At 30.8% G+C, this 55,169-nt stretch overlaps 7 protein-coding genes and 1 long non-coding RNA gene across 10 annotated transcripts; 3 read left to right on the top strand and 5 right to left on the bottom strand.

Moving 5' to 3' along the window:
- The first annotated feature begins 3,538 nt into the window (after positions 1-3,538).
- Positions 3,539-5,728, top strand: LOC100816014 (uncharacterized). The gene is made up of 2 exons (XM_003531634.5): positions 3,539-3,857; positions 4,818-5,728. The coding sequence occupies exons 1-2, from the start codon at positions 3,572-3,574 to the stop codon at positions 5,456-5,458; spliced, it is 927 nt and encodes a 308-aa protein (XP_003531682.1). The 5' UTR covers positions 3,539-3,571; the 3' UTR covers positions 5,459-5,728.
- Positions 5,729-8,451: 2,723 nt separating this feature from the next.
- Positions 8,452-9,190, bottom strand: LOC102661868 (uncharacterized). Its single transcript, XM_006585531.4, has one exon. The coding sequence runs from the start codon at positions 9,026-9,028 to the stop codon at positions 8,576-8,578; it is 453 nt and encodes a 150-aa protein (XP_006585594.1). The 5' UTR covers positions 9,029-9,190; the 3' UTR covers positions 8,452-8,575.
- A 1,873-nt stretch (positions 9,191-11,063) lies between these two features.
- On the bottom strand, positions 11,064-19,183 carry LOC100815479 (uncharacterized). 2 transcript variants are annotated; one of them, XM_006585530.4, is made up of 3 exons: positions 18,493-19,183; positions 11,383-11,454; positions 11,064-11,240 (listed from the first exon to the last, which is right to left on the bottom strand). In XM_006585530.4, exons 1-3 carry the CDS (start codon positions 18,979-18,981, stop codon positions 11,235-11,237), a joined length of 567 nt encoding a protein of 188 aa, XP_006585593.1. In that variant the 5' UTR covers positions 18,982-19,183; the 3' UTR covers positions 11,064-11,234. The 2 variants fall into 2 exon arrangements, with proteins under 2 accessions (XP_006585593.1, XP_003531681.1); XM_003531633.5 differs by lacking the exon at positions 18,493-19,183 and adding an exon at positions 13,176-15,245.
- Positions 19,184-20,236: 1,053 nt separating this feature from the next.
- On the bottom strand, positions 20,237-23,396 carry LOC100792068 (uncharacterized). The gene is made up of 6 exons (XM_003533005.5): positions 22,897-23,396; positions 22,651-22,783; positions 22,328-22,431; positions 21,738-21,882; positions 21,457-21,597; positions 20,237-21,230 (listed from the first exon to the last, which is right to left on the bottom strand). The coding sequence occupies exons 1-6, from the start codon at positions 22,935-22,937 to the stop codon at positions 20,826-20,828; spliced, it is 969 nt and encodes a 322-aa protein (XP_003533053.2). The 5' UTR covers positions 22,938-23,396; the 3' UTR covers positions 20,237-20,825.
- Positions 23,397-27,417: 4,021 nt separating this feature from the next.
- On the bottom strand, positions 27,418-29,244 carry LOC102661424 (uncharacterized). 2 transcript variants are annotated; one of them, XR_005892618.1, is made up of 3 exons: positions 29,134-29,244; positions 28,153-29,023; positions 27,418-28,004 (listed from the first exon to the last, which is right to left on the bottom strand). It is a non-coding gene; the product is annotated as an uncharacterized lncRNA (long non-coding RNA). The 2 variants fall into 2 exon arrangements; XR_415576.4 differs by lacking the exon at positions 29,134-29,244 and having other exon boundaries at positions 28,153-29,125.
- Positions 29,245-34,876: 5,632 nt separating this feature from the next.
- LOC100499967 (translation machinery associated TMA7 superfamily protein) lies at positions 34,877-36,856 on the top strand. The gene is made up of 4 exons (NM_001354114.1): positions 34,877-35,010; positions 35,171-35,226; positions 36,269-36,310; positions 36,402-36,856. Exons 1-4 carry the CDS (start codon positions 34,995-34,997, stop codon positions 36,480-36,482), a joined length of 195 nt encoding a protein of 64 aa, NP_001341043.1. The 5' UTR covers positions 34,877-34,994; the 3' UTR covers positions 36,483-36,856.
- A 3,095-nt stretch (positions 36,857-39,951) lies between these two features.
- On the bottom strand, positions 39,952-41,739 carry LOC100814232 (uncharacterized). Its single transcript, NM_001254127.3, has 2 exons — positions 41,414-41,739; positions 39,952-40,609 (listed from the first exon to the last, which is right to left on the bottom strand). Exons 1-2 carry the CDS (start codon positions 41,615-41,617, stop codon positions 40,418-40,420), a joined length of 396 nt encoding a protein of 131 aa, NP_001241056.1. The 5' UTR covers positions 41,618-41,739; the 3' UTR covers positions 39,952-40,417.
- Positions 41,740-44,622: 2,883 nt separating this feature from the next.
- LOC100791536 (mitochondrial arginine transporter BAC2) lies at positions 44,623-49,623 on the top strand. Its single transcript, XM_003533004.5, has 2 exons — positions 44,623-45,935; positions 48,600-49,623. The coding sequence occupies exons 1-2, from the start codon at positions 45,702-45,704 to the stop codon at positions 49,275-49,277; spliced, it is 912 nt and encodes a 303-aa protein (XP_003533052.1). The 5' UTR covers positions 44,623-45,701; the 3' UTR covers positions 49,278-49,623.
- The last annotated feature ends 5,546 nt before the right edge of the window (positions 49,624-55,169 follow it).

Below are 55,169 nucleotides of genomic sequence, written 5' to 3'. Positions count from 1 at the left end.
TTTAGGTTTTAGGAGTGATTTTAGGGTTCAAGGGGTGGAGGAGACATCCTCATCACTTGTAATCTTAGTTTCTCTTCTAATTCTCATCCTTTGTGCTGAAAGTTGCTAACTTGCCATGGAAGGCTAGACCTTTTGTTGGGGATTTCTGCTGAACACTTGATGTAATATCTTTTCATTATCTATTTAAGGTTGTTTTTATGTGTTCATTACTTCTATCTGTGCTTATTTCTTGCATGCTTGTGGCTTGATCACCCATTTGTATGTAAAGTTGATTTTTAGTACTGGGAAGTACTTTAAAACCTTAGAACTTGATAGAGCAAGCTAAAAAATTGTATGTCTGGGGACATAGTGTAGTGATTTAGTTTATATTATGTTGTAATCTTAATGCAAATCGTTTAAACCAAGTTTGTTGAGGGATCAAGGACGAAGTTTAAATAGAATTAGGCTCATTCACTCGAGGGATCTTGGTTTGGGTAGTTGTTTTCAACATAGGAACACTAAAACAACGTTAAATAGAGAAAAATATTTAGTAACATCAAAGTTGGTTCAATAGAATGACCCAACGCTTTTACTCAACTATTTTCACCTCTCACTGTTAGATACTTTAGTTTGTAGTTAATTAGAATTGTAGACAAAAAAAAAACCCTATTTTGATTATTTACTTGTTTTACACAAATGTTTACTCATTGAATGCACATTTTTTTAATGAAACAAATTTCCTGTGATTCGATACTTGATTCTTATCATTTTATATTACTTGTGCGACTCAGTACACTTGCTGATTAACATTCGCGGATTATTATTTCCAAACGAGTTCTTGCCGCGAAACAAATTAGATGTTGTACTGAAAAAACATGAGCTGAATGGAGAACCTGTCCCAACAACAAAATTGGGAACAGTAGTGAATACAATTAGATATTATATTAGATATTGGAAAGTAGGAGCACATGATGAACTAAAACTTATTTAGCTATTTATTTATGTTTGTGATGTTTGTTATTTGTTTGTTTGAACTTGGACAATAATATTTTTTAAATATTTTGGTATCTAATAATTATTTATGTTATATTAATTTGTGATGTTATTTTTAAATATTTTTAGACAAATATACAATTTGTTTTTTTATTACATATTGGGTCATGCAGGTCAATTAATGACTCACCAATTCAACTACTGACCCAATAATCTAATACCATGAACAGATTAATCATTGAACCAATTTTTAAAACTATGAACTTCTTTTGAAAAATAGTCTATTAGCTAAAATTGAATTATATTTGAGTTCAAATGAATAATCATATTAAAATCTAGAGCAGAGTGAAGATTAAAATAAATTCATCCTAACCCATTTTACCAACACTTATTATCAGCAATTTTTTTTTATCAGCCACTCTTATTATCAGTACTAAGTACTAACAGTAGAATTTGCGATGGTCGGTAGATTAGTAGGATTTTTTTTAAATTTTTTTTTTATGTCAATGGGAGGTTAATCTCACAGTCATGTGCATACTTCTTCTTCTTTAGTTTGAACTTAGGAAACAAATTACTGTGCATACTCGTAATTTTCCTTTTTCTGTAACAAATCTGTAAATGTTTCTTACGATGAATATTTTCGGGATACTCGAAATTAAAGCCAAAATTTCACATCAGGAGGTAATAGTAATATATGATCAGTTCTCTCCTTTACATTTTTTTTTATATATTTTTTTCCCCTTATTTCTTATAAGATTCATTATGAGTTTTTCTTGAATTCATCTAAAATCCCACCTTATCTATAATATTGGCGGTGCTAGTTCAATAAAAATGGAAGTATTTCAATTATTTATATATAAAATGGAGGCAACAAGTTATTTTAAGAATAACTTTGAAATATATATCTTTATCGTTTATTTTCTTTTAATCTGATGGATTAAAAAGTGAATTATTTTTTAGACCACTATATTAAAAGAACTAATTAACAAAAATGAAGAGTAACATTTGCTTAATTATAATTGATTATATATTATCATATTATTTAACATTCACGTATAAATAAATATTATATAACATTTTGACCATGACCACAATTTTTAATAGTTTATTTTCTTTTTAAAAAAAATATGTCAACATTTATTAATTAATTAACTGATGTAATAAAAGAATTAATTATTCTGACATTAAACCATAAACATTTCCAAATCAAATACTCACTGTTATTTCCAAATTAAAAAATATTATATAACATTTTGACCATAACCACAATTATTAAAAGTTTAATTTCTTTTAAATCAACTATTGTAAGTAAGTAACATCATTAAAAAGGAGAGTCACATTGGTCAGTGGTCTTAAAATACTTGTCAATTTTTTAATTGCATCTAGACATCAATATCTTGGTTTTAACCAACTGACCAATCCCAATTTATATACTCAACTACAAGTTAATAACTCACTAATTTGACTTTTTTTAAAGTATAAGATATACTTTAGAAAAATAAAATATTAAATATCAGACCAAAAATAAAATAAAATAAAATAAATTATAAATGATAGATGTACCAAAAAAATATAAATGATATAATCAAAATTCTAACCATTTTACTATATATGTATATATTTTATTATAATATTATTTTTTCAACCAGTACTATCATTATCATCGAAGTCCTTTTGGAAAAACCCTTAACACAATGGTCAATTTATTTGCTTTCAAAATTACACAATAGTTGTGTTTTCGAAATTTATAATCTGTAATTGATGTTTTTCTTAAAGTATCATTAAAAAATGAATTTAATTAGTATAGGCTAATATGGGTTTTTATATTAATATTTTTCAAAAAGTAGATAACTATTTGTCACTCTTATCTGAATAAATCTCCTATATAATTAATAGGTTAGATTAGAATGTTGAAAAATGTATATATATATATATATATCAAAATTTTACACTTATGCCACTTAGGTCTTGGTAAAATTAACTTATAAGTTAATTGATGTTTATAAGCTATATGAAAAGTTTGAATTTTAAAAATTAGCTAATTGAATTGAAACTTAAAAGTGTTTGACGATAAGATTAACTAATAAATTATTAATTGACAAATATAAATGATATAAATAAATATAATTAATTATTTGATTAGAAAAGGTCAAAAAATATCAAGTAAGTTAATGAAAAAAAATGAAAAAGAAAAATGATTGATAAACAAACTTATTAATTTTTATAAGCTAAGCTTAATTTACGAAATCAAGTTAAAAGTCGATTTCCTAAACAAAGTTATATATAAGTTGGTTACTATGATCAGTATTATATTTCGAAGTGTTTTTGGTGTTGTTTTTCAATTTTATTTGCAACATACATTTTGGAGAGAGAATGAGAATCCTTTAACTTATTTTTGTTGAAAAAACGTTGTAGTGAAAATAATTTCATATTGAATACGTGGCCACTAAGTTGAGAAAAAGGCCTTGTCAAACGGCGTCGTTTCCGGAACTCACCCCCCTGGGAAGGACTAAAGATTCTCGTAACGGAAATACCAGAAATTCACAATTTCAGAAGCGCGGGGAGAGAGAGAGAACGGAGAGAGAGAGAGAGAGAGAAGATGGCGAGCAACGATGGAGGAGGAAAAGAAGAAAGAAGAAGAAGAATTGCAGAGAGAGGTTCAGATCGCATGGCCTTAATAACGGGTCGAATCAATGCGCTTCCTCCGACACCACCCTCTTCCGCGTCATCCCCAACCCACCGCAACATTCCTCGTCACGCGCAATCCATGTCGGTCGCAGCTTTCGACTCCAACTCAGATGATCAGCAGCAGCATCATCTTCCCCCTCGCCACCAGCGCCCTCAGTCGTTGTCTGCATTCACCGATTACCATGAAGATCTCACCGGTTCGTATTGCTACCTTCCCAATGTTCTTAATCTTGTTGGTTGATTGGACGCTCATAATTTTCTAAAGGGTGTCATAAAAATCTGAACTTTTACTTTTTTTATTGGAAGGGGTTTAAACAAAATGTAATTTGGATTTATAGTTTTCCTTCTATTCCTTTGAGATTGCTTCATTATGATGCTTGATTGGAGGTTAAGCAATACTTCAAGGAGATTCCATTGTTAATTGTGACTTAAATTTAATTAGAATGTAGATATAATGCGAAATAAAAATTACATTTTCATTCAACTATGTATACTATATTGTCATATATAGTAAAACTATTGATTGCATGTTTGGATCTTCATCTATGATTCACATTTAGTGCAAAATCATGCCAAAGACAATGCAAAAGCAATTAATGGTTGCGTTGGGAATCCACGTCTAAAACAGTGTCTAGCGTGTTTCCAAACATACTATATATGATTCTGAGTATAACATTTTTTACATTGATAGAAATACGGAAATGAAATTCTTGTTATTTTATGACCTGTAGAAAATATCGTGACCAATGTGTAAGTAACTGTGTTGTACTCATGTTTCATGCTTTAGTTTTCCTAAATTTAAATTGATTTCCATTCTTCAAATGCCAAAATTGAAGGTCCTTCACTCCTCTGCTATCAAGATGTATTACCTCGACAATTGTCTATGGTTATGGAATAGTAAAACATCAAGGAGAATCTATTTTGATAATGATAAGTGAAATTAACACTGACCTTCCTTGTAAGTGGTTTTAAGTTTTAACTGTATCTTCAAGGAATCCTGTTATGAACTCTGCAACTCTATAGCTGGTATTTTTGTAAGATTGTTCATATGTGCTCATTTTAGAATCACCGACTTGCCTGACAAAATTAGATATATTTTTCCATTGATTTTCCCCTTACTACATATCTTTGTTGATTGGATTCGTTGGGATTTTCAGGCGGTGCTGAAAATAAACGTAGTGTCTCTCTTTCTTCAGCAAGGCTAAAACATCAGGGCGGATTTAGGTACTCAAACATGGAAAGTTTCGACTTCAACCCTGAAGAGGAACCTCTTATACAGGATTCTGATACTATTACAGAAGCCAATAATCAAGTGTCTGAGGGTAATGTTGCCAAAATGAAACCACCTTCTGTCCCGTCAAACACAAAAAATCCAGCACATGACACACAACAGCTAAAGCAACCTCTCAGGCATAATAAGGATACTTTTTTCTCTTCAAGAGAGCTGAATATCTGCATTTTAGCTTCTGAGCCCACACGCGCCCTCAGTTCTCTGATAATAGCATTGCTGGTAGTTTTTTATTACATGATTTCAGAGAGAGTTTTGGCCTCAAGGCCTCTTTACATACTCTTGTTAACTGATGTTACAATTGTGCTTGCTCGCCTATATGGTGGAAAGGCAAGTGTCTTGGAAGAAGCTGAGGGAGAAAAAGTTAAAGCTACTGGAGATGGACACAATTGGGGTGATGCAGTAAAGCTTATGGAAAGGGGTTTGGTGACCTACCAGGCCATTAGAGGACTTTTCATAGATTGCAGTATTTATCTAGTGGTGGTTGTATGTGGTACCTCCTTGATGTAGTTCTGGCTGCTTGAGAATTGAGTTTGAGTACTTGCAATATCCCCAATTCCCCTTTTGGGCAAGTGCCTGCTCCCAAATAATTTTGTAGTAAATTTTTACTTGCTTTTATACCTTTGAGGACTATGATTTAATTTGAATTCAGAGTTGAGTTAGGCATATCATCTTTATCTCAAATTGTTTGCATTGCAGATGCCATTATATATTTGATACATTTTATGAATGTCTGAGAGCAGAGCTAAAATCATTTCAATTTGATGCCTCAATGATGCAGCCACACAGTATAATACAAGCCTTAATGGAAATCATTCCTCAGGATATGAGGTTTGAAGTTTGAACACTCGTATGAGAATAGGTGACATTTCACTCGGATGATAACTTTATTTGGTAGCATTGCATCTGGCAAAGATTTTGACTTGCTTGGTGAACAATTACACTCAATTTTTTGCTAATGATAACAAATAATGCTACAATACACTGAAAAGTTATACTGTATGAATAGACAAAATATTTTTACCATTGTGTTTCAGTGCATGTAATTTAACAGTTACAAAAAAGGAAGGAAAATAATACATAACAATTTTACTTTGTTGAACTGAGAAAATAACAACTGTGTACATGTAAAGAGAAGATTTCAATGATAAAGATATTACAGTATATACACTAATCTATAGTGCATATAATTAACCAATAATAATTGTTTCCGAGTTTGGGGATGTCAGAAATTTTCTTGCTGCTACTGGACCAGCTCCATTAGCCATACCCTCATATTTTATCAAGATTCCAAACTATATTACATATTTATATACATCAGCAAATTAAAAAAAATGTATTTGAAAATAAATTACATAGAATGATAAAAATAACAGGAAAATGACAAGTTTTTAGTGACTCCATAAAAATTGTTTCAAATGTTTGAGCATATTTATCTAGATTGATTTCTGTCTCGTTTGAATTTATAATATTTACAAATTTACAATGTATAAAAAGATATGGAATACTCAAAACAAAAGAACAGGCATGAACGCGTCTGGAGTAACTTTAAAAAAGTCATATGGAATAAATGCAGTAGAGATAGTAGAAAATGACATATCAGAGGCCTATTGGAAGTACGGTAAACATAATAAAGATTCCATCAAGTACTTAAACATTTCAAATTTCATTAAATATAAAATATAAAATATAAGCAATTTAGTTATTTGATATTTGATCCATGTCTTTTAGGGTAAAAATCTGATTGAGATTTCAAACTTGGCTATCTGTTTACTGCTAGATCTTGTTAGCTTCCTATGGTATTCATCATTCAAGGATAAGTTTCCACTGCAATTGAGTTGAGGGAACCCAAAAATGTATTCATTTTACACACATCACAATCATGCATGCCATAGTCACCAAAGTGAATGGTTCCATCAATAGAGGGTGCGTGGGGCTTAGAGTAGATGTCGCAAATTTCATCCTTGCCCAATATCAATCAATCAATAAGACAATAAACTTGGTAACTTTGGTAGATATGAGCTGCCAATTATAATGGCAAGAGAGCCAATTATAGGTTTTTCTGTTGCATTTATTTGACCTGCCATTTGGTTGAGTATTTTTCCTTCATGCACCTAATGTTATTATATGAGTGCCAGTGTGTCCTTAAGAGACACATATAGCAGACAGATATAACAGACAAATGGGTTTTTGATATCTTTGAAAAGCTTCACTTTTTTTTTAACCATGTTATTGGTATGGACTAATTTCCTCCGAAAAATCTGGTTAACCACCTTTAGTGGATTCTTCTCTCTCAACCCGATTTTTTCATCCACAAGACTCGTTAGTTTGAAAGCTTCACTTGATTCTTAATTATGTAGTGAATTTATGGAGAACAATAGTGAGGCTTTGTCTCCAAATTTGGAAGCCCCTTATTTACCTACTTGATGGGTGAACTAAAAAAACATTTATGGTTAGACAGTTTGGTCCAAAGGATATATGAAGGTATGGTAGAACAAGGACAAGCATTAAAATTCATGTACCCCACTGCACCAGTCTGAAACGCATCAGTGATGGGTAAGATAAAAGGGTTAACGAATTAGGACGCAAGAAAATAGCCCCTATAGCTTTTGCCATTCCAATTTTTTTAATCCTTTTCTCCCTGGATTACTTTATGACATTAAATAGAAGACTCAGATTCTGTTGAAAAAGAAGCTGAAGAGAAAGAAAAAAAACCAGATAGGTGGAAAGAAAGAGGAAATAAATTCTAAGAGGGACAAGTGAAAGAAGGTTGGATAGCACTAGCACATCATGTTGACAGAGCACATGGTTGTTGCAGTTACTTCTTTTTACTGGATAGACAGATATTATGGTCCCAGAATACCTGGAGTCTGTGGACCACCATACAAGTTGGTTAATGATTTTGTTGGTTGATCAATAGTGGAGGAATTTTATGCAAGGGAAATAATCATATCCTATTTTGTCACTATCTTGCAAAGTTAGAACATATAGAAGTAATGAAGACAATAGTGCTCTCAACCTTAAGCACATAAAATCCTAACAAGGAGAGCTTAAAAAATCATTCTCAAGTTCACTATCAAGTTATAAGTGAGCTGGAGGTTAGATGTGCTTTTCAATTATAACCATCAACAATGTAGTAATGTCATAATTTTGAGCAACTAGGAACAAATATGTTCAGCTCTGCTTACAATGTGTTGCAACTTGCATCTTTATTGTTATAGTAAAGGTTGTTTTATATATATGGATTGACACTGCCCTGACTAAAAAGGCTTAGCAATTGAGTCAAGGAGCACATCCAAACACCATGGAAAAAATTTCTTCTTAGAATTAGGGGTTGAATATAATTCAATCCTAAAAACTAACTCATGGAGTGAAAATTGTCCTGTACTTATGGTCATATCATTAGTCAATGTAAGATTTCCAACAATTCTATCATCAAGCTTACTACTCCATATGAAAAGATGAAAAACAGTGTCAGGAAAAAGAAATGGAAATATCAGATAGAACTTAAGTTCTATAGCATCTAATAGTGAAAGAGATTAACTAATAACTAGATGTCTCAACATTTGTACAATGCATCATAATTCATCGGAAAAAAATTGAAAATGAGTCCAAAGGAACTCAAAATTACAACATGTTACTCTTATGATTTATCTCTAATTCTCCATCATCCATCACTTCAATTTTCCCAAAGATCTTGGAGGGTGCTGCAAATCGAGCCGAGAAGGACCGAGAAACATTATCCGGGTCAGTGGAATAGCCATCGTCGAAGTTCTGTAAGTAGGAGGTAGGATCATACTGGACATGAAACACAGGTGAAGGTCTAAAGAATCTCCTCCTTTCCCTCTTGATCTTCCTCCACAATGCTTTCCAGCTTCCCATCTTCAATCTGGTCACCAATTCGTTGACACACACAATTGGATCGTAGCCAATTCTCTCATAACTTGACCAACTCAAATTGCTGTTGCTTCTTATGGTGCTCAGACAGTGACAATTTTCAAGGTTCATGGTGTATAGAACTAGCACAGAGAACCTTGGGAGCATAAAATGGTTTAGGGGACCAAGGTGTTTGAAGTGCATGCACCCTGGCTATTTATATAATGAAAACATAACAATTAACATACCCCTCTTTTTATCAACTCATCACCACCACCTCAGCACAGCAAGTACTTACAACAGGATAGGATCCAGAAAAAGAGTGAAAAATACTATAGTCCAGCAATGTTAATACTTCCTCGTGATGTCAGCAAATGAAATTGCAACTATATGGCTGTACTTTTATGTTGTCACATGGGGTATGGTTACTTTGGATAAAGATAAATAATAAATAAAAAAGTTATAATATGTAGAGAAATTGCTTATTGAAACACCTAAGTCCTACCCTATGTATTTGATGTGGCAGGATGTTATAAACAATATGGTTCCGCAATAGTAGTTTTTGTGTTTTCGGGTTCATAGCTAGGGAGTTCAAAACAAAAGAAAACCCTGAAAATAAGCAACGATTTGAGGAATTTTTATGTCTTTTTTATGCACAAATTTTTTGGTTCAGTGTAAGACTATAAGGCCACCTTATATTATATATAAATAAATATTGGTCGGTGCCTTAGCGTTAGGTTTTAGGATATATTTTCAATTTTTAAATCTGTTTAACCCTTTATATGGTTCTTTAATTTGTACAAGCGTTCGTTTCAATTTGACATGCTTTTGAATTCATGTATTAAAGTTACTGTGTGCTACTCAACCTTGTTGGCTCACTCTATTCCCTCCTTACCCTTTTCTTACCCTATTTTTTAATGGCCACCGCACTATGCTGCTTCTTTGGAAAGTTATTTTAGCGTTGTTTGGAAATGATGGGGAAAATTGAAATTGATTAAGAAAGAAAGAAAAAGTAAAACTGAAATGATTCATGCACAAAAAAGTGTTATTTCACACAGCTTTCGAAAGTTTGCTTAGCCATTAAATGGGAAGATAACATAAAGAGGGGAAAAGAAAAAGAATGGGATGATGGAAATTTTATAACATATATGAGGAATGTTGTTTGTAAGTTTTTTTTTACCATTTCTCCATTTACATTTTGCTCATTTTTTTAATTAAAGAAACAAGGGAGAAGGACATTAAAATTATGAAACTTAATTTTAAAAAAATATTTTATCTGTTTATTTCTTATATTTATAATAATTATAAAAATATCGCATATTTTATGTGTGTTGTTTTAAAAATGTATATATAAAATCATGAAAAATAAAAAAGTATTAGTTAATTTTATTTGGTTTGAAAAATATTTTTATTGTAAGTAATTATCAATTTGTACAAGAAATAGTGATAACTAAAGAGGGGATTTATGTTTTCACAAATTTTTATACAAGTCTTAAGAATAGGAAATAAAGTAAAACGAAGGTTGCAATTTTAATTGAAAACAAGGTTGATCTATCTCAACAGTCACCACTCCATGCCTTGTCCCATACTAGCTTAAAGGAAAATTATTAGCTTTGTTAGGAAATAAAGGGAGAAAACGAAGTCGATGAAGAAAAAAGTGAAACAGAATTTATTCTCGCAACAAAAGAAAAAAGTTATCTCACTAATCACTAGGCTCTCAAAAGTTTGGTGGACCATTAATTCGATCGGAAGGGGAAAAAGTGAAAAAAAGGAAAGAAAAAAAAAAGAACAAATTGTGGTGACGAGAATTTTTTGAGATTTTGGATTTACGAGATATGTTGTTTAATTAACAATACAGAAAGTAAAAAAGCGAAAGTTGTGCTTAAAGATCACAGATGACTTCGTGGTTTTGAATCTTTTTCTCTATTTACATTTTTCTAAAGAGAGAAGAAAATTAAAAACCTGTTCAGTTTTAGATTAAGAAAGTGTTTTCTCAGACATTTATAATTTGGGTATTCTCAATTTCCTTCTCTGTTCTTTATTTTTCTTTTTTGAACGTTGCTCATTAAATCCATGACTAGATGGCGGAAAATTATACAAAATGGAATAAAATAACCGTTAGCTACGATTCTGATCGAAAACATAGTTATTTTCATGATTGAGTTTTTACCCACTGACACAAATAATGATCATAATACTACAATCATTGCAAGTGGCAATTGCTTCTGGAACACGCTCCTAACATAATAGTAATATATAATCTTTAGAATATGTGGCCATCGTGGTGCGTCCCATTGATCCATCCAAACCTGAATTATATAATTTAAATTTATACATGTATACATATATCTTGGGAGACCAACATCTTTTTCTTGAGGCTTCATCTCCCATGATTGCAGAGCGTTTGTGGTTAGTCCTTCAGTCCATTATTGAAAATTGAAATGATAAACAGAGTCAGTACAAGAGAATCGATCGTTGACAAGGCAAAGGCAATATCAAGAGACTCTATTACGACCCCACTAAGGCGCCTAATTGAATGACAGTGCATGTAAGCTTACCTTGTGAAGACAGTGTTGAAGAATAATTGAATGGTTTTTTGTATTGACCAAGATCTCACATGCCAGTATTGTCTGTTGGGATATTGAGGGACACAGCATCAGCAAATTCAAAACACCAGGAATAATAATCATGACGTGCAGATTGTAATGTGATTATCATAGTTTTCAACTCCTCAATGTGAAATGTGAAATTTTACATGGATTTAGTTTGGTTTACCCAAATTTGAATGCAATACATAGAGAAATTATTTTTATGAAAATAAATAAATTTTGTAGGAAAAGAATCACAAAGAAGATCCTAGAGAAATTATTATACGTATGAGATGACTAATAATTTATGATCGCAACTAATCTCTATAAATTATATAGTTGAATTTTATTAACTCTTTTTTTTATATTAAAAATCTTGATTATATGTTAAGATTGATTGAGACCAAAAAAAACGTAACGATATAAAAAACTACTAGAATTAAAGCTACCAATTGCACTAGCTAGAAAGACTGTCTTTCACAAGAACTTTGCAACGCAACTCTGCCCAATCCCAAGTAATAGGAGGATTAACACTTAAAATAAGTTAACTTATCATTTATGTGATTAATTTATAAAGTTGTTTAACTAAATTAAGATTTAAGATGTTTAGTAAACAAGTTTATTTATTAACATAAATTAATTTAGCTATATACTCTGTAGTTCATACGTTTGTAACTTTTTTCCTTCTATTTTAATTTTATCTTTACTTTTTTAATACGCTTCTTTATTATTTAAAATGACAATGAAAATTTTATACTTTTTTATAGAATTCAAAATATTTAATGACTGTATTAATTTTTGTACAAAATCTCACTTACTATTTCATTTAAAAACAAATGAAACACAACTATAAGGACAGATATGGGTTTGATCGATCTATTGACCAATCAACTCAAATAAATTGAATGAGAAGTTTTGAGTTGATTTGAATTGTCAATTTGATTTGAATTTTAAAATTCTAAACTTGATTATATAGATTCAAGTTTCAAATATAGATATATGCAACTTGACCAAACCCAAGTCGAACTCCCATTAATTGTTTTAGATTTTTTTAAAATTTTCTATGTTATATAATCCAATAATGAATTCTATATTTTTTGTTATATAATTCTGTAGTTTTGATTTTTAAGAGAATTCATTATTTTTCTTTATATTTTTATAATTTCCTTTTTTTCCATTTTTCTTGTATTAATTTTAACTTTTTTTTTCATTATTTCATTAGCAGACTCAATGAGCAGACCCAAATCAATCCAAATGTGATTAGGTTTATTCAATTATTTAAGTTGATCTTAAAAAAAAAAAAAAAGAAACTACAACTAACGCCAACCAATTGACATTTATAATTTTAGATCTAAATGTTAGCTTAAAACGGATCCATATCCTACATGCCGATTAGCTAGGCATGATAACAAAGCTGATCGAGAGAATAAGTTTGACTGATCTTTTCATTCCCACCAAAAATGGGATGGGTTTGAATTTAAAAGATCGAATATTAATTATCTGTTTTCCTGAGGGATCAAAGTAGTTATTTTTAGTCAAAATCAAAGTGAATTTGAGTGGGTAATCACGAATATAAGGCTATATATTCATATTTACTTAGTGCCCATCCATACATATATAAGATTAAGAAGGTAAGGTGTAAAGTTATATTTTCTGAAAAAATAAAGTTAATGGGAGGAAGAGTGAGTAGTGACTGGGTAGGGTGGTAAAAAAATAGAGTTGATAAAGAAAAAGAAGGAAGAATATATGATGAGTATATATACCTTGAACTCAAGAGGAAGAGGGGTGCGAAATGAGAGAATGCCGAACTGGCCGGAGAGTTCAACAACAGTGCGAAAGTAGACCTTACCCTTGGCGACGTCCTCGAGCAAATAGGGAACTTGAGACGAGGGAAGCTCTGCGAACACAACTTCCGCCTCCACGTGAGTTGAGCTCCAGCCTTTAACCTGCCAGCCCTTCAACTCTACGTGGCCCATCTTCTTCCTTCTGTACTTCATTCCCACGTCCACCTCCCTCATCTCCATCCAGTATATGTCACGGTTCCTTACCCTAACCGACATCGATATCGACACGTCCGCCCCCACCGGCGGCACCGGCCGCACCTTCACCCGCTTCACTTCCATTCTCTCGATCTTCAGCTCTGGATACCACGGCCATATTCCCACCACGCACGCCACACACACCACCACAAACACCATCCACTTCAACCCCCCTCCGGAAACCACGTACTTCGACCTCCACAATGCCTTCTCCATCGCCACCCCTTCACACGATCTCTCTCTCTATGTCTATATTTGTAATGTTTTAATGAGTACCCTCATGAATGTTGTTCTGTTGGACTACTAGCTAGTGCGTGGATGATGGGTTTTGCACCATTTGTTTGAATGCATGTTAGTATCTTAATTTGTTTTGCTGCGCGAAATTGTGGTGGGCTTTCCTATTCTTTATACTTTATGTGTCTGGGTGTTTGTTTGCGGGTTCGTGCCTAGCTAGAGACATTTTTTTTTACATATTATGTCTCCCAAGTTTTGGTCACTTACTCAAGTGCCAATTTTCTTTATAACGTGTGCACTTATTATCATTAGAATTATTAAACTTTCTCCACTTCTGATGAAACCAACTCCCGGCAGTACCCTTTTTTTTAGAATAAAATTATATGGACAGCTTATGCTATTTGACAACTTGGAGAGAAAACATGCAAAAATTTAGATATAGTAAATGATATGATTTAATAGGAATAAATAAATAAATAAATAATGTATCAGATAATTATTTGCAATATATATATTCATATATCATTATCCTTCTTTTTGGCATACCATTCGAACGTATGTTTCTAAAGCCTAATATACCCTTTTTAGATCCAAATAGTTTTCTAATTTAATGTCATAGAAATGACTAAACGCTTGAATCATCATCATCATGGTTTTATTCTCTTTTATATATTTTTCCACTATGGTTTAGCTTCAACTACCAGATCTCTTTCTATGTTATTTATCGTTTCATTTGCTCATTATTTTTTTAATTTTTTTTTGGTTTAGCATTTTATAGTTTCCCTAATTTTGCTCTTGGGGTTTGAGAAAGGAGCATTTTGCTTGATATGTAATTGTTAATGACATTTTTTGCATGTGTAGTGGCGAGGATGAGAATCGGGAATTGGAAACTAACAAACTATTTTAACATATCTCATGTATAACAACTGATTTCGTCTTATCATATGTATCTTTTATTATTTATTTTGTTCTCTTTGTAGGTGTCACCTTTATGCAATTTTCTTTTCATTTATCATTTTACTGTTATGTTATTTTATATTTTGATCATTAGTGTTCAAATTTTCATATATGTTTTCTTTTTACTACTATATTAATGTAAATATTTTTAGCCTTTCTTATTTTGAGCAACAAAAAATCAATAATCTTTTACATTATTTCCTTAACTTACAATTTTTGTTTAACAGAACATAAAAGGAGTCATTTTTGTTAACACCCTACTTCTTATATGCTAAATTTCTTCTTTTTTTGTATTTTTTAATGAATTTCATATAGTTGAATTATTCCAATAATTATTTTTATTTTATACGGTCACTTCAATTGCTTAATTATATGTTTATACATAATGACTATATAGTTAATTTCTTATATACTTCAATGGTTATTAATTATTAATAAATTAAAATGTAAAAGTAATTAATTATTTCATACAATAATCTTCCCGTTCCTTGCACAAGTTTACAAATTAGTATATATGTAAAGAATACTACTTGAATTTTACATAATTGTTGATGGATACTTGAACTTTATTATAGTTATTTATCGGAACTAATCAATATTTACCACAAAATTAAATTTCTCACATTAATTGTATTTATTATGGAACTTTGATAATTATAAGTTAATAGCATATATTTCATAAGTAAAAGATGAAAATAAAAAAATTTAATTATAAATATTAAAATAATAACATTAATTGAGTATTGTATCAATAATTATTCTAAATTTTATTTAATTTTTTTATTTTTATTTTAGTTATGAAATATATTTTATGAACAATTAATAGTGATTAAAAATAAGAACTTTATAGATATTTAATTAAATTTAGAATAAAATTAAATTCATAGATAAACTAACACACACACAGCTACGTACATCTTGTACCAATTTCTTAATAAATATGTTTATTTGGCTGATAAATAAAAGTAATGTGTAAACTTCAATAAGCAGTATGTGTGAAGATAATCAGATTATGGCAGTGTTAGCATGTGTATATATTTGTCGTCTTTCTCCTTGTCTCGGGGCAGAAATAATATATGTTGCAGGCATGGCTATCCTTTCTTTTAAACATTTTACGCATTTCTTATCTACCAAACTAAGTAACTTATCCCACTTTTCCACATTTCCCTCATCTTCCTATTTCATGCCTATATATATATTAATTTCCCCTTTACTAAGCAAAGCATGATTGAATCTCTCATGCATCTTTTTTTCTGTTCGATTGTCTCTTCGTGAGCTAGCAAAGCGAGAAGCAGATAACAACCGTCTAATTAAGTTCTCTTCTGTTTTGCTTTATCCAATCATCTGCACACGACCATGCCATCGTCCCACATGAGTTCATGACCATGCATGTAAGGACAGTACTGTTGTTGGGTGCTTTTAAAATTTAAACCCATATCACTGCACGATGGATGCTTACTAGCTCCATATGTGAAGGAGCACCTATGAATCAATTATTATTACAGCCATATCTATTTTCTTAGGGAAATGTTAATGATATCTTTTCTAACACAGTTTTTATTATTTATTAAAATTTATATAATTTTTTTTACTTTACTCTTATTTAATATATAAATATGTTTTTTCTTGATTTTATAATTGTCAATAAAATTCAACTAATAATAAAATATTTGTTATAAAACGTTAGCACTATTTTTTATTATTATTCAAAGTCATGTCTATTTATTGCGTTGTCAATTGAATGTTTATTCCTGATTCTCCGATTTCTTCCAGAATTTCTCCATAATCTAAAGAATAATTATTCCACCAATGAATATGAGTTTATATTATTAATAGCTAAAAAAATATCAACTTTCATGGAAAATGAGCTATATCTTGTTAATAGATTTAATAATAAATTGAGACTTTTATTGCTTAAAAATTATCTTAAATTCTTTATTGCTTAAAAAAAAGTAAAAGTGGGACATTTTTTTTTGGCATCAACACATATTCTATTATATGTTATTTTCAAAATTTATCACAAGTTACTTATTGCTTAAAAAAGTTAAAAAGTGGGACATTTTTTGTTTTTCATAACACACATTCAATAGACAAGTCAAAAATAATAATAAGGTCAAATCTCAATTTTGATCCTCTTTTAATTTTCAATCCATAATTTTGATCATTTTACTTTTTTTTTGGTGATTTTAGTAACTAGATTTTAAAAAATTTATAATTTTGATTGAAAACATATTTTATTTATTTGATAAATTAAAGTTTAAATCTGACATATTCTACTATACAAATACTAATAATAAGAATAATTTAAGTTTTGATTGGTTTGTCTTTAGTATGTTTATTCTAGAATTTCCCAAAATAAGATATTAATTATTTCTTTTTTTAATTATTCACATATATCATCCTTTAAAAACAAATTTGTTTGAAGTATTGTCAAATATTAAATGTGCATGTTTTCCTTAATAGAAATTTGGCTTGTGTTTGGCAAGTACTTTTAGCTTGCTTTTAGTTTGTTTTATATTTTTACTAATTGAAAATCTTATTTGATCTTGATTAGTAGTGTTTGTTAAACAAACTTTTAATAGCTGGTAACATTTTTTTCTTAAAAGCTACTTCAAAGTATTTTTTTTTAAATGTTAGTTTTTAGTTTTTTTATTAACATTTTATGTCATTTTTATAATTAAAATATTTATTAAATTTTCATCTTACCTTCTTTATCATGAGAGAAAATTATGCATTGACAATGTAAAAAGTTTTATACATAGTTATGTAATTACAATTCATCGTGTATGATAAGTTTATTAATTTTTAAAATAAATACCTTAAAGTAATTTAAATGATAATTTATGATTAAATATCAGTATAAAATTATTTTACATTGTAAATATATACACATTAAACTCTTTTATTATTATCATAAGTTAGAATTTCCCCCTCCTCTTACGTAGTTTATTTTTAACATTGCACTATTTACATGATTTATTATATTATTTTAATATTATACTTCAATATATTTTAAGTATTACATTAATTGACATAATGAAAGTATGATATTTACTTAAATGTATGTTAATTGTTTTCATTTTTATATTAAATTTGGTTGGAAATATTTTAAGATATAATATAAGATTAATAATAAAATAATATATTAGAGTCAAATGTGTGTTTTATCTCTTGTTTCTTTTTTATTTTTGTTTTTTAATCCCTCATAAATCATTCCATTTTATTTTGTGGTTTCTAGTACTAATTTCAATTGTCAAATGATGACATGAGAAATAAAATTTATGCTTGAAATTTTTTTCTTTGCACGTTTTGGAAGACTATTGTGTTTCCCGTTAGACATAACTAACCTCATTGATAGATACTAATTATTTTCAAAAGTCATTTTGTTATATTTGTATTAAGTAAAATGAGAAATTGATAATAAAATCGGGAAGATAACATAATTAATTAATAATTTTATTTTTTTATAATAGGATTGAAAATATTTAACAACGATCTTGATACAAAATCTCAAATCTCAATGGCGTGTTTTATAACAAAATGAAGCACAAGGTTAAGGTAGTGTGCCATTATTTTGAGCAATGATACATAAATATTACATTATTTTAAATATTTTACCAATAACATTTCTTATTTTTTTATTTTTCTAGAGTAGCATAATATTAGGTGTTTATGCAACATTTTCCTTATTTTTTCAGAAAAAGAAACACAAATATAATGGGATTGGTGATGTAATATTGAAAAATGAGAGATACATGGGTGATATGTTTAAAATGAAAAACGATTCATATATGATTAGTGAAAGAAAGATAACATATGTGATGAAGATTGAAGAAGGAATAGAGAGTACCTGGAGAAAATGAGGGATGCGAAACAAGAGAAAGCCAAGTTGGCCGTAGACCTTGATAACGGTATGGAAGTAGATCTTACCCATGGCAAGGTCCTGCAGCAAATGCGCCACCTCCGACGATGGAAGGCCACTGAACTCAAGCACGCCGTCCACCTTCGTCGACGCCCACCCCCTCACGTGCCACCCCTCCGACTCCACGTGACCCATCTTCTTCCCCCTGTACTTCACCCCTACGTCAACGTCCGTCAGCTCCATCCAGTACATGCAGCGGTTCTGTACCCTCACCGACAGCGATATCCACACGTCCGCGCTCACCGGCGGTATAGGGTGCACCTTCACGCGCTTCACGTTCATTCTCTCGATCTTCAACTCTGGCTCCCACGGCCATAACACCAACACGCCCGCCAGAGACACCACCACAAACACCGTCCATTTCAGGCAGCAAAACCGTCTCAAAACCACGCAGTTTGATGAGAATGCCTTCACCATCGCTGCCTTTAGTTTTAACTTCACATGAGCTTCACTGTCTAATTATCTATATATATATATATAGTTGGGAGGTTCTAAACTTAATGTTTCAAGAAGAGAAAAAAAATGATCAAATTTGTTTCAGCTTAAACGATAGTCGGATTGAATACGTAATTATTATGTTGAATACTTAAGAAATTTTTTTACCATCTATTTAGAATTACCTCAAGAAGAAAATACATAAAAAAATATTAGTAATATATATACTCTTTTAAATACATTCTTCTTAATTGAAATTTATTTTTTAAAAAAATTTATCGATTTTTTATGCTTTGGGTAATAAATATTTTATACTTTTTAGTAAATTTTAATAGTGTTAAAAATGATGTGCTAAAAAATATATTCCTAATACTTTCTTGAAATTAATGGTTTTCATGAACTTTGTTGTATTGGAAAGGGTACGTAGTACGTACTAAAACTGCGAAGATGAAGGGATTTAACGGATATTAGTATGTTACCAGGTATATTTGTCTGGGTGTGCGAAATTGTGGTGGGGTTTCCAATTCTTTATACCCTTAGGTGCATTTGGGTGTTTGTTTGCGGGTAAAATATGCCTAATAATGCTACCTAAACATTTAGGGTAGTACATATTAATATGCTTGCGATCGAAGTTTTCACTCATGCTGAAGTGCCAAAAATTTTCTATAATGTGTACTCTTAACATTTGAGTTATTAAACTTGGCCCAATTCGGATTAGAAACCAACTCGCAGTATGTGTTTGTGATGTGACGATATTCATTGTTACTTGAAGTATACTCAATTAGCATTAACTAAGGTATATTTTGCTGTTACTTTTATAATGGCAGTGAGACATCTGGTAAGAAGCTAAGTTGTTTGATGAGGGCCCTCATAATTAGACTGAGTAAATTCCTGAATGGTGGGTTCAACGTATTATCTAATGGTGACATAAGAAAAGATGGCTTGAAGAACAAATGGTTATGCCATCTGATTCACATAAGAAGTCCCAGTCAATTGATGCAGATTAGGGGAAGACCCCATACTAGGGCAATTGATTCATCCTAACAAATATGTGGTACAAAATTAGAATTTAAAGAATAATAAAAATAAATTAAAAATAAGATTTTAAATAAAATTTAAAAATTATTAATGATAAAATAAAAATAAAACAAATAAACATAGAATAAGATAAACATTTGTTTTCTAATACCAGAAATGTTTTTCCTAAATAATATATATTTATTCTAAAAATGTACTTTTGGAATCATGATACATAGTTCTGGAAACACATATTCAAATAGTTACATTTTATTTTGGAAATATATTTATGGGAATGAAAAAGGAGTTTTAAGGGATGTATCTCTTTAAAGAAAAAAGATATAATGAGCAATCAAAATATAAAAAGGGGGGAATAGGGAGTACTTAGGAAAATGAGGTGTAAATAAAAACTTAAAAAAAAAACTATAAAAAATTGGGGTTTTGGGTGTGAACAAAAACAATTTACGCTGCAGAACTAGAAAGGGTGTCTGGTCCGTCCAAAGGTAAGAGAAGGATGTGCAATCCTGTTTAACTACTAATATAAGAGATATCAGTTCCTTTGATAGTATCTAAAGATGCTCTCATCCAGGGAATATCCTGGGAGATATCTAAAGATACTAATGCGTGCATTTTTCTTTATTAAAACCCACTTTGCCTAAAAGACAGGCTCTCAAATCATCATAATCGGGTAGATTTGGATGCACACGCCATGAACCCCCGCGAATTCCTGATTCTAAGGAAATTGTTCGTGCATGCCCCTTTGAATTTGATGTTTTCACTTCAGTTGTCGGTTCAGAAGGAAGAGATTTTCATCTGACATGTGATGTTCTAAGCCTTCTGTTTTCGCCAGTATCATGTTCTTGTTGTTGAGAAGGATAACGTTTTCCTTTGCCTGCAGCCTCAGAATGTGTTGTTCTCTTTGAATTGCTTTCACCTGTGTTGGTCTTTTGTTTGAGGTATGGGGGTGGAATGAGCAAATAGGAAGAAATTGGCCTCTTAGTTTCTACTTCATCCTCAGAAAAGCTTCCCAATGAATTTGAACTACTACCCTTTCTGCCATCATGGGATGACAGTTCTGTACTTGTTTCATCATCACTACTATTTTGGTGTATCAATGAGACATCATTGAAATCTTTCCTTCCAAGAGGTAGGGTGTCTGTGTCTCTTTCTTTTCCTTTGGATGTGATCAAGTCTCTCCTGGGATTAGGCCTCTCCTGCAACAAGAGTTATAAAGTTGATTAGGTGCCAAAAGGAGAAGGGACTAAGAAATTCATATCTTTTTATTTGATCGAATCCACAGTGGTACGAAACTAAGTAATATTTTTCTTATCTTCAAGGATTATAATATGTTAATCTAACTACCAATTCAAACTCATGTTTCTGCTTAAACAAATGCTCTATTGACTACATAGCAAGCAAGTCAATTATTCTAAGACTTACTTCACATAATGACGATTCTGTATAAAGTCTTTGTCTCAGAGCATTGTCGTCCCACTCTACAGAGAACTCTTGTGCTATATCATATAATAGTCCAATCTTCATTTCTCTCGTAGGCGGATCTTGCCTCAGCTTCTCAACAAACTGAGGAAAAGTAATTATTTAAGTAAGCTTTAAAAACAGAAGATGAAATGTCCGGAAGAAAATATTTTTTTTTTCAGTAATCAACAAGAGTTGCAATTTATGAATGAACATGTGTTATAAAAATGGGGACGATGGTTTACCTCTTTATTTATATATGGTTCAAGAGAATTCCCAAATGTCTCAGTAAATAATGTTCTGAGGTCACGCAATTCTGGCAGATCAGCAAATCTTGCAGCAGCATACATCAATGATGACACAGCTTCCTTGCACTCATCAGGGCAATCCCTGTTCAATAAGATTTAAACATTGTCAAGATAAACTCCTATTAATGCCTTGTAGCTGAAGATCGAATTTAAATTAAAGCCCAATATTCAATCTATAAACCCCGCAATATCATTAATCTTTTGGAGAAGATGTTGGTTAAATGTGACAAAATTTAGAGCATTTGTGTTGCCATGGAAAACTACATAATGCAGGTTCGTGATACTAACAGTGATTCAATAGATATAAGGTTGGTTGGGTGATTAAGAAAGAAGAGAAGGGGAAAAAATCACGGGTTCAATCTCCCAACCAACAAAAACTAAAAAACTAACTATTAACATTTGCTGATAAAAGAAACTAACAGTGATTCAATAGGTGATTGAAAACAGAGAAAATCATGCTATTTTGTGCATGTATGGGACGTAAGGAAAACACAACAGTATTCTAGTGCATATATAGAGAAGCATACTTCTGCTTAGTTAGGTCTTCAACATGATCTGATAAGCATCCAACAAACTTTTCAATGAGTTCATAGCAGGATAACATATTTTGCTCCAACAGAAGTCCTTTAGCCTGCTTCAAACACAAAGAGTCAACATCTGTTGTTGTATTGTAACTTGAACAACATACAACACTGTGTCATGTGCATAAAATGGATCGACACAAAACTTCTACCAATCTTTTTTTAGAGGTTTACGTAAAAAGTGATTACATCTTTCTTATAAAGTGAACCATCTAATGAAAATATGAAATGAATAGTAATTGAGTATACATCTACCAATCTTATCTTACCCTTATATATGCATCATAGTCAAGGCCACTCCTAAGAAGCTCGGCGATGTCACTCTTCATAAACTTCTGCTCTGCTTTCTTCTTCTTCTGTATGATCTCTAGCCGAGTCTTCATAAACTTCACGTAAGACAAGCTTTTTTTTTTTCCGAAGTGAAATACAACACAAAATTAAAGAAAAAAAAACATGTTTCAAATAAAAAGCAAAGAGGATTAAGAAGAGTAGCAGAGTCTAGGTTAGCCTTGTACCATTTTGAATAGAACCTGGGCTTCAATAGCCACCGAAACATTTGTGTCCTAGAATCTGAAAAAGACCAAGTTGGTTGAAAAGGGAAAATGACTTTTGTTGGGTATCTTAGATGCTGTGTTCTGGTTTAAATATAACTTTATAGAATGAATGAATATCAAGTTACGCCAAGAATCAGCATTGAGGAGGCCTCAAAGAAAAGAAATGGAGAAGCTTCTCACGAGAGGTAAAAAATCTAAAACCACACTAAGAAAGAGACCACAAAAAACTACCCAAGGAGCTAGGAAATCTAAGAGAGAAAAAGGGTGTGAGTAATATGCAAGCAACAAAGGGTATTTGAAGTTGGAAACATAAACCGATAAAAATGTTGTGAAACTATGATGGAACACACACACACACACATATATATATAGAGAGAGAGAGAGAGAGAGATCTAGTTATTATTATAAGCCTTATATATATAAGAGGAGCGCGTATTTAGGATGATGTGGTTAATGACGGAACTTCGAAGATTGTCGACCAAGAAAAGAAACCCAAATGTGAGCTCAACAAGACAAGACAGTGGCAGATTGGTAATAAAAAGATCTTAAAAGTGGAAGGTGTTTTGACAGTTAAATGGAGGCTGTGAGAAAAATAGAGTTAGGAAGTTAGCTGTCAATTTCGTATTCTCTGTGAAATGCATGTGCATAAGAAAAGGAAAAGAAAACAGCTTTTTTAAAGTGGCATTTTTCCTTTTCTATTTTGGGTGACAGTTATCAGATAGTTAAAATGGCATTGTTGAAGTGTTGAAAATTATTTACTAGTACTAATGCTAATGAAAGAAGTGCAATTAGGATAACATGGTTCGTGTTATTCTACGTTTATACTTATTTGACGTTTGCTATCATGGTTAAGACTTAAAGGCTAGCTTCCAACTTGATAATCATTTAGCATTGTTCTTTTTCCTTTTTGAACTAAACCACATGCATAATGTACACTAAGGTATTAAACACAACTCTATGGATCATATCATATATGATATATACTACTTAGAAAATGTAATTGTTAACATTACACAAATAAATGTAAAATATTACTAAGGTATTATACAAAAGTAACACAACCCTGTTACTTTTATATTATTATTTAATTATAAATTAACATTTAAATTATTTTTAAAAAATTATTTTAAAAGTCAATATGGATCACTTAGAGTATGTTTGGTTTGCATTTTCATTTTCTATTTTCATTTCCTATTTTCATTTTCTGAAAACTGTTTTTATTTTCAAAATATTAGAATTCTGAAAATATGTTTAGTTTGACTTTTTGTTTTCTGTTTTCATGAAATAAAAATACTAAAAATGTATGATATATTGACTTTTTATCTTTTTGTATTTTTAGATTTGCTTAAAATTACATTCATGGTTACTGCAATTTCATTTTACCCGAAATGAGATTTCTGTTTTCAACTAAAAACACTGAAAACGATATTTCATTGTTTTCATTTTCTGGTTATTTTTTGTTTTCATTTTCACTGAAAATGTTTTCAAAAATCTAACCAAACATATTTTCATCACCATTTTCTGTTTTCAGTGAAAATAAAAACAGAAAACAACCAAACCAAACACTCCCTTATATTTTGTGTAGATCCAGCTATTTGTTCGCACTCTCCATTCAACCCAATCATACAATCCAAATCCACAACAACATCTTTATATACATTTTGCAAACATTAAATTCAGCAAAATCTAAGCACATGATTCCATGCGGTCACTATCATAGAACATCAGTCATCCTACGGTCCAGAACTTTTTGGCACGGTGCAGAACCTATCTAGCTTGTGCATGCTAGAAGGCGCTTCAAACAATATAATATGCAGAAAGACATAGGAAGAAAAAAATGTCACAAAGTAACATTGGCGGTGAATGAGTTACGTTTGCGTGCTCCTTCATTTGAGAGAGAAATCCGAGTCAACTAGCGTGATGACCCCATCGCTGAAAAGATGCTTAAGTTAATTACAACACACTTTCTGCAAAACAGGCCCAGGCATGACCCTTGACTTGATCCTTCTTCTTTTATTCTTAAATTATGCTTATTATGTTCCCTTTTTAAGGCTCAATTAATCACTTTGCTTAGAGGCCCATAACTAATAATACAAAGCTCAAAATTAAAGTGATAACTTTTGGGCATGACTTGAGATCACGTTGTTATTATGAGGTTCTGTTAGGGGCGGACATAGTAAATGATGGCTTATGAATTTGTGTCACATGAATACATGCACAAAATGGAACAGCTTCTACGTACTAATTAAAACTTGTTCTCAGCTCGGTCACTTTATACACAAATTTTGAACGCCAATTAATGAAGTTCAAGAAATATTCTTATGCCAGCTGGGATGGGAGACAATTCCTGGGTGGCCAGAAAACTGCAGCTGCATGTAACTTTCTGTTATTTTACAAATAAATAAATAATATATGAGCTTGTACAAGTTTGATCTTTGTTCGTTTGTAAGGAGTATGAGCCTTTTCGTTTATTATTACTTTAAAGAAACCTGCATTTGTATTATATCTAGAGAGTGTTACTACTACTTATCTTTTAGTCAGATTGTGTGCATCAAATAAAAAAGGTAGTGGATGGTGTTACTAGAATAAATCCCTCAAAATCATGACTAGTAGGTTAATTATATTAAAAAATAAATAATGACCTTATATATAATAATAAAATTTCTAATGTATATTTAATACACATATAAGTTTATATAATAAATTTTGTAATAATTAATACACATATAACTTGTGACTTTCTAATATATTTTTTTATATATAAATTTTAAATAAAAATCATAAGTTTAAATAAAAATTTATATATGTAAAAAATTGGCTTAACATAATTGTTGGATTAAAATTAATTGTTATAAAATTAATTATGTAAACTTATATGTATATTAAATATACATTAGAAATTTTAGTATTATATATAGCTATATTAATTATTTTTTAACATGATTGGCTTATTAGGTCAATTGGGTAGAGCGTCGTACTAATAATGCAAAGATAACAGGTTCAAGACCTGCATGGGTAAGGTTCCATACAAAATCCCAATCCTTATGAGACTATATGTAAGGATATTTTTTATTTTTCCCTCTCACTGTTGGGTGCATTGGAAAAATATTGGATGTAGGAAGAAAATCCCATGGAGGGATAGGTGTATTTAGTTTTCAACTAAAGGATAATTTGGTCTTTTCACTTGACTTACTGGGTGTAGAAGAAATTTGTAGGATGCAAAAAGAATAACCCTAGATTTTGATGCTCATATGAACAGATGATAGCCCACAGTCTTGCCATCATGGCCATCTCACCTGGACTTAGTGATGCTCACAACTTAGCCCATATAACCACATAAATTTCTTGGGCTAAAAGTAATGCTTATCCAGTGTTTGCCTGTTTGGGGGGGCGATTACTTTCTGCATCAATTTTGTTCTCTTGCTGCACCTCATAACAAGCTGAACGGATAAAAACACCTTTTAAGACTATTTTTTGGGTTCCGATACAGCTCTTCCATGAGCCTACAGAAACTTATCATTAAGGGACACACTTTCCAAAATTGTGAAAACATAATTCCGGATTAAATAATCTGAAGAATAAATTGTTACTGGACAGCTTAATTTGAAACTATGGTTACTTAATTTCGAATTGGTTGTTGCAGAACTACAATATTTTTATAAGTATTTAAATTTGTGCATTCATTTATTACATTTATGGACATTTATTTTTAAAAATAAATATTCATATTCAAAGTATATATAGTTCATTAGCATTAAATGATTTAAGGTTAAATAGGAAATGTCTTAGTTATAATAATGAAGACTTCTCAATTACACATTAAATAATCAAATATAGATTATGAAAAACCTCTCATTTGAAAAATGCATTAAATCATTATATATAACTAAACAACTAAGACTTTTCAATGACCCATTAAACAACATTAATTATTAATTATTTAATGTGTTTTTTTTAAATGAGATGTTTCTTTTATAATTTTTATTTGATTTTTTAATGTATCATTAAAAAAATTTATTATTATAACTAATATATTTTATTTTCAATCTTAAAATTTTTAATGTTAATGAATTTCAATAATTGAGAAGTCTTGAATCATGTAGTAATTCTTAATAAATTTTCAAACAATACTAAAGGGTAAATGGAGTGTGTTTTAAATATAAGAAAAAAGTCTAATTAGCATATTTGTCATGACGATAAATTTGACAACGAATTTATGCAGAATTAGGTTTCACATTAATAATACTTTTTAAATTCTCATCCACGTGAGTAAATGGTAGTTCTAGTTAGGTACCCTCTCAACCAAAAGAAAAAAAAAATCCATGACTAATCATTGAATGTAAATACTGACAATTTAAATATTTAAAATTCAAGTAAAGTATGTTTTTTGTGGTATTTTAATTCTAGAATTTAGAAGGTACGTCATAGCGAATAGCGATGAGATGTATTTGTTGTCACGAAAAATCAGTTGGATCATAGCCATTAGCCAAGGTAGCTGCTAGCTGTAAATTCATTGAAAACGACAATCTTGAATATTGTTTCAACAATAGAAGCATACATAATTCTAACATAAAAATGATTAAGCTATGTTTCTTTGAAAGAAAAGAATATCCCCCCTTGATGAAATCCACAATGCATGTGGAATGATAAGCAACCTAAAATAGAAAAGAAAAAAGATATAATTGCGATAAGGGGAATTCAACATCAACGAATGTGCCTCAAACATCTACATTTAAGGCACTGTGCTACCACATGGACTGCCTCAAAAAGTACACGCATTAAATTGGTTCCTCACCAATTTAACTATTTAAGTACTTTACTAAACACTTGAACCCGACATGCTGCTACATTGCTATATATATCTACCAAACACACCTCAACATAGTGGTGAGAAAATGGAAGAAATGGTTTTCTTGGTGAAGAAATTCACGTCGCACTAATCGATCCAAGTTAAGATTGCGGGGAAGCAAATTTCCGTAATATAGAATTGTTGTGAGAGTGGATGTAGGTTCACACACTAGTGCTGTTGCCAGCTTCACCAGTGAACGCAGCATTAGAGGCATTAGAATCTGCACAAGTAAATTAAAATAATAACATTGTTAACGACATGTTCCTAATATGAATAAATTAGCTACCTAAACATTAATTAATAAACAGAGAGACATGCAACAAATCTTCTCATGCTGTCAAACATAGATAGATAGAGAAGGAGCATACCATGGTTATTATATATACTTTCTTATTGGTGAGGGAAATTGCAAGACAGGAGAGGATTCATGTTGGTGATGATGATGAAGTGAATTTTTTTGTTTTCACCAAAGTGAAGAGAAGAGAAGAGAAGAGAAGACAGAAAGAGAGAAATTGATTCCGATGCAATTAACTACGTACTGATATGAGATCAGCTGGTGTGTGTGCTCATTCTCACTTGGACCAACCCTTCAAAGTTGTCTCAGTGTGCAAAGTGCAAACTGTTTAAACTGCAAATGATGCTTTAGGTAATGAGATGAGATGAGATGCCCAAAATATATACAAACAAGAATGGCTCTGACTTGAAATAAGTGAGTACTAACAATTTTGGGCCTTGTTGCTTTCAACATCGGGCTTATCGACATCTCTCCTATTAGTAAGAACAAAAACAGAGAATTTTTGTTTCTCAGATATACTCCTGAAAATTATAATTCTTAACTGAAGGTGAGTGAAATTCTCCTCTCTCACCCTTTCAATTCAAAATACTTAAAACTCGGCTCATTTTTATATAAATAATTAGCCAGACTTTACTAAGAGATATAAGATTAATTGAGTGATTAAAAAGTAAAAAAAAATCACAAATTTAATCATTTTTATTAATGGTGGTCGATAAAAAAAAAAAAAGTACTATTGCACTATATAACAAAAGAAAAAGAAATCTACAAAACATAGGTAATAAAATGTAAAAGATTAACACTATTTAAAAAATTCCCTTGGAGACTCCGAAGTTATTGAGGCCAGTGCCATATTGCCAAGGCATGAAAGATGAAACTGTACGTTGTCCATACTCCGCCACTTGTTTGTCTTTTATTTGCTTGTTTGTACTTGTACTTTGCATGTACTTTTAGACCATGAAAACAAAACAAAACAAAATGAAAATAGTCCCCATATATAATATAACTAACTATGGATCTTAATATGAAATTGAAAGGTTTATTTTATTTCAAATACTTGAGAAAACCGTGGGTGCATACTGCAGAAGTCACACATTTAGATGAAGAGTCAAAATGATGACCAAAGAGAAAAGATGAAGAGGCAAAAATGCATGGACACATGTTTTTACTGGTTTAGTGATAAAAAAACTGTTTGCTCTATGTTGCGATTTGTTGTTTATATCTGACTTCCCAAGAAAGTGCCACGATCTAGGAGCGCCCATTGCATTTAGAATCTATGCGCTAATGATAATAAATTACTACCGTAGATGCCTATTTTAACAGCAGTATATTTGGTTCACTTATGAGATAATTAGTAATGGAAGAAGTATGTATGTTACTGTTTTTTCTGTTTTCATTAATTTTAATGTGAACATTTTCTTCCTATAATTTTGAAGTTTTAAAGTAATCCACCTCTACCTCTGTATTAGGGAAACTATTAGCTAGTCCTAGATCACCACTTTATTTATGATTCCCATTAATTTATATTGGAAACATAACGTGTTATTAATTTTATTTTTGTAAATTAAAATACTTAAATAAGTGTCATATAGACATTAGTCAAAACTATAGATAAATGATGATCTAAAATCACCAAATAATTTTTAGTTAAATACCATTGAAAACATTCTATGCACAAAAAAGGAAGAACACATATCACTCTTGAATTGCTGCTTATTTTAAATTTTACACTCAAATTCTTTAACTACTAATTTTTTTAAATAGTCTTAATTACATTTGTAATATCACATTTTTCAATTTCATGAATTTCATTTTCATTTTTATTGTTATAAATTTGATCTTATTCTGTTTCCATTGTTCAACTATCATTATTTGTTAAATTAATATCTAATATTTAATGAAAATATTAACATGACAATTTATTATATTGTCACGTTAACATATTCATTTAATGTTGAATGTTAAGCTAACGAAATAAAAATATACAACTAAAATAATAGGAATTAAATTTACCAACAAAGAAATAGAGAGACAAATTTACAAAAAAAAAAAATAAAGACTAAAAATACAATTAACTCAAATTGAAGGAAAAAATATGGTAGAATGAATACACTAGAATATATTATTGGAATCTACATCCATAGTTATGATATAGTGGATTAACTCTTTGTGCTAAGTTTCACAAAAGATAAATTTAACATTTTGATTTTTATTTTATTTAAATTTTTTATAGAGTAGTGTTGACAAGTTGAGGTAACAGTCTAATATATTGTTGTATTAGTATATTTATTAAATATTAAATGTAAATTAACAAACAAAACAATATTGTACCATTCAAATAGTAAAAATCAAATTTACGAAAAAAATAGAAAAACATTTATTAAAATAAATAGAGAAGAACAAAATACAATTAAGTCAAATAAAAAATATTATAGAATCAACAGTAACAAATTGTCTATGTTGGAATCTCCATCCTTATTATGGTATAGTAGATTAACTCATCGTACTTACTAAGTGTCGCAAAAGATAAACAACGTCAGAAGTCAATATTCTTTTATCATTTATCAACGTCTATGTGAAACATTTTTTTCTTTTTCATGGAGTAAAAAATGGTCCAGTTCCTATTATGGATGACATAAGAATGTGTAATTGTATCCATTCTAGTTTATGTTACGTTTGGTTTAACAATTGTTTTGCCTCATCAATATCAATTATGGATCAATATCAATTATGGATAATGAGTTAGTTTATTTAAACTTATTTATTAAAAAAATTATAATTTTTTTAATTTGTTTGTTTAAATTATTTTTGTTTTAAAAATATTTATTTATTTATTTTGGGAAGCAAGTTTTATATGTTTATTAAATAAATACTTTTAAAAAAAATATTCATTTGAATTTTAAACGAACACGACCCAATATTCATACAAATACAACTCCAAATTTAGTTTTTTAAAATATAGTTAACTCATTTTAAAAATTGATCATATACTCCCTTTTTGATCCTGCTTTGATTCTGGGAACATGTGACTTGGTGTTAAGGGCTTTGCTACAATAGCTTGGTGTTTGGTGGCTTGGTGCTCAATTGGTCCAGATTTGGGACAAAATGATGTAGAGAGGTCACTTTTCCAAACAATTTATTTAAGGGGTCTGTTTTTTAAAGGTGTTTTGTTATTTCTATTGGCGAAATCCTTACTCTCCTTATTCCGTCATTTATGTTGGCGAGATTTCCTTATTCCGCTATTCATGTTGGCGAGACTCACCCTAGTGAAGATTCCGCCAACAACACTAGCATTTTTTATTTTTTATCATATCAAATTTTATATTTTAAAAACAATCGATTGTTTTTTAAAATAAAATAAATTTATTTTTTCGGCTAATTATTTTACCAAATATTCTTATATTTTATTTTTTTATTTGAGAGAGAAAATAATTTAGTTAAAATTTTAAATAAAAATATATAGAATCAAGTAAAATATAAAATAAAAATGTTAAGATTCAAGTCAAAGATAAAATAAAAATGTATGGATTCAAGTAAAATATAAAATTAAATCTGGAAAATATTAGAGAGAAAAAACATATAAAAAAGTATAATTAAATATGAATTATTAATTTAGGTGCAATATAAAAATTAATTATATTAGAGAATAAAAAATATTTGAAATTGTTAAAACATACTTAGTAAATAAAAAAGAGTTGAATTTGAATTTCGAAAAATAAAAAAGTTTAATACAAAAAAATTTAAAATAACACATGTTATTTAAAATTATTAAATTAATATATTTACAATAATTTAACATTTAAAGATAAACTATGCTTTTAAAAAGGTCAGAAATAGATTTTTTTTCAAATTTTCACATATTTTATTTTATATATTTAAAAATAACTAAGAAGATGTACCCAAAAAATAGAAAGAAAAGAGAAGAAGAGTAAATTTCTGTCATGAACTAATCCAACGTCTCAAGCTACATTCATTCATTTACCATATAAATAATAAATAATATTTTTTTATTTAGAAAATTTTATAACAATTTATGCATTCTCCTCTATCAATCTATAACGTTATATTAACTTATAATATTTTTAATTAATATTTCTTATATTTTATCTAAGGTAAATATTAAGTAAGAGTAAATATATTTAATGCTTTAGAAATATAAAAAGTATTAACATTTATTTAATTAATTAATAAATTAATTCAAAAAAATGATAAATCAATCAATATTAAAACAATCTTATAAAAATCAAATTATTCATAAAACATTTGCTCTCTCCCATTACGCATGAAATATAAAAAAAAACTCATGTAGGATAAAGACCAGTGTTGCTGGCAAAAAAAAAAAAAAAAGCTTAAGGAAAAACACCAGTGTTGTTGGCGGAAAAAAAAAAGCTTAAGGAAAAACACCAGTGTTGCTGGCGAAAGAAGCATAAGGAAAAATGTCAGTGTTACTGGCGGAAAAAAAAAAATAAAAGCAAGGGTAAGGGTATCTCGCTAGTGGTATTGGCGAAATCTTTTGGGGATGATAGGTGAGTCTCGCCAACAGGGCGGAATAAGAGGAATTAGGGTTTCGCCAACAGGAATGACGGAACACCTTTAAAAAATAGACCCCCTCAGGTAAATGTTTGAAAACAGACCCCCTTAGATAAATTGTTTGTAAAAGTGACCCCTCTATGTCATTTTGCCCAGGTTTGGTGTACTATGGATAATGGATGAGAGTTACTATTGATTCCTACAAATTTGAGAAAAGACTCCCTTATCCCTTAGTACAAACTTCCTTTCCTTTTCTCCTTCCTCCCCTAACCCTCCTTCACACAATCAAGATCTAAACTTCCATGTGCTCCCAACCCCTCCTTCACCTTCCCCTTCCCAACAACCCATCACCATTACCCCAGTGAACCCAACATTAGTCTTGTAACACAACCATGGTCCCAACCATGTGTGACCAGATTTTCGTGTGCAACCTCCTCTACCATGGTCCAACCATCGCTGCAACTCCGTCTGTGCCACCACACGTCTTTTGTTACTCCCCTACACCACCCTTATGTCGACGTGCACTTCCACCTACACACACCATACCATGGAGCCATTAGCCATGCCCCACCCCCCCACACACACTATGCCACCAAGCCACACAACATCGCTGTTGAAATACAATGAAATTATATTTTTGTTATTATTTTTTTAACATCCCCTCTAATGAACAACTAAAATATGATTCTGTTATATTAATACATACTTTCATTGTTAATTTTTTTCTCTCCTTTAATACAACAAAAATATGATTTTGTTAAAAAATACACGACTGATATTTCCATTGTGAATTTTTTTATTCACACCCTCCATCACATAAAGGAAACATGATTTTATTGTACAATTGTACAATGGAATCGTGCAGTTGTATAATTGAATTGTATTTTCATGAAATGACATTTTTGAGAAAAAAAAAGGTGTCAACCCCTTGCTAGACCATTAGCAATGGAAGTGGGGCCAATAGCAACTCTCATAATGGATCGATGGACTTAGTTTGGTCTGATATTGTTAAAGAGCTAAAGGCTCCATAGGTTTAACTAGTGTCACTTTTGCTATTGGCACTACTCATGTGAGTGTCTTTTAACAATATCCCAAAAATACCTTTTTCACAACAACACAACATAATCATAATATTGTTGCTTATATGGGATGAAATAAACAAAGCACAACAAAAACACAATTTCATTGTACAAGTGTACAACATAATCGTGATTTCGTTATACAAGTGTACAACATACTCGTGATTTTGTTATGTAACTTTTTTCACCCCAAATAACATACTGGAATCATGATTTCGTTGTATAACTTTTTTCACTTCAAATAACACAATAAAATATTAATTCCGTTATATATTTTTTTACAATTTTTTTTATTAATTAAGTATACAAGTTACATTTTTTAAGCAATCAAATAAATTATGATATAATTTAACATTTTTAATAATAATTAATATTTTTTCAATTAAAATTAAATTAATTAGATAAAAGTATCATTTATAAACATAAGCAAATTAATTATTATATGATTATATTTATTAACAATAATCAAATTAATTTATGATTTTAATTTGTATCATAATTAATTTGATTATAATTAAAAATGAAGGCGAAGAAAGTAGTGAGAGAAGAAAAATGATGGAGTGCTATGATGCAGGAATTAGAGAAGAAGGAAGAAGGGTTGGAGGTGTAAGAAAAAAAGAGAAGGCTAGAATGATCAAATTGCAAAATATTTTTTTAATTAATGCTTTTAATTTTTTACAAGATTATATAAAGTAAACAATATATATTTTCTATAGTAATTTTTTTTTATCGTAATACATATTATTCTTACATATGGAAACATAAAGAAGTTAGAATATATTTAAAGTTAAAACACAACAAAAATAAATTAAAACAAAAGAATAAAATTCAGATTAAATTGATGAAACAAAAAATAGGATGACCAAATTCAATAAATATTATTCTTATAATAACAGATCTTTTCCTAAAGCTGTGCAAAAAATAAGACGATATTTTCTTCAAAATATTATTCTTATATTTATGCTATTATCATCAAATTCAAATTAAATAAAATATTTTTATATTAATTTAACTCACTAACAATATAATAAAATAATTATATTTTAAAAAATAATTATAGTTAAATAAAAATAGAGTATATGAAAAAGAATTTAAATTACACTTATCGTACTTTATTCAGTTACGATTAATTTTACGAAATCCGAAAATTCAGTGTATTCTAATATATTTGCACTATATAATGAATCGAATGGGAGGAAGAATAATTGTGAGACGAGGGTAAGGTCGCGTTGTGTTGCGTCGTGTCGTGCGCTGTTCCTCTGTCTGTCGTTTTTGTTTTCAGACCAAACCCTAGCTCCGCATCGCAACCATGTCGACCAAGCAAGGTATTGTTTTTATTCTTTCTCCATCCCTCAAACTCCTGATTTCGATCATTTAATTGATTTGAACCCTGAAATTCAGATCTGTTGATAAAGACTAAGATTCTTTGGTTTGCAATTTATCTGATCGATTTCTTTTTTTTTTCCCCCTCTTTTGGGCTTTTAGGTGGAAAAGCTAAGCCTTTGAAGAAACCCAAGTCTGATAAGAAGGATTACGACGAGGTATTTCATTGAAATCCCCTTTGGAGTTATCTTGTTTTTTTTAAAAAATATATTTTATTTATCGTGGTCAAAGATTAGAATTTCCATACTTGATGGGCTTCGGATTGAGAATTGGCAATAAGTTTAAGGAAGAGATAACACAGGGTTGAGATTTTTAGGCTTGGTTGAATTATTGGTTGTTTTCAATATGAATCTTTCCAAAGGTTGAATACAAATTCATTTAATTTATATTGCTACTATTCTGGCTGTTGCGATGTCTATTGAAGAATCAGAAAATTTTAATTTTGCACTTATCAAAAATAAATTGCCATGTTAGTTTTTGGTAACACTGCTCTCTCTCTCTCTCTCTCTCTCTCTCCATCCCTTGTATGCACTGCAGGTTAGGTTTTCACCCGGGCTTTCATTTTCTAACTCGTTATCCATTTTTTCATTTGTTTTATCGTTTCCATGTTGCATTCTGCATAAGCAAACAGAACTAACCAACTTGGGTCACTCTAGGAAGTACCTATTTTGTAGGATTAGGAAGAAAAGGAGAGATATAATTTTATGCTTGTTTTCATGCATTTTGCTTTCTGTTTGAAGTGACAGGATTCAATTGTTTTGGCATTGTAATCATGTTGATGATAGTAAGCTCACAGTTAAGTGGGTCTATGTTAGAAGGGTAAGAGGGGGAGCATAGAGGAATTGTTGTTCTTTTAACAACTGTCCAACTGATAGTAACATGTGTTGTCTGTGTAACAATTAAAATGAAGGGGTGTGATATAAATATTATACTTGAGAGACAAGGGGGTGTTTGGTTCATAGATGTGGAAAAGAAGTTATTGAGACTTGAGAGCAGAGGGGAGAGGCACTCCAAGAACCTGTTTTATCTTTCCTGTTTTTGTTTTAGAATGGTTTCTTAAGTATTTGTTTCTTCGTTTTGTTGTGAAATTTTGGTTTTGACCATGATCATCATATGGTTTATTCTTGTTGGTTTTACACACAAACACAACTTCTGAATCTGGTTATGACCTTGCAATTTATTTGTGTCGGTATTTTGTAGGTTGACATGGCTAACATTCAGAAGAAAAAGGAAGAGGAGAAGGTCAGATATTGTATTGTAACTTAGTACATACTAATGATCATTTCTAATAATGACCTTATTTATACTTAATCCTGTTGCTTGTATTGAGCAGGCGCTAAAGGAGTTGAAAGCCAAGGCGCAACAGAAGGGAAGCTTTGGAGGTTCTGGGCTCAAGAAAAGTGGAAAGAAATAAGGGCTCTTTATCATGATTGTATACATCCAATATTGAGCCCTGTAGTTTATTACCATGATAACTTCTGTCTTATTGTGGCCTTCTTTATTGCTCTAATGTTAGTACTGAACTGAGGTATTTCGTGATGTAAGCTGCAACAAGTTACTTGTTTGTAGCTTTATTGTGTGGCCCTTCATGGGGTTCTGATAATTACATCCTATTAGTAGTGCTGTGGATTTGGCATAGACTTGTTCAAGTAATAATGACTTGGCTTGCGAAATTTTATTTGTCAATTCTATTATTATCCTCCCCCACCTGTTGGCAACTGCCTAACATTTGTCTGTGATTGATATGAAAATTCTCAGGTCAATACCCAATTGCCCTTACCTCTGAAATTTAGCTGCGTTGTTCCTTCTAAATCTGCTTAAAATGAAAATATAATGACGCGATACGGTGCGTATGTTGAGTTTATATATTTAACGGTGGGCGGAATGAAATAGTGTGAATTAAGTGAAGAGTTGTCGGCATAAATGCCAATTAATTAGAAATCATTATAAGGTGTCATTAGATGCTGTTGTAATTAGGGGTGAAAATGAGTCGAGGCAAGCTAAGTCAAGCTTTAGTAGGCTTGGACTCGGCTTGAGTTGAATACATAAGGTTTGAGCTTGACTCTTATCTGTAATAGATTTTTAGGCTTCATTCGGTTTACATAAAAGTCTGGCTTGGCCACGAGCCTATTTAAAAGCTTGTTTAAATACGCCTTTGATTAATTAATTATTTTAAAATCTAGTGAAATATTAACTAAAAAAAGAAACTTATAAAATTTTATATAAGAAATGTACAAATTAAAAAATAATTGATAAACAAAATCATATTGAATTTAAGTCGTTAAAGCACAAAGTATATATAAAAAAAATAAAAAGAGTATAATATTAAAAAAATATATGGATTAGAGATGGTTTACACTAATATAGCCAAACAAAAATTATTAATAGTTAAATTAACAATTTTTAATCCAATTTTTGAATATATAATTATATTAAATATTTTTAAAAAAAATATATCTACAATAATTTCATCTTAGTCTACTCAAGCCATATCTTATATACTATTGATCGAGACCGTACCCGTAAAAAAAGTAACGAATTGGGGGGTTGTTTGTTTTTGTAAATTAAACAGCAAGTAAATTTGAATTAGAAAACAATAGAATTAAAACATGTTTCCCCTTGATTCACAAGCAAGTCTCTTATTCTAGGTTACGAGAATTTATCCTTCATCAGTTCAACCACTTAATCCAACCCTAAATTAAATTACTAAGCGAAAATTAACATAAAGTTGTCATTATGTGATTAAACAACACATACACCAATTAATCATGAACGAAACTGATCATTAAGCATGAATTTAAATTAAGCGCAGAGACAATTAATCAAGCACTAAGCATGCATGGATTAATAGCAACAAATACAAAGTAATTGGTGAAATGGAAAAACTGATGTGTATTCAATAGTAATAACAAAACATCAAAGAGAGTTGTGCTTGATCCTAAAGAGAAAACAATGTTGGAGACTTAGCCTTCCATTAATCAGTAGAAATGAAACTGTAGATTGAAGCCGAAACGAAATTGCAGAAAACAAATTTTATTCTACGTGAACAGTGTGCATGAACAGTAATAAAAATTGAAATTCTAAAATCCTATAATTATTCTCCTCTCCGAAAAAAATCTCCATAAACTAAAACCTTAGTGTTGTTATATAGATCCTCAGCCCCAAAGCTCACAAATCTATTTTAAGTCCAAGCCCATAAACGAAATAAAATAAAATCTGGACAAGATAAGATAAGATTGGATGAAATAAAATATAGATGAAATAAAATCTAGATAAAATAAAATCTAGATAAAATAAAATCTAGATAGAATAAAATCTGGATGAGATAAGATTTGATAAAATAAAGTTATTATTATTATTGTTAGTTAAACGAGCCGGCTTATCAAGCTTAACAAGCTGTTTTTTATAGTTTGAGCTTGGCCTTTTTATCTAAAAAGGTTTTTTAAAAAGCTTGAGCTTGACCTTTATAGTAAACAAGTCGAGCCGAGTCAAGCCTTACATAGACCGAGCCAAAGACCCTCGACAAGCATATATATATATATAATTAATTATATCCAAAAAATAATATTATATATTGGTACCCAAAAAATATAATATATATATATATATATATATATATTATATTTTTTGGGTACCAATATATAATATTATTTTTTGGATATAATTAATTTTTTTTGAAACTATCAGACTTTGATTACACATTAATACTCCATAACTTCTATCCCTATAATCAAGGACTTTAATTACAATTTAGGTGTGAGTCATGTGTCCTTTTATATTCCTCATTATTTTGATTGACTTTTCTTTTTCTTTAACTTTTCTATATATATTTATTATGAAGAAGACTTTTAAAAAGGCTATCAGGCCAGACCAGATTTTTAAAAAGGTCAGGCCGGACTTTGATAGGCTATAGATCAGGTTTAGGCCTCAAAGATTCATTATAGGTTAGGCTCAGGCCTTTCACAGCATGGTCTGATCTATTTCCACCCCTACTAATAGGCTAATACACTTTTAAGTGAAAATAAATAATTCTCGTTGATTTTTTTATATGCTTATTGTTATTCAAGGTCAAATTATTGTTTTTGTGATTTGACCAATTGTTCGACGAAATTCACGAGTTGATATCTCTCCCCACTCACCTACCAACTGACCCACAAATAAAAAGCTCTACATCAAAAGACTCCGGAGCTTGTTCCGTCCGTACTTATCCAATACTAACAAAACCAACAACGATAGTTGATTTAAGATGGTTCAATTAAGTAGTTCTCTCGGTGGATTATTATTCCATCAATGTAAAATAATAGCATATAATGTGTGAGAAGAGTCATGTTATTCATGTAAAAGAAATAGCAAGGATTTTTTTTTTTAAAAAAAGAAGTGGTAATCGCATGACAAAATTACAAAGAAGGAAGAGAAAATAAGCATCTTGCTGCAAATTACACTGTTGATCCTAAAATGAGTTGATTCAATGTGATTTGTTGAGCTCTTTTATAGTCGTGCCCTTCTTGAAATGGCTGCCCCCTACGTTCTCCAATGTGCATTTTTTTCTTGCGCAAACTGATTATGCTTCGATATTGCAAGAGCATATGCATAATTGATTATTCTTTCAAGCATAGCCGGTATCAACACTATTATGCTTAGAACTGAACTCGCATGAAAAAAATAACCAAGAGTTTGGTGCCAAATGAAAACAAACATACACCAATGGACTACTTATTTCCAAAAATACAGGACTGAAAAAATTTATCCCACACTTGTTAGCTTTCCAACCGAATATACAAATACAATGACTTAAAGAAATAAGGATCGCAGTAACCTACCAAATACAAAAAAGTTCTATTTTAGATACCAATGTTATCAAATCAAACTAGTCAAGCCAATGTAATTAACTATTTGATATTAGTATTAATATTAATGACTTAATCAACGTACAGGAAATACAATATGCCATTATCTTCTTGGGTAGGTTAAAATCTTCTTCTAAAGAAAAAGCTCCATCTTCCTGTTAATTCACGATGAGTAATCCAATTAAAATCGAAGTTGCATCTTAAACAATAAATCAAGGTCCATCAAAAGGATGATGAAGGTGCAAATTAATCGATAAAGTAGGGAAAAATTACTGCCTACAAATATGTTCGTAGCACAAAATTGTTTTTCTTTTTGTTTCCTTCTTGCATGAGCTAACTCATATAAGGGCACATTAGCGGCTAGAAAAAACTTGAAGAAAGCTAAAAAATTTTATGCTATAGGTATTCATGTGATACCCTTACATTCACTTTAGCAATCAGCAGTCTGGCTCGGCATATCAAGGATAACTGGAGGGAATCAAGACCAGTCATTTACTACACACTATTGCTTTTCTGGCTTGTCTGGCTTATCTGGCTCCTCCTTTTCAGGTTCTTCCTCTTCCTCTTTCTTTTCTTCCTCCTCTTCATCCTCTTCTGGAGGATCTGCGGGCAACGGAGGCGGCAAAGGTGTCTTCATAGGACTAAATTGAGGGAATATATCCGGCCTTCGTCCAGGTTTAGGCCTTTCCCACTCCTGTCAGTATATGCATTCAACAAGCTATCAGCTAGTGCATTAAATGACAACAAAATGAGAAGAAAGAGAGGGTTTCACAATCTCATAAGACCTAACATCACCAAAGTCTGAACTCACTGTCAGATCCACCAGATTATGAACTGATTCTACCTATACAAATCTATACACCATCAACTAGAGTGGATACTCAAAAGGGGTGGAAGGGTAGTGCTTGCTGTGAAATATTACCTCCCTTCCTATTTATAAGAAACAAGTTGTATACACTATAACTTGTTTCTTATAAATAGGAACGGAGGTCGTATGATACATCATTCACTTCAGGTGTGCATCAGAAAATGGCAGCACTTATCAAAGTAGCCAAAATTTACCAATACACATAGAACATAATCTCGCCATCTCTTAACTACACAAAATACAAGCTTTACCATAGTAATGTTTTATAACAATTTAAGCCATTAATTTCTCAATTAATAGTATAATTTGGCACTTTGACAACATTCGAGAAACTAGCATTGCATCTAACCGGAGCCAAAAATGATTGGACTTAATTAGAAGCAAGGAAATGCAATAACAGTAAATCAATTATCCTTCAAGCAGGAATTGAGGCAATACACATAGCACTATAGCAGGGTGAATCAATTGAGGCAAATCTCGCGAGCAAACACCGAGGTTAAAAACGTAATTAACAATTGAAGTTAACGATAAAAAAAAGTACCCCAATCAAAATTCCCAGCCCTTGACATATAGAAAGTAAAATTACAAAAATTAAGCTTAGAATAAAGTTGATTAGGGAAAACAACATACGATGGGGAAATCGAGAGGGGAGCGACGAGTCATCTTCTCCTCATCGGGAGCCATACGAACGAGGTGCCTCCGAAAGCGAGGAAGGGGAGTGAGAGGGCGAAACCGAACGATGGAGGAAGAAGAAGGTTTTGGAGAAGAAAACGAAGAAGAAGAAGAAGAAGGCGGTGTGAGAATGGTGCTGAGGCTCACCAAAGCCATGGCCATATCTGCCTGCGGCTGCGCAACACCAAATCCTAATCTCTTTTTTTGCTGCTAATATTGAAAAATAACATCAAGTCGGTTTTCGTGGCTCGCTCTTTTTTTTATATGTTTTGTGGCTTTTCCCTGCAATAAATTTAAGTATTTCTTTATAAATGCTAACAATATTTTTTTTTTTACTTTTTATAATAGTTTTGTTTTTGGACTTTTGTCTACACAGAATTGAATATGGTGTGTAGAAAACAAAATGATAAAATAGAAACAAATGTGTAAATTCCTACACATTACTTATTTCAAAATAAACCTTTTTCAATATATTTACACAGCCACAAACATATAGTGAAAAAATATTGAAAATAATTATGGTGATATTTTTTTAGAGCAATGTATAACGAACTCAATTATCTACTTGGACCTTACCTTGTTGGTATAATTACGATAATATTGTTCATTTATATCAGCAGATAAATTTTATTCCTTTTTTTATATATAAATAGATTGATTCTGATGTTTGATTCTAATATCAAAATTTATGGGATGATTTTCTCAATCTTGTGTATACATATAACGCAGAGATTATATAATAAAAACATCGATCATTCTTTAGTTTCAACTTTTAAACATGGTATAATTTTATTTTATTTTTGTATAGAACATGGTATAAAGTATAGTACAATATTTTATTTTAACGAGATTTAATTTAGTTGAATGATAAAATATGTGTGAACAATTATAAATCCCTTTAATAATTATTTGGCTAGTCAGTTTCTTTAAATTCATAGTTATATTTTCATTTCATGAATTTTTTTTTATTGTGTTTAATCATCTCCTTGGTTGTATTCTTCAGTTTTACCCTTTTTTTAACATTTTAGTTTCCATTGTGCATTTGAAACATTTTCTAGCTATTGTAAGTCTTCCTTTCGATAGTCCTCGAGTTTAGCATCTCCTTGGTCGTTTTTTTATTTCGGTAAACTTGATTTGTTTAATTAAATAAACAAATTTAATCTTAAAATTATACTCCATTATTTGAATTATTTACATTTAAATTTTAAAAGCGTGACATTAACAACTCGAGAATTACTTTATACACACGCATTTCATAAAAAAAATATAAAAAAATAAAATTACATAAATTCCATTATATCATATCACGTTTTGAGCCCATATTTTTATTTGTAGATTAATATCAATTATTAAAATATTATATTAAATACTGAATTGATAAAAGTTAAAAATAATTTAAGGATCACAAAAGAAAAATATTTATATTATAGATGAGTTAAATAAATTAAGTCGAAACTTTCGATTAGACTCGTTTAAATAAATATATAAAAAATCATTATTGACCACTCATTTTTTTTTCACAATTCAAGCCTATAAATTTCTAATGTTTTGGTATGTTCAACTTGTTTACACTCTTAGGACATAGTGGCAAAGACACGAAGCTAGCTATAAAGAGCAAGGTGAAGGCCTCTAAATGGAAGTAATAAGAAAAAATGCCTTAAAAATTTATCAGAGAATATTTGAATAGAGAATTTTAACTCAGAAAAGTAATTTATCAAAGAATTTGAATTTTTATAATCTAAAATTCATTGTTTAGATGTTTTTTTGTGAATAATTTAAAATTTTAGAATTTTAAAACAGAATTTTAAACAACTAAAAATTTGGAATTTTAATTTCCTTTTAAAATGTGAGAAATTAAAATTTTCTTCTTATAACACCGTGTGTGAAACTGTGGAACATGATTGGGCCTAAGAACATAGAGAAATACGTATAACTAGCGTACCAATCATATTTTTTCTTTTTTTTCATTCATTTTTTTTACCCTCATAATTTTAATCTTTTTTATCCAAACACAAAATTTTGAAAATAAAAAATTTTCAATTGAAATATTTGAAATTCTTAGAATTTAAAATTCTTCAGAATTTTAAATTTCTCCATCCAAACACACTCTAAAAGTATATTATGTAATTTTGACAAACCACCTTCTCCAACTTCTGGTATCTCACCTCAGCGCCTTGTAATGGCTTGCTAATAAAGTAGATTAAGAGTTGGTCTTCTGTTCCTTCTTTAATTAAGATTGAGCTAACTACTTCATCATTTACAGCCAGGTAGACCATCAACTTCTCCCCCATTGATCATGTCATGCTAATATTTGTGGGCTTGCCACTACTTTCTTTAACTCTATAAACGTTCTTCATTTCATTGAAAAATCTTCCACTACTTTCTTTCTCATCTTTCTTTATATCTTTAAAAATATGGTTTTATAGCCAATAAAGTAAACCAACCAAAATTGAGTTCTGAAAAGAAAAACTAGACGTGTATTTTAAACCCACAAATTCAAATCACCAATAATTATTGGTCTAAAAACTAGTAAAACAAATTAAAAGTTTTTTGTTACAAAATACAAAGGTTCCGACATTCAAAAACAAACAGTAATTTATAATACAATTTAAAGATTTTAATAAATCATTTCACACATCTTTTGGACGATTTTTCAATTCAGTTATGTATAAAATTTTGGGTTGGAAAATTTGATTCCGCGTCACTAAATTAATGTGCCATGCGCCATTCCATCAAATTTAACAAAGGGAACTAATGGATTAATATAACTGACTCTAGTAGATCCTTTTTTTTTCTTACATTTTGATACACATAATTAATTTCCCTGTGCTTCAGTTTTGTGTTCTTTTTCGTAGAAAGTGAATTCAACAAGTCAGTCCAAATGTTCAATGGAGGCTACGTTTACGGAACATCCATAAAATTGGATAAGATGCATGTGAAAATAATGAATGATATTATTATGACTTGGAATCAACTTAATATGCAATTTCTAAAGTTGAATGACCCCGAATGAAGAGGTTATTAAAAGTTGTCTACCTAACAAACCTTACTATTTTTCTTTTCACTTTTTTTTTCAAGATGACCCCAACAAAAACCTTATTATCTTTTGGCCAATTTCTTTTCAAATGATTCTTCCTACTTGGCAGGAACAGCCGGAACGAAAAAAAGTAGAAGAAGTGAAAAATATTGATGAATTCGACTAAAGTACTAAGCCATAAAACTCAATATGGTAAAGACATCGTGATAAATAACGTAAAAATAAAATGGCCACTTTATATTTTCTCACTATGGTCACTTATATATTACTATAATAAATATTGTAACAAATAAATAATAATATTATTATTGGAGTCCCTAATGCACCTTTCTGGTATGGGTACATCTTATAAGTCACAATATACAGACTTCTGGGATCACGATCCTCACCTTTCTCTCCTTTTTTTTTTTTTTAATGACAAAAATATTAAAATAAATAATTAACCCTTGGATTGTGATTGCATGATGAGGTGCCGTTGTACCTGATCCAATTGCCCAAATCTGCTGGCAGTGAAGGTGATGCCACATTGGGCCTAACATTTAAGAAACCTGAATCTTTCAAGCTTTTCAAAAAATCAAGCCCCAACATGACACACAAAGACAAAGATTTCTACAACCCACTTGTGCTGTTCCAACTTCCAAGGTTCAAGGCTTCATGTCACGAGATTTTCCAGTAGTGGTAGTTGATAGATAAAATTATCTTCACCTTGAACTGAATTCCCTCAGTCATTGTTAATATCTGTTTCTGTTTATGTGGGGTGGGGGCACCAAAATCAATTCCAAAAAGTTGCTGAACACTAGGCTAGAAGCAACAACATCGGGCACGATTAAATTTTTCCACGTGTAAATCATGTATTGGTAACGTACGTAGATTGATTGGTGGGGCCTTTTTCTTGCAGTACAAAATAGCAAAACAAAATTGCCACCGGTGACATTTGTTTTGGCCTATACTCAAAAGCTGAGGTCGGAGTTCTCTGTTTCTTTTCCATCTCACAAGAAATGGGAAGGTGAAAAAAAGGTTCCTATCATTAACTTGACACATAAAGATATCACATTTCGGGTTTGCCAAACTATAGATAGAAACGCCAAAGGAGGGCGTTTTAGCTCAATAGCTTATTACACTAGTGGTATTTGATTCATTGTGTAAGCAAAAAAAGCAACAGAGACTAGCTATCTGATATAAAGTTTTTAGGAATGAGAGCAGAAGAAAATGGATTTCTGGCCAGAATTTCTTGCAAGCGGTTCGGGAAGAGAGTTTGTAGCAGGTGGCTTTGGAGGCATTGCTGGTATAATTTCAGGTTATCCACTTGATACTCTTCGAATCAGATTACAAAACTCGAAAAATGGCTCTGCATTCACAATCCTTAGACAAATGGTGTCTAGGGAAGGACCAACTTCTTTGTACCGTGGCATGGGCGCACCATTAGCCTCCGTTACTTTTCAGGTCATTTTGGTCTCATTCATCAAACTTTGTTTATGTTATTTCTCTCTCTCTTTTAAATCCACATATACCCTCATAAAATTGCAGTGGAATTCAAGGGAATCGGATTTACGTGGGTGTTTATCTTAATTTTCAATCGTATCTTATCAACCAATTTTTAATCTAGATTATTTCATTTAACATTCTCCGCCTCCCCAGCTTTTTACGATTTTGGTATGCCGTAGGATTCTAACTTTTTTGTTTTATTTTTCTGATAAAAGAAAGCAATTGGATAAAAACTTTTTTTTATTTTATTTTGCTTTTGAATTTGTTGAAGAATCATTACTCATTAGGATAAGGTGATAAGGTGTTAAGGAATAAGGACTCTGACTCGTACCCAACGTTTTTCCAATTCAAGCAATATTAAATTAAATTTTAGGATGAGGCAATAGCTGAGTGATCTACTTAGGTAAGGTAGGAAATGAAGATGACTTCTACTCCAATATGCCTCAATTTGAGGATACACAAAATTATGATTGCGGTTTGCTAGTGATTTACTAGACAGTTGATCATTCGATCACTTCCAACTTCCAAGTGTTTTATTTTCTGCGACACAAAAGTTGTAACACATCCGAAAGGCACTGCCAGCAATGAATTTCCATCTTTCATGGTATCCGATCTTGAGATGCTTGAAACCATTTTTTTTAACCCACCTACCACATCGACCAGTGCAATGTGCAAATGTACGGGAACGAGCACTTATATATAGGAATAAATATAGTAGTATTACTTATAGTTTGTAGGTGCATTGGGCCATAGCAATAGGGCCATTCAAGGCTATTGGAACTTGAAAGGAATCATCTGTGTGAGTGTCTTAGAATAGGAAAAAGTTTAATGGACATCCTCAAATTCTTATGTAACATTTAGAAAGAGAGTACAAAATATCGAGGTATGATTAGATTTTTTAGTGATAGGAAGAGAGAGATAAAGGAAAATGAGAGGTATTGATGGGTTGTTTGTATATTACTGGTTAGAATATAATCCTATGGATAATGACCTATTATACGCCATTCTTTGCTCCCCGGCCCCTAAGTCTTTCAAACTTATCATATATATATATATATATATATATATATATATATATATATATATATGTCTATAATAAATTAATAATATGATTAATAAAAAAATTAATTATTTCTAATACTTAATTTCTTTTACCTTAACTTAATTAACTTATAATTTAACAAGTGATTAAATACAAGTAATTAATATGTTAAAGTTAAGATTAAATAGTATTGAGTATTATTTGGGTTTGATCCCTAGAAAAAAAAAATAATTTTTGATTAAGTTTTATTTATTTTCTGGTTGAATTTTGCCAGGTTTCTTTCCGTGATAAACTAAAACATTAAGGCAACAAAAATTAACTTATAATTTAACACAAAAGCTCTTTCTTTTCAAAGAAAATTGAAAATTCATCTATTATTCTCTTTGGGTCAATTATAATTTTAACATTTTCAAATATTTCTGATATATTTTTACTTTACACAAACTTACATATTAGTTGTTTCTCTCTTTTTCTCATTTTTTTATTCTCTGAACACCTAACATGTAACTTAATTTTAACAATTTCAATAGACTTGTTTTCATATTTGTACGATTTACCTTCGTAAGTATATATGTGTTTTTGTTTTCTTTAGTTATTTTTTAATATATATATATATTATCTCAATTGTATTATCAATTTATTTTTCTGTTTTGATATAAATCCAGTGATCCACTAACTTTTCAAGCATTGTTATTGCTCTCGTTTTCCATCTTGACGTTATTGTTGGGCAGCCTCTATTTTGATAAAATAGTCATTCTTTCCTTCTAAAATATGTAATGCTTAAGCCTATATAATGTTTTCTATCTTAATGTTCAAATTTTTTATGCAATAATATATTAATATATACAATATATATTAACCATATTATATATATTTACTTATCATTTTTTTCTTGAGTTAAGACAGTTTACATGCATGTTCAAGTAGATGTTAATAGATTTTATCTATTTTTATTTGTAATAATTATGTAAATAATATATTTATTATTTCTTATGTAATTGATAATTTTATTTTCTCATTTATATAGCAACTTAATATGATATCGCATATTAAAGATATGCATTGAAATTTATTTTGTCTTCCCAAAATTTTGGTTCAAGATGTGTCAGGAGGAGTTTTATTTCGAGTAATGATATCTAACTAATTTTTTTTAATTTTAAACATCTCAATAACACGTTTTATATTTCTCTCTATTTTTCTTTTCTGTTCCATCATAAATTCAATCATACCTATCATTTTTTTTTAATAACATATTAGATGTCTATCAATCATGTTTATTTTTATTTTCAAGCACTGCCAGCAATGATTTTCCATTTTCCATGATGTCAAATATTGAGATGCTTGAAAACAATACTTGTAGTTTGTGGGTGCCATTGGGTTCAAGGCTACTGAAACTTCAAATGAATCATTTGAATTGTTTTATGTCATTATGTGAACGGTGTGTTAGAGTATAACCCAGTAGATAGGCCTGTTATATGTCACTGTTTGCTTTATTTATTTGTCTTGACTACTTAATACAAAAAAGTGCATCTAAATTTGATTGTCTCACATTTTGATTATTATTGGTATTATGGTGGCAGAATGCAATGGTTTTCCAAACGTACGCAGTTCTGTCAAGGGTATTTGACTCATCTGTTTTTGCTAAAGACCCTCCTTCCTACAAGGGTGTTGCTTTAGGAGGAACGGGTGCCGGGGTTCTCCAAAGTCTATTAATATCCCCTGTGGAGTTGACCAAAGTTCAACTTCAGCTGCAAAACGGAGGCAAGATGACAGAATCTGTAAAAGGTTCTTTGACACTCGCCAAAAATATATGGAGAAAAGAAGGCCTCAGAGGAATCTATCGCGGACTTGGTCTCACAGTGATGAGGGATGGACCTTCTCATGGTTTATACTTCTGGACATACGAATACATGAGGGAACAGCTTCACCCAGGTTGCAGAAAAAGTGGTGAAGAGAGTTTGGATACCATGTTGATAGCAGGAGGATTAGCAGGGGTGACGAGTTGGATTAGTTGCTACCCTTTTGATGTTGTAAAGACAAGACTACAGGCTCAAACACCCTCTTCTATAAAGTACAAAGGCATTATAGATTGTTTCAAAAAGAGTGTTAACGCAGAAGGATACGGTGTGCTATGGCGGGGTTTAGGAACTACAGTTGCCAGAGCGTTCCTCGTAAATGCTGCCGTATTTTCTGCTTATGAGATTTCACTAAGATTATTGTTTAACAATGGGAGTATTCAAATGCAGGAAACACTATAGGAGAAAATTAAACACCATTCCAATAGCAGCTGGTGTGCTGAAAACAATCAAAATTCCGCTTTGATATTCAATAACCATTACAAGATGTAATTGCCGTATATTCTATACGTAATTAATATTCATTAGATGATGTAATTATCAATATTTGTTTTTCTATTCTTTGACTGTGAATCCCGCGTTTGCGGAAGCGTAGAGGGCTGATAGAAGAACAATCGGCCATGACATGTTAGGCTTAGGATCTTGAAATCAACATCATATAAAACTTCCGAGCAATAAAGAAAAAGGAGGAAGACCGCTATGGCAAGGAGGGGAATTACAATGGTGGCAGCGGTGTTGATAATAGTAGTGGGAGAAGTTATGTCAATGCTTGCTGTGTTGGCAAGAAGGATTATTGTCAAATATAAAGATAATGTTTTTTTAATTAAAAACAAAATTTGTAAATCCTTTATTGTTGGTTTTAATAGTGTTTTAAAATTAAATTAAAAATTATCTCAATTTCATTTTAGTTAAACATATTTTGTTTTAAAAATTATATTTTAAAACAACAAAACTTGTAATAATCCTAATGGACCTTGAGTATGACACTTGAAACTTGAAAGTGTCTTTCAAATTAGAATCACAATTTCTAAAACTAATTTTATAAGATTATTGTTTGAATCATACTTTCTCACTAATAAAATATGTAATTAGTATTTTTTTATTATTTTTATCATGATTGTCATTATTATTATATCTATATGTAGGATTATAATCATTACTATTACTATAACCCATATTATTATGGTTATTACTGATTTAATATCACCAAATATTAAAATATCTTATTCTCATATTTAGATTTTAAAAAACATCTTATTCTCATATTTAGATTTTAAAAAACAATTAGTTGATCTAAAAAAAAGACATACCCTCATACTTTGAAGCTTATATAAACCTTTTTTTCTTAGTAATAATAATAACACTCAAATTTATTACAACTCATTTCTAATTCATATTTCTGTGTATATTTTTTTTTTTTACCTTTCTCATCACATCACATATAATTTATATGATATTCTCTCTCTACTTTTCTTTTTCTTTTTCCTATCTCTCTTGTCTATCTCCTCCCTCCACTCCATCCACCTCATTTTGGCAGGTGCTGTTTTGGTTTTTATGACTGGTTGGGAGGATATAACCTCTTTGAAAGATCAACTTCAAGCTCATCCTTTGTTGGGTGATCAGAGCCGAGTATTGCTTCTTGCATGCCACGGCTCCGTGGCCAGCTCTGAGCAGGTGATCTTGCTACTAAAGACTGAATAGCTTAGTAACCACAGTAGATAGTGCTTGTCAGTGTATAGTTTACAATTGAATTCAAGCTATCTAATAGCTAATTTTGTCTTCAATATTGGAAATAATAGTTCTGAAGTGATTGAAATTAAGTATATTCTGCTGAAAATGGGTGCTTCATTATTGGTTTCTGGGAACACTTCTTCAGTTTGCTCGAGAAAATGATACGAATTTTATTAGAATAAAATAAAATAAAATAAAATAGAATAAAATTTTCAGAAATAAGATATGAATTTTATTAGAATTATATCTTTCATAATATAATATTATCTTATTTGTCGGCAGCTGAAGAAAATTTTAATCTAAGAGACGAATAAGAAAATAGATAGAAGAAAAGAAAGTGCGGCCAAAGAATATAAAGAGAAAAAGACAACCAAAACATGAGAAAAATGAAGAGTCGCTAGTAGAGCCATCATATTTGTGCCTGTAGCCTTGGTCATTGTAAAGAGAAATTTTATTCTTAAAACTTATTGTTAACAATTACTTTTACGATTAAGAAAAAAATAAGAAAATGGAAAAAATATTAATCAATAATTTTTTTATGACGTAATTTTCTTATAAAGCTAACTAGAACTGTAATACTTACTATTTTAAAAGGAAGACCCAAGCCGTTTAATTAAAATGATGAATGAAGATCGATGTGATGGAAATTTGTTATATTTAAATACACATATTTAACTCAGATTCATGTAGTACATAATTTTCTTCATTCATAGGAAGTATTTGTTTGCAAATACTCATTAAGTTTGAGTCTAATTACCATCCCTGTGAATGTGGAAAATCCGCAAAAGGCTCAAAAGAAGTTAAGTTGAAAATTAATTTAAATTCAATTTAGATCATTTACACTCATACTTTTAACGGGCTTTACTTTAATTATATTTATAATTGACGTGATTCTCAACATCTCCCTTCATCAACTTTTTCAGTAAAAAAAAAAAATGGAATAATTTTCCTAATAGTAATAATATGCCCGCTGTCGTGATTCTTAGCTCTTATCACAGGTCATTGAGGTCAAGCCCATACCTCAGAACATAAAATAGTGAAACAGACAATTGAAAGAATTGGAGGGTAAATCTATTTTCTTTTTTAAAAATAAAGAAATATGTTAGAAACCACAAACAGAAATAAGAAAAACTATTAGTGAAGAACAAAATACTATTGAGAAATTTGTGTGAAGCATTTAAGGAAATACAGTGGAATCCTAATCTCTACTGCCCAGAGCAAAAGCTCCTTCAAAGACAACCACAAATCCCCTTTCTCCTCCCGTCAGGATCCCTATAATAGAATTCCCTTCACAACCCAAAACCTATCACTTTCTCTCTGCCACCTCAACTGATACGGAAACTAAAGAGGAAGCAACAAAAACAACCAAGGCAACAGACTCAAAAGCAGAAACAAAGGTGCCAATAGTAAGCAAGCCCAAGAGAAAGGTCACTAAGCCTACGTACCTTGGTGACTACGTTTAAGGAAAATGACAAAGGCCAGCAGTGCAGTGCAAATCTTGCTTGATTTGGAATTATCGTCCAGGCTAGCAAATTCCATTAGAGGAATATTCTTAGGCACACACGAGTACAATTCTGTTATTAGGATCATTATAAATATAGCCCTATAAACAAAAGCAAGATAATAAGAGAATTATACCATTACCTTCATCTTGTTCCTGTTTTCTCTTTTCTCCCTTGATCCTTCGAGAGGAACTGGTTCTCGAAACCAGCTAGCCCCTTTTGATACGTAATATTTGGTGCTCTTGTTGTTCTGCCTCCCAATGCCTAACCCAGCACTTCACGATCCTCCTTTGAGTTCTCTTGAGGTGCACAGAGTGTAACGCATCAACATACTCCCAGTAAGATGGATCGCGTTTTGTTGACTTTTGTTGTTTGGTAAACGGTTTTTTTGGACCACCCTTGGTCTTCATTTTTTCTGGAGGAGGACACATGGAGTTCATATCAGAGTAAGCAATTTCTCGCAACTTTGACTTCAAATGTATTTTACCATAAACATTGAGCTGCTCAAAGCGTTTCGATATGGTTTCCATCTCCTCAGTTATGGTCACTTGTGTCTCACTTAACCCTTAATCTAAAAAACTATGTCTCCGTCAAAAAATGTGGATTGTCTTTAGTGGTATGAAGCTAACAATATATTTAAACAACTCGCATGCACATGGAAGATCGTGGGTACTCTTTATGACACATCCACATCGTGAAAGGTTTTTGTCTGCATAAGCTACACGTTCATACTCACCAGCAATTTCATTTAAAGCGTACCTTGATACCATGCTGAGTAATTTTTTGTACAAGATTACTTTAAACACATGCCCAACCACGTGCATGCTTGTCTCAAAAGATGTTTTAATCTTGGTGTGTTGAAGTGTCATCATATTATTCATTGCTTCCTAAACACTACATATGTCACCAACATAGTTTTGTAGTAATCTCTTTAGTGACCAATGAACACTCTGAACCCTACACATGAAATATACAAAAACATGTAAATAATCGCATCATTGTCATTTAAGTCAACACTTCAACAAATGAAAACAAACAAAAAACAATATTCATACCTGTTAGTGGTTGTGTTTTCTAGATGCATCACTTTGTTTGGCTATGCTTTCACAAATCCTCTTTGTGTGGAATCACCCATGTTTGACACACATAGTTCACAAACATAGGCCATGAAGAGCAAGTCATTTCAAAGTTTTTAAGGTACTCATCAAAAGAACTCTCATTGGGACACTCAACCAAACTCCCCCAAGCCTCCATCACATAATCTCATGCATTCTTTTGAGCAATCAGGGTTTTACACTTTGTCTTCACATTCTTGTCAATGAGGAATCAATACAACAAATTCGTAGCATCCAGGAATACAGTTTTCACTGCATTCATCAAAAACAAATCTCTGTCAGTGACAATAACCCCGGGGAGTGCATCAACTCCCATGAAAAGATGATGAAACCGCTCTAGAACCCAAACAACATTGTTAAGATGTTCTCCTTCCAAGTAAGCAAAACCGATGAAAAATGTCATTCATGTTGGTGTAACACCAACAATATCAAGCAACGCCAGTTTGTACCTATTTGTTTTGTAGGTACTGTCGATCAAAAAACCAAATTACAAGAATTGGTTAACTTTACTACATCAAGATGACTCCAGAACAAGTCATGTACAACATTATCATCCTTCAACCTATGCAAGTGAATATATTGATTTCGATCAAGCAACATCATCAGTTGTTTCATTTCGGTGTTACTTCCTCTTATGGAAGAATGGTAAGCATGTCTCGCATTGTAAATTTGCTTGATTGTTGTATAACTGTTGTCATTGTGCTCCTTCAACGTCAACAAAATATTTCTTGGCTTCACCATGGAACTTCGTCATATCAGCAACAACAATCTTCTCATCCTTTTTCAGCTGACCTACATATGGATGCCTAACCAATGACTTTGTCATTTCGTGATTGTGAATCCCACAAATTAACTTCACCATCCATTTGTCTCCTCTAAAACTAGCTTTGCACGCAACTTAAACGGGCACCCACATTTTCTACTATTAGTGCATGTTCTTACCAATTTATGTTTCTTAGGCCTATACTCCCCACTCCTTTCACAAGCTATCAACAAAAATAAGATTCTTCCTTGAACACCGGTATTGATGTATGACCTTATTATAACGACAACAAATCCAATGTCATGAGCCAACGATTGAGTCCATTGTAAAACTTCATCACGACTACCAAACAACTAAAACACAATTCAAATCAGGTTTGTCATGAGTAAACATCTATGTAATATAATTACTGTACCAACAACAACAAATTGCACAAATACCTCAGAAGTATTAAAGGCATTAGAGCAATCAACTTTAACGCTAGCATCTTCCTCATTTTCAATATTCATTTCAACTTCTTGAGACATCATACTATCATACATCCATTGGTCTTCATTCATCTTAATAAAACATTTAACAAATTCATTTCAATAACAACAATTTAATTCACACAAATATAGTTGTTCACACAAAAAATATTTTACAGGACTTTTTCATTAAAATGTCATATAAATCTAATAAATACATCCTTCAATAAAATACATAATTCAATTAAACATGTAAATACATAATCATTCTCATATAAATTTGTTTAATTATTAATCATTAATATATTCATTTTTAAGCAATGTAATATTACTAAAACTAGTCAAAAAAATTTACAAAATTATTAATAATTAATTTAACTATTAAAAATAAAAAAAAATTCGTATGACCATATGGATCAACAATCCGTATGTATTTTGCATACCTCTTTTTTTTCGACAATGAAAATCAACCAGAATCCACCGTATACTCCTCACCAATGCACGTACACTACCGGAGAACAAATACGCTTCCATACCGTCCTTAACAAAAATAACGTACACTAAGTTATGAAAATTTTATGAAAAAAATAGCACTGTAAAAATGAAAAAATCTTATTATTATTTATAACTGAAAATACCATAAGTGTATTTTTGACATTTAGGAAATTTGGTGGGTGCGCCAGCAAAAATGCTGGTACCCCAATCAATTCCCGAAT

This window comes from Glycine max, chromosome 8 (genome assembly GCF_000004515.6).
Source record: "Glycine max cultivar Williams 82 chromosome 8, Glycine_max_v4.0, whole genome shotgun sequence".
In the NCBI taxonomy this organism is placed as follows: Eukaryota; Viridiplantae; Streptophyta; class Magnoliopsida; order Fabales; family Fabaceae; genus Glycine; species Glycine max.
This window is presented reverse-complemented; position numbering and strand designations above follow the sequence as displayed.

Excerpts from the sequence above, each read along its gene's own strand:
- LOC100816014 (XM_003531634.5), top strand. The coding sequence starts at position 3,572 with ATGGCGAGCAACGATGGAGGAGGAAAAGAAGAAAGAAGAAGAAGAATT. Across the intron at positions 3,858-4,817 it reads TTACCATGAAGATCTCACCG|GCGGTGCTGAAAATAAACGT; the intron begins GTTCGTATTGCT and ends TGGGATTTTCAG.
- LOC102661868 (XM_006585531.4), bottom strand. The coding sequence starts at position 9,028 with ATGCACTTCAAACACCTTGGTCCCCTAAACCATTTTATGCTCCCAAGG.
- LOC100815479 (XM_003531633.5), bottom strand. The coding sequence starts at position 13,667 with ATGGAGAAGGCATTGTGGAGGTCGAAGTACGTGGTTTCCGGAGGGGGG. Across the intron at positions 11,455-13,175 it reads CTCTTCCTCTTGAGTTCAAG|ACAATACTGGCATGTGAGAT; the intron begins GTATATATACTC and ends ATATCCCAACAG.
- LOC100792068 (XM_003533005.5), bottom strand. The coding sequence starts at position 22,937 with ATGTTTCGGTGGCTATTGAAGCCCAGGTTCTATTCAAAATG. Across the intron at positions 22,784-22,896 it reads CCCAGGTTCTATTCAAAATG|CTTGTCTTACGTGAAGTTTA; the intron begins GTACAAGGCTAA and ends AAAAAAAAAAAG. Across the intron at positions 21,883-22,327 it reads GAAGACCTAACTAAGCAGAA|GGATTGCCCTGATGAGTGCA; the intron begins GTATGCTTCTCT and ends CTTATTGAACAG.
- LOC100499967 (NM_001354114.1), top strand. Across the intron at positions 35,227-36,268 it reads ATAAGAAGGATTACGACGAG|GTTGACATGGCTAACATTCA; the intron begins GTATTTCATTGA and ends GGTATTTTGTAG. Across the intron at positions 36,311-36,401 it reads AGAAAAAGGAAGAGGAGAAG|GCGCTAAAGGAGTTGAAAGC; the intron begins GTCAGATATTGT and ends TGTATTGAGCAG.
- LOC100814232 (NM_001254127.3), bottom strand. The coding sequence starts at position 41,617 with ATGGCCATGGCTTTGGTGAGCCTCAGCACCATTCTCACACCGCCTTCT. Across the intron at positions 40,610-41,413 it reads CCCCTCTCGATTTCCCCATC|GAGTGGGAAAGGCCTAAACC; the intron begins GTATGTTGTTTT and ends ATATACTGACAG.
- LOC100791536 (XM_003533004.5), top strand. The coding sequence starts at position 45,702 with ATGGATTTCTGGCCAGAATTTCTTGCAAGCGGTTCGGGAAGAGAGTTT. Across the intron at positions 45,936-48,599 it reads TAGCCTCCGTTACTTTTCAG|AATGCAATGGTTTTCCAAAC; the intron begins GTCATTTTGGTC and ends TTATGGTGGCAG.